This window comes from Camellia sinensis, chromosome 7 (assembly GCF_055761805.1).
Source record: "Camellia sinensis isolate YWXY chromosome 7, ASM5576180v1, whole genome shotgun sequence".
In the NCBI taxonomy this organism is placed as follows: Eukaryota; Viridiplantae; Streptophyta; class Magnoliopsida; order Ericales; family Theaceae; genus Camellia; species Camellia sinensis.
Window position 1 is genome coordinate 99,574,863 of NC_138967.1, and position 72,089 is coordinate 99,646,951.

The window sequence follows — 72,089 nt, forward strand, 5'->3', positions numbered from 1 at the left end:
GAGCAGTAATAAGAGGCCCTCTTCGTCCTCTTCTGCGGAATGGACTCTCCGCCACCATCGCCATCGCCATCATCATCCGAGTCGGAGCTGTCGTCCTCAGGATCCCCCTCAGCCTCGTCTCCACTACCGGAACCAAGACCAGAGTCCCCCTCCTCAGCAGATGTCTCTGACTGACGGTCTGTAGCCTCCTCCTCCTCCTCCTCATCGGGCTCGGCCTCTATAACATGTGCCCTGCGTCTGCGGGAGGACCCTCCACGAGCTCCCTGGAAAGGCCTGGATGGCCCAGCTCCTCGGAAAGGCCTAGATGGCCCGGCTCCCTGAGAAGGCCTGGATGGCCCAGCTCCCTAAAAAGGTCCAGATGGCCCAGCTCCCCAAGAAGGCCCAGGTGGCCTGGCCGGCGGCTGAGCGTACACCAGAGGCATCTGAAAATAAAGAGTTCAATTCAAATACATCAGTCCAGATATGTACAAACAGATGCAGATACAAGCCAAAAACTACATGAAATGAGTGCATGTAAATACAGTGTACAAGTGGGGTGTGTGTGTCAGATGTGCTCTACATAGGTAGCCTATCAATGCAGTAGAAATCAGCATGTCATTAGAAGTATGATAAATGCCAGAAAACTGAAGGATACCTGGATGCCCGCGATAGACAACTGTGCCTCCCTCCGCAGGACCATGCCCTCGAGTGAGGCCACCAATCCGACCACCTCCTCCACGTACTCTCGGGGTGGCTGCAAATACGAGCTCATAATCATCAGTGAATAAAGGAATGTCTAAGTGTTTGAATGTTAGATAGAAAACAATGGGGCATACCAGTGGTGAGTCGGGATCAATGGCGTATCGATCACCAAGCATCGGAGGCTCTAACGGGATCGGAGTCGGAGAGTAGTCCCAAACTGCCACCCCATCAGCTCAGTCGGCATATCCGGCCATCCAGGATGAGGGTAAGTCGGAGGAATCGGAGGAATCGATCTACCCCCACCTCTAGATGTACCAGCCCTGCTGGTGGAAGGGGCATCAGCAGCCCGAGCCCGAGCCTGGCTCGAAGATGACGTACCAGCAGACCTCGTCATCGGGGTGCGAGCTCCCGTCAATGGAGGCATCAAATATGTATGACGGTAAGTGGCGTAGTCCCCCTCCTCGAGATGTAACAAAGCATCACTACCCAGCATAGCACCGATTACCTCCTGGAAAGAGAGCCTATCAGCAGTCCGCATACTGACTGGAGGTGCTGCGGGAGGATCCTGAGAGGTGTATCCCCATACCTGACGCAGAAAGCGCTCCCCCAGAAACCACGCTCTGCCAACCGGTCCTTTGAGCAGGGTCCTGTACTGGGAGGCGCCCGATCCTCCGGCATACTGAAATCGGAGACCATCACCCAAGGGCGCCCAGGGCTGCCATGTGATCTACGGATAACAAATGCATAAGTCAATCAGAAATCAGGAATATGCGGGGCAAATCAAAGATGAAAATGGAAGGGACCGAGAGTTTTGAAATACCTCCGACGGTCGCACGGTGTCAAAATACTGCCGTAGATAAAGGAGAGTCTCTCGGGGCCTCGGCCGGTGCGGGCCCTCGAATACCAGTGAATATGGTGTCATGAGGGGCCCTGCCACCTCCAACTCTGGGGCAAACGTCGGAAAATATACATAAACCCATAACTGAGAAAAGCAGTGCAGAATGTAAGTACAAAGTGCTGAGGGCAAAATACAGACTGTAAAGTGTGCTGTGTGTGCAATGTACAAGTAATGAGGAGCAGAAATGTAAATCAAGAGGACAGAAAGTACCTCCCAGGCTCTCCAATAGCCGCCGAGTAAGTCTCCCTGCCCGCGGGATGTCGCGCTCATGTAGAAGTAAAGGGTAGCCAGGCTGGCGCCACCCCAGTCGTATCGACTGACCTGTGATAGGTCAACCAGAGCGCTCAACAGATATAGCCCAACCGTGTTCCCTCTATCGGCAAACAAAGTAGTCCCGAAGAGGAACATAAGAAAACCACGGCCATACTGCTCTGTCTCCTCAGGAGTCTCGGGCTCCATCTCCGCCCGCCGGAAGTGGGAAGAGAACCAAGTGTATCGGACTCTCCCAGAAGCCCTGTCAACAGGCGGGCGAGCCCCCAGTAGATATATCCAAGCGGCCTCCCACTCGCCCATGTCCTCGTCATATGGGATGGACCAACCTCCTATGTCCAGGCCGGTCAACACAGCAAAATCCAGAGGCGTCATAGTCATGTCCCCAGTGGCAGAGAAATGAAAGGAGTTGGTGGTGTCCCACCATCTCTCCACCAAAGCCGCCATCAGTGTCCTCCTGGTAGGACAACGTGATAATCCAATGCAGAAGGCCCCGAACCCTGCCAAGTCTACTAAATCCCGGACAGACTCCGGGAGCTCAACGTACCAATCCCTCGCGGCGGTGGAGCCATATCCCCGTACACCGCGAGAACCAACCTGCATTCAGAATGAATACATGTTTCAGTATAAGAATGAATGAGCTGTGTGTTCAATGTGTGATGTATAAGCTGTATGAAAATTTGAAGTTTGGGCTGCGTGTTCAACTTTCAGTTAAATGTGGGCTGCGTGTTCACAATCTAATCTGGGCTGCGTGTTCAGGAAATTTAAAGTTTGGGCTGCGTGTTCAACTTTCAGTTAAATGTGGGCTGCGTGTTCAAACTTTCAGTTAAATGTGGGCTGCATGTTCACCTTCAATCTGGGCTGCGTGTTCAGAAAATTTAAAGTTTGGGCTGCGTGTTCAACTTTCAGTTAAATGTGGGCTGCGTGTTCACCTTCAATCTGAGCTGCGTGTTCAGATTTCAAAAAAATTAAAGTTTGGGCTGTGTGTTCAACTTTCAATCAATGTGGGCTGCGTGTTCACTAATCAAATTTGGGTTGCGTGTTCAGATTTCAGAAAATTCAAAGTTTGGGCTGCGTGTTCAACTTTCAATCCATGTGGGCTGCGTGTTCACTTAAAATTTGGGCTGCGTGTTCAGATTTCAGAAAATTTAAAGTTTGGGTTGCGTGTTCAACTTTCAATCCATGTGGGCTGCGTGTTCACTTAAAATTTGGGCTGCGTGTTCAGATTTCAGAAAATTTAAAGTTTTGGCTGAGTGTTCAACTTTCAATCAATGTGGGCTGCGTGTCCACCTAAAATTTGGGCTGCGTGTTCAGATTTCAGAAATTTAAAGTTTGGGCTGCGTGTTCAACTTTCAATCAATGTGGGCTGCGTGTTCACCTAAAATTTGGGCTGCGTGTTCAGATTTCAGAAAATTAGAGTTTAGGCTGCGTGTTCAACTTTCAGTTAAATGTGGGCTGCGTGTTCACCTTCAATCTGGGCTGCGTGTTCAGAAAATTTAAAGTTTGGACTGCGTGTTCAACTTTCAATCAATGTGGGCTGCGTGTTCACCTAAAATTTGGGCTGCGTGTTCAGATTTCAGAAAATTAGAGTTTGGGCTGCGTGTTCAACTTTCAATCAAATGTGGGCTGCGTGTTCACAATCAAATCTGGGCTGCGTGTTCAGAAAATCAGAGTTTGGGCTGCGTGTTCTACTCTTAGTCAGTGTGTGCTGCGTGTTCACCTAAAATTCGGGCTGTGTGTTCGATAAATCAGTGTTTGAGTCGTGTGTCCACTTCTTAACTAATGTGTGCCGTGTGTTCGCAATCAATTAATGAGTCGAGTGTTCAGAAATTCAAGTGTTTAAGCTACATGTTCAGGATGCAAGCGAAGTACTATGTCATAAGCTAAACTGTGTGTTCAAGCATAGCAAAGGCACGAAATGCACGAAAAATGCAGAAAATTAAATAAATACCTCTCGTGCCTCATAAGAGAGGTGACGCTCTGGCTCTCGGAGAAGCAGATCCCCAGGTGCTCGATCGTCAAAATCAGTAAAATGACGAAAAACGGCACGGGGAAGGACATGTGCTGGCGGAGCATACCTCCAAGGAATAAAGGGTCGAACCCTCGGGGGCAAAGTCATGACGTCAAACTCATCCCCGACACCCGGAGAACCTCCAGCATGAGGAGAATTACCCGCCATTTCAGAAAATCTGCAAAAGGAGCAAAAATGAGCCAAAATTGGAAAAAGTCAACAAAAGTCAACTCTCGGGAAATGAAAAAGTCAACAAAAGTCAACTCTCGAGAAAATCTTCCTAATATTGAGACAAACTCACCTCAAGTGGCGAAAATGAGAAAAGAAGCCCCGAAACCAAAATTTTATCAGTTCAAAGTGCTTGGAACTGAATATTTTCGCGAAAACAACTTGTGTGGGGCGTTGGAAAACGCGTATGGAGCTTAGATCTGAAGGAGAAAAATGGTTTGGGAAGCAAGAGGAGAAGATCTCGGCTGAATTTATAGGCTCAAAGTGTTTGGGTGAGAAAGCATGAAGGAAGGAGGTGAAAAGACCAAAATGCCCTCGGATTTGGGCAAGTGGCCGACCGGCCACCTTTTCCGGCCGGCCAGCTATTTCCTTTTTTGAAAACCAGCCGGCCACCTCCCCTCCCTCATAAAACTAGCCGGCCATATTCCCCACATGCTCAACTAGCTCTCTGCAAATTTTGAGGAGGATCGGAGTTCCCGGGACCTGAAAAAGTTCAAAGAAAGTGCACTTTCTGTCGCGAAATTGCTCCGCCGGAACTTCAGCTTCAAGTTCTGACAGGTGTCTCATCATCATTCATCGAAATCAAAGTGTATCCTTTTTGAATGTGTTGTAGTCTTTCCCGGAAGTGGATCAGAGGCCGTGATCGAGTCGTCTTCGCCGAAACACGCCTTTCCTCGCTCATTAATTCGTAACAACCGGGTACCTTGATTCATGCTCGTTTTGCACTATCATGCACGATATTGTATGTACGGTTCATTTGAGGCTGGTGCGACCAGACGAATCGCACAGGTATCGTATCTTCTCCGTGTGAGACGTGGCGAGGATTGAATAATTCTCCGCATTCTTAACTGCATGAAATGTAGTTGTTGCTTTGCATTCTTGCTTAAAACTGTTGCATCTATCTACGAATACTTGCTTCATTACAGCTTGCTGCATTTGCATGATCATCAAGTTACCTTCAGCTTCTTGCATTATCAGTTGCATTTTGCCCCTGCCTGCGGGCTTGCCTGCGGGCACATCTCTGTTTATCTTGTACGTTTGTCTAAGTCTTCGGCCTTGTCAAAAACGGGTCGTCTCTGGGCTTTGACATTCACTCTCGTCATTTATGACTTCCGAGTTCTGTCAAAAATGGGCAACTGTAGACACCGCATTTTTGACCGACCTTAAGACTCAGACGTCACCGATTGAGCGCTTGGTGATGTTGCATGTCGTGCTCGTTCAGAATTTCCAGAGTCGCGGCCGTGAGCCCTGCCTCCGGACTTCCGAACCCTCTTCTGTGCCTTGTCTCGATTTGCGAACCAGACTCAATTTTCTCTGTTTCTTTTCCTGAGGGGAGGGAGAGGTCCCGTAGACCATCTCTCAGTGGTCGTGGGCTACATTTTGTGGCTATAGGCCATTTTGCCCATTTCGGAGCCCGGTTCCCGATTTTTCGGAGTCGTTGGCCGTGTGCCTCGGTTCGGGACTGCCTAACCATCTCCGTTTGCTTTGATTTTTGGCATACTTCTTATTTACTCCCTTTTGAGGGACACTGAGGTCTGAGAGACCCACTTCGTGGCCGAATGCCACTTTCAGTGCTTAACAGCCCATTTTCGGGACCCCAAACTGCGCGTTTTGGCCCCCGAACATTCGTTTTGCATCGGTTTTCGTTCATTTTTGGCAGGTACCTCTGTTTCATCACCAAGAAGGCCATGGAAGGGTGGGAGGCCAGCAATTGTCTCAACAACCAGTTATATCCCTCCGGCGCCCTCCGACTCCTGTTTTTCTCACTTCCGAGCCAATGTTGAACACCCTTGGGCCATTTTCTTGAACTTTTAACCACTTATTTGTGATGTACACACATGGGAGGACCCTAAAAGTTGGTGGCCGGCCAGTAATTCCATCTGATCCTTTTGACCCCCCCTAAAAATGGCTTGTTGTCCCTCCCTGTTTCACAGTTGCCAATTTTTAACTACAGGGTTGTGATGTACACACATGGGAGGACAGCAATTTCTAGTGGCCGGCTATTAATTCACTTGACCTTTTTGATCCTTGGCCGGCCGGCCATGGGAGGTAGCCGGCCGGCCACCTGCAGCCCCAAAACCTTGCCGGCCATGATCCTTGCAATATTCACTTTACAGCTGTATAACTGTTGTCCCCCAGAAATATCTAAATCCGGGGGACACCTTTTGGGGGAGAAGTTGGTCTTTTCTCCCCATTCTTTCCCTCCCTTTTGTCCCTCTCCTTGGTCCATATAACCAGCTGCTAGCATTTGTATTAGGGGTTAGAAAAATTGCTTCAAGCATAGACATACATATCTCCCTCCATCTCTCTCATTTTCTTCAAAAACATCCAAGTTCTACACCTCATTCCTTCATCACCACCAAGCACCACCACCACTACTCCATTTCCAGCAGTTTGGAGAGCTTTCCAGCAGCTAAGAAGCAACACTTCTCAAGCCAAGAAGCAACCAAAGTTTGGTCTTCAAGGGTAAGCATCAACTCCCTCTTTTTGAGCTCATTTTTGCAACATTTCTTAGCTATATATGCTTGCTGTTTTGAGCTCTGACCAAAACTGAAAAGGTCATTTTTTTGAGCTCATTTTCATGTCTCATTAAGGGCTCAACCCTGTTTGAGCCCCCCATCTTGCACTTGCTTCAATATCCTTCTTGAATGTCATTTTCTTGCATGATATTTTTAGCTTGTGTGTGATCTGTTTTGGAGCATGATGTAAACTGTAAGTAGGCTTATTTTGAGCCCCTCTTCAACTTTGAAGAAGGGCTCATCACTGTTTGGGACCTCCATGTACCACTTGTCTTTATATCCCTTTTTGGTCCCCATTTTTTGCATGACTTGGCAGCCCCTTGTGCTTCTGTTTTTGGTCATTTTACAGAACTGAAAACAGTCTTATTTTGGTGCATTCTTCATGTTTCATTAAGGGTCTTTCATGGTTTGAGGCATATTTTATACACTTTGTATTATATCTCTCTTTTGGTCCCCATTTTTGCATGATTTGTTAGCCTATTGTACTTCTGTTTTTGGGTGATTTTCAGAGCTGGAAACAGTCTTATTTTGGCCCATTCTTCATGTTTCATTGAGAGTGTTTCACTGTTTGAGGCATAATTTATATACTTTGTGTTATACCTCTCTTTTTGGCCATATTTTGCATGATATTTTTGGCCTGTATGTATACTGTTTTGGGTCCGGCCATCAACTGTAAAGTGCTGTATTTTTGGTCCCTCTTCAGTGTTGTAGAAGAGTTTTTTTATGTTTGGGCTTTGCATCTACCACTTGTCCCTTTGTCCATCTTTTGGCCTGTTTCTTGCATGAGGGTTTAGCCATATCTGTGCTGGTTTTTGTGGTTTGCCATAAACTATAAAAGATCATGTTTTGGGCCCCTCTTCAACTTTGTTGAAGGGCCCTAATCTGTTTAAGGACAGAAGCTGTGAGTTGCTTCTTTATCTCACATTTAGGGTCATTTCTTGCATGCTAGTTTTGCCCTGTTTCTATTTGCTTTTTGGCCATGCTTTGAACTGTAAAAGTGCTTATTTTGGGGCTGCCTTGCTACTGTCTATTCATCGCATGTCCATATTGTGCATGTTTGGTATAGCTATAGGCCATTTCGGGTGCCAAAATTCATGTTTCGGGACTATTCCATGCATCGGGTGTACTCGTCTTATTTTGGGGCTGTTTTTCCCCCACATTTCAGTGCTGAAATTCCATTAGCATGTTTGCATGCCATTTTAGCCATATTGCATTGCATATGCCATTGCCTCGATTTGCGTGCCCGTGTGCACGCGTTTCGAGGCACTTCATTTTCATCCATCGGCCTCTTATGTGAGTGTGGCTGAGGCTCTCTCATGTTATTATAAGTCCATGTTGCATTCTATATGCCATTTTAGCCATATTGCATTGCATATGCCATTGCCACGGTTTGCGTGCCCGTGTGCACGCGTTTCGAGGCACTTCATTTTCATCCATCGGCCTCTTATGTGAGTGTGGCTGAGGCTCTCTCATGTTAGTATAAGTCCATGTTGCATTCTATATGCCATTTTAGCCATATTGCATTGCATTTTCCATTGCCTCGGTTTGCGTGCCCGTGTGCACGCGTTTCGAGGCACTTCATTTTCGTCCAATGGCCTCCAATGTGAGTGTGGCTGAGGCTCTCTCATGTTGGTGTAAGCCCATTATTGCATTGCGTATGCCATTTCATCCACAGCATTGTGTATGCCCGGTTGTATATTACCTTGTGTAGCGTGTATGCCATTCCATAACATTGTGTATGTTAGGATTGTATCTTAGTTGCATTTCATGCATATCATGCATATCATGCATATTGCATCGTGTTCGGGATAGGAGTTAGCCCGAGCACGGGAAACAAGGGACGTTTCGTACTCTGAGTGACGGAACGTGTCTCAATTCCCCAGTCACCGACACTCCGGATTATCCATGATGGAGTTAGGTTTTAGTTGTGTTTTCATGTGCATTCATTCTATATTGAGTTGCATAATTCGACTCCTCGGCCATCATGCCTCGATATGCGTGATTGGTGGCACGAGGATCGAGCCATGCATATATTTGTGAAAATACATTGCTATGCCCCTTTCCTGCTCTCTGTTGCAGCAAAACGAAGAATCAGCAATTTTCCAGAACTTGGCACGCTTTTCAAGAATAACTGCTAAACAGAGGCTAATTGGGGCATCCCAGTGGATTTCCGCGCGAGGCAGCCTAAATATACATCATTCATCAGAAGCAAGGCAGTCCCTGGCTCGCGCGCCAGTTTTACAGTTTTCTTAGTTAATTTATTAATTAATTAGGAATTTGTACATTATTTGGACTGTACTATTCTTTTATTCGGGACTGTATTATTCTTTTATTCGGGACTGTATTATTTATTCGGACCCTCTGTGCGAGGGCGTAATTGTAATAAGTGTGCGTGTGTGTGTTGTATGTCTTTCAACCCCACGTCTTTCTCCCTTTTATTTATCCGCTTATGATGGTTAGATTAGGGCATATTTCAATTAGCATACAGTATGATAGCATGTTTGCATTCATTCATCTGTTTTGCATGCACCGGGCTTGGCGCATCATACTAACTGCATTTGTATTTCAATTTCAAAGTTGAATACATGTTAACTGTAGCATTCCATATGCCATGTTTAGAATAGCCGAGCCTGCTATAGTTTGCATTTTTGCATGTGTTGCATTAGGCATTTCTGTATACTTAAGATCATGCATGATTTCTAATGTAATTTCTGTTTTGGCTTGGAGTACTCGGTGAGTTTTTATGCTTTAGCATCCTTGCATGCATGTGAGTGACTGCCATCAATAGCATGCTTACCATGAGGCTAATTGCTTATGTGATATAACTGCCTGAATGCCTGTGGGTGAAGGTTGGGTTATTTGAATTGGAGCAAATCATTGACTGTGAGTCTTACGCCCACTAGATAGTGGCAAAACCATCTTTTCTAAACCCACCCGAGGGTGGCAAAATCTACATTTTTAAGCCTACTTGCGAGTAGCAAACCACCTTTTAAAAAACAAACATGAAATGTTTTGTTCCAATTCAGGCGACTCAGTCTATACTTGTATGCTGTGCGCATCACATAGCAACCTAGGCTAATAACCGGAATAAGAACATACAATGTTTTCAAAAATAGATATCATGGTTAGTAGAGGCCGGTCTCTGACCGGGCGAGCGGGTGTGCTCACAAAGTGACCTTCCCCAATCGTACCCAAGTTCCCGAGCCGAGGCAACTTTGGTGATGACGGACACGTGGCCTTTGGCACCGAGTCAGGGTTTCCTAAATTTCCCCAAAAATAAAATATTTAGGTGGCGACTCTGTATCTGGCAAAGCAGTCCATGTTTGGCACTTCTTTCAAAAAAAATCTATTTTCTCAAAACGATTTGCCAGATTTGGACTCTTTGGTTTAGATTAAGAACCGTGACAAATTTAAGAGTCCTGAGCTGTAGTGACCCCAAATGAACAGAACGGGACTCACCCTCCCAGGGCGTTCGGGGACGTCTACAGCAAGCGTCGTGCAACAAAAATTGCTAGAAGTGCCAGAAAAGGTAAGCCTAGTGGATTAGGTGGCTGCTCAAAGTGATGATACGGGTGACACTCAGCTTGGTGTCATTACTAAAGAGGGAATCACCAACCTGGCTAAAGAGGGAATTACTGACCTAACTATTGGAGGTGAGGTTAGCGCCACGCTTGAACAAGTAGATCCCAGTGTTTGACCGCAACAACACTTCTTTTTTTTCTTTTTTTCTTTTTTTTTGGAGTTGTAACTAGGCTAGCTGCCCCGTCTTTTGTAATGATCTTTGAAATCAATGAAAATATCCAACTTTATGCACGTCATGTAGTTGTTCTTGTGTTATCTACTTAGCAAAATAACTTAAAAATCAGCTCGGCAAATGCTTTGAAAGTTGGAAACATCCTCTAACCTGCTTTACCGAAAAAAATCAACTCAACAAATAATTTCAAAGTTGGAAATATCATCCAACTTGCTTCACAGAGCAAAACCAGCTCGTTAAAGTCTTTCAAAGTTAGAATCATCCTCCAAGCTGCTTTGTCGAGAAAAACTAGCTCGACAAAGCCTTTCATGGTTGGAAACATCCTCCAACCTATTTTGCCGGGCAAAACCAGCTTGACAAAGACTCTCACAGTTGGAAACATCCTTTAATCTGCTTTGTCGAGCAAAACCAGCTCAACAAAGATTCAGAAAGCTAGAAAAATCTTCCAACTTACTTCGCCAAGAAAAATCAGCTCGGTAAAGATTTAGAAAGTTGGAAAAATTTCCTAACTTACTTCGCCAAGCAAAATCAGCTAGACAGAGATTTAGAAAGTTGGAAAAATCCTCCAACTTGTTTCACTGAGCAAAATCAACTCGGTAAAGATTTGTTGCCCCTTAGTCACTAAGTCCATTCTTAACCAGAGTATAATAAGAGAACAATAAATATTGTAGATTACAAAAATGAAAATCTATCTACTTGTCTTATTAATAAAAATTTGGAAGGGTTACAATAGTAAAGCTAAAAGTAAAACAACTTAAGGTTGGTAGCATTCCAAGGTCTGGAAACAGTGTGGCCGTCCATATCTTCCAATTTGTATGCCCCTTTTCCAGATAAGCCCACTACTTTGTATGGTCCTTCCCAATTTGCTCGCAACTTGTCTTCACCAAGTATAATGGTGTTGCCCATCACCTTTTGCAAAACCCAATCTCCAATCTTGAACTGCCTTAGATGCATGATTTTGTTGTATTTCTTCTCCAACTTGTACTGATATGCCGTGATATGAATCAATGCTCTCTCTCTTCTTTCCTTAGCTAAATCTAGCTTTAGAGCAATTGCATCGCCGTTCAAATCTAGCTCAAAGTTCTCACTTCTAATTGTTGGCATTCCAATCTCCAAAGGAATGACATCTTCCATGCCATAAGCCAAGGCGAATGGTGTTTCCCCAATTGAACATCTTGGGGTAGTTCGGTATGCCCACACCACATTGGGCAGTTCTTCAACCCATTTCCTTCTTTAGTCCGTCTAAGATTGTTTTTTTTTAAGCTCCTACTTGTTTAATTATGGGTAGCCTGGTGTTAAGTTGTAAATTTCTATCTTTAGCTCTTCGTGAAACACTCTAAAAAACTTCCCATCAAATTGCATGCCATTATCATATATTAAGGCCTTTGGAACTCCAAACCTAGTGACAGCATTCTGCCAGACAAATCCCTTCACGCCTATTTCTTTGATTGATGCCAAAGGTTCTGCCTCTACCTATTTTGTGAAGTAGTTCGTTGCCGCGATAAAAAACTTCATGTTCCTGATGCAGCAGGCAATGTCCCCACGATGTCCAACCCCCATAAAGCAAATGGCCATGGACTTTCGATGGGAGCGACTCTCTAGTAGATTGATGAATTTGATGTGCAAACTTCTGGCATTTCTCACATTTTCGAATGCATTTTTGTGCGTCGACCTACATGTATGGCCACTGGTATCCTTGTGAAATAGACCAGTAGGCTAATGATCTCCCTCTTATGTGACCTCAACATATGCCTTTATGAATTTCAAACAAGAACGCTTCAACCTTGTTGGGATGAATATACTAAAGTATGGCTCTATGAAAGAATTTTTATACAACGCCCCAGATGGAGAAAAACAAGACCACTCTAATTTGACCCTAATCTTGTTAGCTTCTTTCTTTTCGGTGGGCAAACTTCTATCTCTCAAAAAGACAATTATGGAATCCATCCAGGAAGGTCCTAGTTCGGCATAGAGTACTTCAATTTCTTCAAGCTCTTCAATGCTGGGCCATGGTAAGAATTCTATTAATAAAGGATTAGGTCTTGACATGTCTGCCATGGAGGCCAACCCAGCTAACTCGTCTGCCTTGTTGTTTTCTTTGCGGCCAATTTGTTCCACCGTTATCGCTTCAAACTTCTTGATTTCTTGTCTTACCAGTACCTGGTATTTAGCCATCCTATCATCCTTTGCTTCATATTCTCTAGAAACTTAATTGACTACAAGTTCGAAATCACTGTAGACCATTAGCTCGTTTCTATAACGCTCTAACTTTTATTACTCGGATAAAGTTAATTTTTCCTTTAAATCAGTTCATTTCAATAATGATAAACATCAAAGATATTTATGAAGGAATAAATTACAATATTCTCTCTCGTGTACATGTAATGAAATACAATACACGCCCATAGGCGTTACATCATCAATTACAAAATAATGAAATATATAAAATGGATTAACCCTTTTTACAACACATTGGCATTTTGCCTGCATTTAAGGGGCCCCATGGCTAACAATTAATAGACTTCAACTCTCGAGTAACTCTTCACTCCATACCTGAAAAATGATTAGCAACGTGGAATGAACACAAAGGTCAGTAGGAATCCCAATTATCCTAAACAATAGCAACATATCGATAGCTATGATCATAAATGCTCCGCATATATACATGTAGGTAATGTGACATTTCATACTTCAAAATATACTTATATAGGTACAATTTTCCAAAAGATCCTATTTAACATAACAAGAAGCAAACACCAGTTCTTACCTTTCAAAACTTTTCATTTGCATTTAAAGAAATCTCAACCATTCATCACATTATCACAATCTCCTAAGATTGATCTAAACAATATACTCGTCCTACATTCCAACTTATTATGACTATAAGGAAAATTACTACATATTATGGCCTTAAGCACAAATGTAAAATGAACGTTCACAAATACATGTATATATAAGCAACAATAAATGCATCAATACACATTACCATATTTTACTGGTCACAAGCATGAAAAGCTAATAATACATCTCTTTTCATCACAACATAAGTACAAACATAAACTATGTGTAATTAACATAATGGACCCCGGCTTCATCAAGCTATAACCACCACAACCCACTTTACTGGGCACGAGCTGGAGGGGAGAGGAACCTATTTCAAAGGGCCAAACTTTATCGAACCTCGAGTCAAAGGGGAGAGGAACCCGTTCACACTTTACCCAGCACAAACCAGAGGGAAGAGAAACCCATTTACATTTTACCAAGCGTGAACTGGAGGCAAGAGGAACCCATGTCAAAGTGCCAAACTTTACCGGACACAAATCCAGAGGGGAGAGGAACCTATATCAATGTGCACTTTCATTCAACAGAACAATTTGCACATTATTCCAAATTTGACAATTTATTCAATAACATCAATACTATCCTCTACCGATGGCCAATGACACATCCTCATAAACAACAAGGGCCAAGCCCATTAATTCAATTTCATCCTCTTGATTTAGATTTATCAACATTTATATGTTACTTAACTTTCATCTTTCAACTCCAATTAATTGAACTTCTAATTCACACCGTTTTCAAAACTCATAATTAAAATCCATTCAATTACTACCATCTCATTTTTATGATTCAATTCAAAATATTTAAATTTGATTCAACAAGTAGTAATTCTTCATGAATACAATTATTCACTTGGATAAAAATTAAAAAAAAAAATCGTAGATTTGATCTCCACTTGGAGAAAACCCTAAAAATCCACTTTGTCATAATTTGGTCTCCACCAATCAAAATGTAGCCCTCAAGACGCTCATCATTTTTGTATAAAGAACTAGTATCAAAATCTCGTTTGATCTTTGTAGATCGAAGAGAATGTGAAATTTGGTGAGAGTTTAGAGAGAAGGGAAAGAAAACAAAAGTTAGAGAGAGAGAGTGATGAAAAATGGTCAAAAAGAGAGTGGGATCTGATTTGAGTGAAAAGAGCACAAAAATCGATGTCTGGACGCACAAAATCTGCTCATGCAGATTTTAAAATCGCTCGTACAGATCAACTCAGGGAAAAATGGCTTTCTCGCAAAATCCGCTTATGTGGAAATTCAGATTCCGCTTGTGCAGATTTACACTACAAGAAATGTCACTTTTGGCTACCAAAATATTGGTCGCCAAAAGTCACTTATTTAGTCGCCAAAATGAATTAGCGACCAAAATTTTTCGTCGCTAAGCTCGTCGCCTTTACCCTGTCGGCGATAGTATTGGCGACTAAAATCTGTTTGGTCGCCGAAAGTGTACACATTTGGCTACTAAATTGGCTTTAGTCGCCAAAAGGTATGTTTCCCCTACTAAAATAATTGGTCGCCGATAATCACCATTTGGCTACGACTTTGAGTTTAGTCGGCAAAAGGTGTGTTTCTGCCACTAAAGAATTGGTCGCAGAATTAGGCTTTTTGGCTACCAACCTGTGGTGGTCGGGGAAGATTCACTTTTAGCTACAAAAAAATTGGTCGCCGAAAGTGCATATTTGGCTACTACTTTGAGTTTAGTCGGAAAAAGGTCTGTTTCTGCCACTAAAGTATTAGTCACTAAAAGTGCTACCATAATTTAAGAATAACTATTATAGACCAAACATTTTTGTCACCAATAGAATACATATTTTTAGTGACTAAGCAATTTTTGTCATTGTTACTTTTGCCCACTAAAAGTTTTGTAGCCAAAAGCCTGCTCACATTTACTTCTTCATTTTTTGCCACCAAACGTTTTAGTCGCCAAATGACACCATATTTTTTCCGTGACTAAAACATTTAGTAGCCAATACTTTCTTTATCTCTTTCTCAATTGTTTTAGCTACTAATTATTTGGTCACAAAAAATTAATGGGTTATGTTTTTGCTACTAAATTCTTAGTCACCAAAACATTTGATTACATATTTAGCTACCAAAATATTTGGTGGCCAAATATGTTAACATTTTTTTTTTAATTAAAATATTTGGTGCACCTGTATCCATTATTAATCAGCATTCCTGTATCCATCAACAGTAAATATGTTATGAAGCATTCAATAACAATTACACACATTTCAGTTCCAACCATCCAAAAAATTAATATTGAACATCCACTTATATATATATATTACAAATTTCATAAGAACCAAGTGTAAGCCCACGTCAATAATTTAATTCAATACATAATACTGGAATAACCAAATTCTTTGTGCACCTACAACTTTTGTACCACAACAAAAATTATATTATGTACCACGTGCTATGTTAATTGCTACCACCAAAAAATTTTTTACAAACCACTATATATACGGATAGAGATATGAACAAAATGCCCTCCCGTACTTGTCAACAAAAACATATCCACATTTGTATGTCCAAAAACATCTGCAAAAAAGGGGGAAAAAATCATTAGTTCGGTGCATGTAATGGCACTTCTGGACGACATATATATATCGTAATAATTTCAAACATTAAAAGACAAAGACAGTGATATCTATTAACTAATGCAAGACATCCAAACATGAACCCATCACGAGTTCTTGTTCTAGCTTTTTTATCTCTAAATCTATCGAAGTAAATTTTAGTACTTAAATGTGAAAGTAAATTGTGTAGGTATTATGAAATTACCAAAATTTTGGGTGTACTTACCATTTAATCCAAAAATTATTTGGTATAAAAATGTAAGAAAACCCATCATTACAGTTTGTCTGGTATCCATAAAACTCACTATGCTTATGCTTTTGTGACCTCCACGAAGCTTCCAGTTACGTTAGTTCAGTGTTTTTCTGACCTCCACGGATGGAAATTAATATGGTCTTTTTCTTCATAAAAGATTCTAATTTTCTCAATATAATCATTGAAATTTTGGAAACACTTTCCTTAAAGAATAAACTAATTAGTGGGTTTATAGATGTAGATATGCTTCTGTTTGTGAATGAGTAATGCCTTGGGTTCTTTATAGGCTTATGGGGACGAGCTATATAAGATTATGCTTAACTATTCTTCCATTACACTATCTAATTTTGATACGTACCTTCAATACTTAGCTTCTTTAGTCCTAAGTTCCCTATTCTGTTGCTAAGGAATTATCCTCCCTTCAGCCAAATCTTGAGGCCATGTTATGTATATGAACTATCTATTGTTCAACTGTTGCACATTTTGTAGTGGTGATAGTTAAACTTATCAAATACACAATTGCGCCTAAACCTTAGCTGAACTTTACAAATCCTTTGTTCCAATTTCCAAAGGACTACGTCAACAGGATATATCATTCGTCACATTTAGTTCTTGTCCTACTTACGTATTGTGGACACCTACATGTCACATTTATCATCGGGAACCTTCCTATTACGGAAAAACAGTGGCTCGGGGGCTGTTTTGCATTTTCGGCCCCCGAACCCCTTTTTTCGACAAAGTTTATGACATTTTCAACTCTAATTCCCAAAGTAGCTGTCCTATTTATGTACCGTCTGTCCATAGATGTCACATTTATCACCGGGAAGCTTCCCGTTACCAGAAAATAAAATTTTGGGGGCTGCTTTGCATTTTCGCCCCTCGAACCACTATTTTCGACTAAGTTTATGACATTTTGAACTCTAATTCCCAACGTAGGTGTCACGCCCTCAAAATAATAACAATAAACCCATCAGATAAGACATGCATTTACATTTAAACTAACTGCATTCCTTTCATTCATTAGAATTCCAAGACATAAGTATTACATGTTAACCTCATAACAAAATGCCCTACGGGCTTACAGCTTTCCAAGTTAACACTTGGTTACAACAAAGAGTTCTAACTCGTTTACACATTAAGCCCTTGGCTTGAAATTACATGTAATACATCGAAAGTAAAACGACAAAACTATGCCCGCCACTAGCCTCCCAGCTATGTCCTTGGAGGTGGCATGCTTCCTGCACCTGAAAATGATATTCCCATATAGGGTGAGCCACAGCCCAGTAGAAATACACTAAACCAACCATGGACAATGACTAAAACATTAGCAATTGATAGTTGGTCAACACTGATACAATCACATAAATTACGTATTTATGTCAACGACTTACAAGTCCCAATTACATTTCATTTTCCCTTTTTCAACAGATAAGCATACAAGCTCTATCATCATTTCCACAGATATGTATAAAAACTATATCTCACATTCAGATAAGCATAAAAGCTATATCCACATTCTCAACAGATATGTATATCAACAATATCCACAGATAAGCATACAAGCTGTATCCACACTCTACAACAGATATGTATATCAACAATATCCACAGATAAGCATACAAGCTGTATCCACACTTCACAAAGATAAGCATATGAGCTCTATCTTCACTTCTCTAGACAAGCATATGAGCTCTGTCTACGGAGTTCATCCCCTATCTTCTCCCAATACCTATCCGGTTTAGAGGTACATCCCCTATCTTCCCCTAAACCGCGGAGTACATCCCCTATCTCCTCCTCTACACATAACGTATATAAACACATTGGTTCTATATACAATCACACAATACACACAATTAATGTATTCTGTCAACCGTCAAGTTCCATGACACATTCCATTGATTAGTTTTCGTTTACCTAATCATCATGCATTGTCTACAACAATCTCGACTATCCTCCACCGATAGCCCAAAGCAGTTATTTCTAAAACAGAAAATAAATGCACAAATGGATATTCAATCAACATTTCATTTCCTCATTTCTCACCAATTAATTATCCCAATTAATTAAACAATGTAATTAGGCCATTTTCCATAATTACCATTTCAACCCTTAGGTCCCATTTTCATCAATGATTCAACAATCATTCCATTTTTCTATGCCAAACATGCATCTAGGTTTATTATGAATAAAACCCCAACTTTTGTAAAATTACACAAAAGCCCCAAACTTTCACAAAATTACCAAACCAAGCCCAACATCTCAAAATACCAAAATTTAAAGACAAAACCCATAGAGAGGAGTAGGTTATCCCTACCTCAAATTCGGAGTTCCAAAGGAGAAGACGACAAAACCCAACGTGCTCCAAAACCCGAGATTTTCAGATTAAAATGAATCCCTCGACGATCAACGACTTTTTTGTAAAGGCCAAAGGTGAGTAAATCACTCCTACTAGATCAAAACCTAGAGAGAAGGTAGAGTCTAGAGTGAGAGGCTCAACAATGGTGATTTTGGAAAAGTAAGAGAGAGAAGAGAAAGTGAAAAAGTGATTTGAAAAGTCACAATTTCGGGACTTTAACCCAGGTCTCCGCTCGAGCGTAAAACACCCCGCTCGAGCGGCCACTCACAGACTTCCGCTCGAGCGGCCAACCTCCCGTTCGAGCGCAGAATGCACTCGCCCAGCACTTTTGCAGAACCAGGCCTTCGCTCGAGCTCCCAACCCTACGCTCGAGCGGCCACTCACACAGATTCGCTCGAGCGGCCAACTCCACGCTCGAGCGTACAACACTGCACAACAAATACTGGATGGGTGTATTATCCGCTCGAGCGCCAACACCTCCGCTCGAGCGTACAGGCCAAAAATCTGGGCAACTAGTTTTGGTTTCTAAACTCAACCAACCTGAAACAAATCCGCCCAACACATCCTATAACTCAAATACAAAGTAAGAAAGGATGTAAACAAGATAATAAACAACTACCAACATCCACGGACACATGTCCGGATCACTATACAACAAGGGTAAACCCGGGATCGCTATAACCTCCCCCCCTTAAAGAATTTCGTCCCCGAAATTAAACACAAGTTTTCAAAAAAAAAAACAAGTTTTCCTTCATTTTAGACAATGTTACAATTTAACATTCAACAATTCGACCCATTACCGGTCATCCCATCCCTTTAAATAGAGACATATCACAATATGTAAACAACATATGTATTTTCAACATGCACCAACATTATGCACTAACTTTCCAATGTCAACAATATATTCAACAGATATAATGTTACATTCAACTTCCATATGAGGCAAGTTCCAAAACATACTACCAATAATCAAAACATTCTCAATGTTTCACAACTTAAGACATATATAAAAGCTCTTAAGTTCAACAAAATGTAAAATTCAAATACAAGATCACACATCAACAAACAAGTCCGGATATTTCTCACGGATTTCCAACTCACGTTCCCAAGTGGCTTCCTCCACTCCGTGATGTTTCCACAAGACTTTCACCAAAGGAACGGTCTTACCACGCAGGACCTGATCCCGCCTATCCAAGACCCGAACCGGTCTCTCCTCATACGAGGCATCCTCATCTACCTCTAAATCGCTCCAATCCAGCACATGTGATGGATCTGGCTCATACTTCCGAAGCATACTCACATGAAACACGTCATGCACTCCGGACAACTGCGGCGGTAAGGCTAACCGATAAGCAACCTCACCTATCTTCTCAAGGATCTCAAAAGGACCAATAAACCGAGGGGATAATTTCCCACTCTTCCCAAACCTCATCAGGCCTCGCCTAGGTGATATTTTCAGAAAGACATGATCACCTACCTCAAACGCCAAAGGCCTCCTCCTACGGTCGGCATAACTCTTTTGTCGACTCTGGGCTGTAACAAGCCTCCTACGGATAAGCTCAACTTTCTCCGTCGTCTCCCTAACCAACTCCGGACCCAACAAAGGTGCATCACCCACCTCAGCCCAACACACTGGAGACCTACACGGTCGGCCATACAAGGCCTCAAACGGTGCCATACCGATGCTAGACTGAAAACTGTTGTTGTAGGCAAACTCTACCAATGGCAAGTGCCTCTCCCACGTCCCACTAAAATCTAGGACACAACCCCGAAGCATATCCTCGAGGATCTGAATCGTACGCTCGGACTGCCCGTCAGTCTGAGGATGATAAGCCGTACTAAAGGTCAACTTAGTGCCCAAGGCACTCTGCAAACTCTGCCACAACCTAGCAGTAAAACGAGGATCTCTATCTGAGACGATCGTCACTGGGACCCCGTGCAATCTCACTACGTCCCGAATATACAGGTCGGCAAGATGATCTACCGAATCTCTCACGCGCATAGGAATAAAGTGCGCCGACTTAGTCAACCGGTCTACAACCACCCAAATAGCATCACTACCCCGCTGAGTCCTCGGAAGACCTACAACGAAGTCCATAGTGACATGCTCCCACTTCCACTCGGCAATAGGCAAGGGTTGCAACAAACCCGCTGGCCTCTGATGCTCGGCCTTCACTTGCTGGCAAGTAAGGCACTTCGATACGAAAACAGCCACATCTCTCTTCATACCCCGCCACCAAAACTGGCGACCCAAATCCTGATACATCTTAGTACCTCCCGGATGCACCGCAAGGCGCGAATGGTGAAACTCTCGGAGTACTTCCTCTCGGCAAGACTCCGGTACAAACAAACGGTTTCGGTATCTCACACTCAGGTCGGGATACACCGTCAAACCCTTCTCAACCTTCCCACTGGAGATCTTCTCTCGGAGGGATTCTACCTCAAGGTCACCTCTCTGTGCCTCTAACACTCTAATCACAAGTGTAGGCTACGCAACAACAGAAAACAAGGCCGCAGCCTCGACAGATTCGCCCAGTAGCAAATCAAACTCGCCAAGTGCTCCCAACATCTCCCATTCCCGGATGGCTATACAAGCTACATCACTAATGGTTTTCCTACTAAGGGCATCGGCCACAACATTGGCCTTTCCCGGATGATAATGCAACTCAAAATCATAATCCTCGATGAACTCCATCCATCTCCTCTGCCTCAGATTCAAGTCTCTCTGTGTAAACAGATACTTCAAACTCTTGTGATCCGAGAATACCTCGAACTTCTCACCATAAAGGTAGTGCCTCCAGATTTTCAAGGCAAAGATCACTGCTGCTAACTCTAGGTCGTGTGTGGGATAATTCTTCTCGTGTATTTTCAACTGACGTGAGCCATAAGCTACCACTTTTCCCTCTTGCATCAACACACAACCCAAACCCTCTCGTGAAGCATCACAATAAACCGCATAACCCAACCCTCTCTCCGGAATAATCAACACCAGAGCGGTGGTCAATCTAATTTTCAACTCTTGGAACGACTTTTCACAAGTCTCATTCCACACAAACTTGACTCCTTTCTGAGTCAGCCTAGTCAACGGTGACGCTAACCTGGAGAAATCTTTCACAAACCAACGGTAATACCCAGCCAATCCCAGAAAACTGCGGATCTCAAACACACTCTTAGGCTGTGCCCAATCTTGCACTGCCTCAACCTTGGATGTATCAACAGACACCCCTTCCCCGGATACCACGTGGCCTAAGAATTTGACTTCCCCCAGCCAGAACTCACACTTCCCAAACTTGGCATACAGCCTATGGGCTCTAAGTAACTCAAGCACCACTCTCAAGTGTGCCTCGTGCTCCTCCTCAGAAGACGAATAGATAAGGATATCGTCCACGAAAACAACCACAAATCGGTCTAAGAACTCCCGGAAAATCCGGTTCATCAAGTCCATAAAGACTGCCGGTGCATTGGTAAGTCCGAATGGCATCACCAAAAACTCATAATGGCCATACCGCGTACGGAATGCCGTCTTAGGAACATCTTCCTCCCTGACCCTCAACTGATGGTAACCCGATCTCAAGTCTATCTTAGAGAAACAACGAGAACCCTTCAACTGGTCAAACAAATCATCTATACGGGGCATAGGATATTTATTCTTAATCGTAGCCCGATTCAACTTCCGGTAGTCTATACACAATCTCAAGGTACCATCTTTCTTTTTAACAAAGAGGGCCGGTGCTCCCCACGGTGAAACACTAGGGCGAACAAAGCCCTTATCGAGCAATTCCTGGAGCTGAACTTTCAACTCAACCAACTCTGCTGGAGCAAAACGGTAAGGTGCCATAGAAATCGGCGCCGTACCAGGCACTAAATCAATAGAGAACTCTATCTCTCGGTGAGGTGGCAAACTAACAAGATCTTCGGGAAAAACATCCGAATACTCACAAACCACCCTCGGCAATACATGCTGGGTCTCACCACTCTCACCACTCTCAAAGCTAGCAAGTAGACTACTAAGCTCACTTCGCCCTCGCGAATCATACCCCGGTGGCAAAACACTACCAACCCGGTCTCCCAAGAAATGGAACCACTCCCCGCTCAAGGTACATAATGTAACCCTCTGGCGGTAGCAATCAATAACAGCCCGGTATGACGATAACCAGTCCATACCCAAAATAACATCAAAACCCTTCATGGGCATGACAACAAACGGAAAAGGAAGCCTATAGTCGGCGACCTCTATATCACAACCTCTAACACCCTGTTTCAAAATCAACTCACCACCCAAAGGCGATACCACACAAATAGGAGATGCTAACTGTGCTAACTCCAATTCCAAAACAGATGCAAATGCAGCAGATACAAAAGAATGAGATGCACCCGTGTCTATCAACACATTAGCAACTGAGTTGCAAAACAGAAAAGTACCTCTCACTACTGATGGAGCCGGTACTAAGTCCTGCGCGGTAACAGCATACACGCGCCCCGTAGGCCCCTGGTCTACCTGCTCACCTCTCGGAGCAAAAGACTGCTGCACAGACTGGGATGACGAAGCTCCCGGATTGGCCCTCGAGGCCTGCACAGACTGAGCTGGCTGAAAACCCTGCGTCTGCCTAGAACCAGACGCTCCCGAAGTGGCACTCAACTGTGGGCAAAACCTCTTCATGTGCCCAGGTTGTCCACACTGATAACAAGTCAAGAGCTGCCCCCTGCCCAAACTCTGACTCTGCGGTCTAGCTGAAGAAGAAGCAGCTTTCTGACCCCCACCCTTCTGCGGGCAAACAGAAACCTTGTGACCCAGCTGGCCACACTTGTAACAAGTGAATTCCCCCTGACTGCCTCTCCCCGAGCCTACACTCGGCACTGGAAAGGTCGATCTAGAGACTGCACCCTGAGACTGCTGAGGGTTATAACCCTTCTGTCTCCTGCCATCACCCTGACTATCCTGGCTCCTCTTGGAGCCTCTCTGACCCTCATCTTCCTCCTGCATCATAAGCTCCATATGAGCTGCAGCATCCACTAGGTGTCTATACTCTCGAATATAAGACCCACCAACTCTCAACTTGAGGCCCCGCCTCAACTTCCGCTCAAACTCATAGCAACGGCGTTCCTCAGACGCCACCAGTTCAGGTGCAAACCTAGACAGACTGGTAAAAGTAGCCTCAAACTCGGCCACTGACAAGCTCTGCTGATTAAGCCGGCTAAACTGATCCCTCAGCTTCTCCCTAGCTGCTGCTGATAAAAACCTCTCCTGAAAAGCATTCACAAACGCCTCCCAAGTACCACCAACACGAGCTTTCTCGTACTTCCACCATTGACCCGCATCTCCCTTCAGTTGGAAGGATGCCAAGGTCACTTTCAGTGCTCCGTCCTCGATGCCAAGCATCTCAAACGTCTTCGTTGTCTGTTCGAGCCATTCATCTGCCTTAAGCGGCTCTTTAGGATCCCCGATAAACTCGTCCGGATTACACCGGAAGAACTCCCTCTTCAAGAAGGAAGGCCCTGTCTCAGCTGCCTGATTCCCAGCTCTAAGAATACCCAAAGCTCCTGCTATCTCTCTGGCCAAGGCACCCATAGCCTGCTGACCTACTGGCTCGGCCACATTGGCCTGCCCAACTCCCTCCTGCACTGCCGGAATCTCACCCTGTAACGGTACTTCCTGCCTCGTAGGTCTACCACGCCTAGCACCTCTTCCTCGTCCTGACATCCTAATAAAGGCAACACAGAACGTTAGCACATTCATAGGTGTGCCGAAACTAAACACTCACGTCCTAATGCATGGACAAGTGTAATTCACTCCACATAAGCACATAAACACATAAGCACTTACGAATTTCATTTCCGGATAATGATAGTCCCGAGACGTTACTAGAGTTCCGGTTAGAAACAGCGTTGATCAAGTGCTTTTCCAACAAGACTCCCAGAAACTCAAGGATCCAATCAACATCCTAGAAATTAAATCCCATACCCACATAGTCACATAAGCATGTTATCAAATAAACACTTAGCATATGGTACTACATCTACGTCTCTATCAAGCGAGACAAACCCATTGTGATCCTAATCACTTCCCACGTACCCAAAGTATTCGAACCCGGTACGCTCTGATACCAAGTTGTCACGCCCTCAAAATAATAACAATAAACCCATCAGATAAGACATGCATTTACATTTAAACTAACTGCATTCCTTTCATTCATTAGAATTCCAAGACATAAGTATTACATGTTAACCTCATAACAAAATGCCCTACGGGTTTACAGCTTTCCAAGTTAACACTTGGTTACAACAAAGAGTTCTAACTCGTTTACACATTAAGCCCTTGGCTTGAAATTACATGTAATACATCGAAAGTAAAACGACAAAACTATGCCCGCCACTAGCCTCCCAGCTATGTCCTTGGAGGTGGCATGCTTCCTGCACCTGAAAATGATATTCCCATATAGGGTGAGCCACAGCCCAGTAGAAATACACTAAACCAACCATGGACAATGACTAAAACATTAGCAATTGATAGTTGGTCAACACTGATACAATCACATAAATTACGTATTTATGTCAACGACTTACAAGTCCCAATTACATTTCATTTTCCCTTTTTCAACAGATAAGCATACAAGCTCTATCATCATTTCCACAGATATGTATAAAAACTATATCTCACATTCAGATAAGCATAAAAGCTATATCCACATTCTCAACAGATATGTATATCAACAATATCCACAGATAAGCATACAAGCTGTATCCACACTCTACAACAGATATGTATATCAACAATATCCACAGATAAGCATACAAGCTGTATCCACACTTCACAAAGATAAGCATATGAGCTCTATCTTCACTTCTCTAGACAAGCATATGAGCTCTGTCTACGGAGTTCATCCCCTATCTCCTCCCAATACCTATCCGGTTTAGAGGTACATCCCCTATCTTCCCCTAAACCGCGGAGTACATCCCCTATCTCCTCCTCTACACATAACGTATATAAACACATTGGTTCTATATACAATCACACAATACACACAATTAATGTATTCTGTCAACCGTCAAGTTCCATGACACATTCCATTGATTAGTTTTCGTTTACCTAATCATCATGCATTGTCTACAACAATCTCGACTATCCTCCACCGATAGCCCAAAGCAGTTATTTCTAAAACAGAAAATAAATGCACAAATGGATATTCAATCAACATTTCATTTCCTCATTTCTCACCAATTAATTATCCCAATTAATTAAACAATGTAATTAGGCCATTTTCCATAATTACCATTTCAACCCTTAGGTCCCATTTTCATCAATGATTCAACAATCATTCCATTTTTCTATGCCAAACATGCATCTAGGTTTATTATGAATAAAACCCCAACTTTTGTAAAATTACACAAAAGCCCCAAACTTTCACAAAATTACCAAACCAAGCCCAACATCTCAAAATACCAAAATTTAAAGACAAAACCCATAGAGAGGAGTAGGTTATCCCTACCTCAAATTCGGAGTTCCAAAGGAGAAGACGACAAAACCCAACGTGCTCCAAAACCCGAGATTTTCAGATTAAAATGAAGCCCTCGACGATCAACGACTTTTTTGTAAAGGCCAAAGGTGAGTAAATCACTCCTACTAGATCAAAACCTAGAGAGAAGGTAGAGTCTAGAGTGAGAGGCTCAACAATGGTGATTTTGGAAAAGTAAGAGAGAGAAGAGAAAGTGAAAAAGTGATTTGAAAAGTCACAATTTCGGGACTTTAACCCAGGTCTCCGCTCGAGCGTAAAACACCCCGCTCGAGCGGCCACTCACAGACTTCCGCTCGAGCGGCCAACCTCCCGCTCGAGCGCAGAATGCACTCGCCCAGCACTTTTGCAGAACCAGGCCTCCGCTCGAGCTCCCAACCCTACGCTCGAGCGGCCACTCACACAGATTCGCTCGAGCGGCCAACTCCACGCTCGAGCGTACAACACTGCACAACAAATACTGGATGGGTGTATTATCCGCTCGAGCGCCAACACCTCCGCTCGAGCGTACAGGCCAAAAATCTGGGCAACTAGTTTTGGTTTCTAAACTCAACCAACCTGAAACAAATCCGCCCAACACATCCTATAACTCAAATACAAAGTAAGAAAGGATGTAAACAAGATAATAAACAACTACCAACATCCACGGACACATGTCCGGATCACTATACAACAAGGGTAAACCCGGGATCGCTATAGTAGGCGTGCTATTTACGTACCGTCTGTCCCTACATGTCACATTTATCACCGGGAAGCTTCCCGTTACCAGAAAATAAAATTTTGGGGGCTGCTTTGCATTTTCGCCCCTCGAACCCCTATTTTCGACTAAGTTTATGACATTTTCAACTCTAATTCCCAACGTAGGCGTGCTATTTACGTACCGTCTGTCCCTACATGTCACATTTATCACCGGGAAGCTTCCCGTTATCAGAAAACAGTGTTTTGGGGGATGCTTTGCATTTTCGCCCCCCGAACCCCTTTTTCCGACTAAGTTTATGACATTTTCAACTCTAATTCCCAACGTAGGCGTGCTATTTACATACCGTCTGTCCCTACATGTCACATTTATCACCGGGAAGCTTCCCGTTATGAGAAAATAGTGTTTCGGGGGCTATTTCGCATTTTCGCCCCCCGAACCCCTTTTTTCGTCTAAGTTTATGACTTTTTCAACTCTAACTCCCAACGTATGTGTCCTATTTACGTACCGTCTGTCCCAACGTGTCACTTTTGTCACCGGGAAGGTTACTATTACTTTTAAACACATATTCGAGTTACTATTCAAAATACCACTGTTGAAGTTTACATGTTACTGTAAACGAAGATTGAAATTCGCTATGTTTTTTTAACATGTTTCTACTATAGTTAATCTTAATCAAGTACATATTTTAAATACAAGTTCATTGTTAAGAAAACTCAATACCAAACTCTAGTAACTACACAAGAAATCATTAACCCCAAATAACTCACAAATTGATGACATTTTCAACTCTTCAAGCGAACATATTTAAACAAAGTAAGTGTGACATTAATGAAATTGTTCTTACCAAAAAACAAACGTCGGATGCCCAACTTAGATTCCCAAGAGTTGTGACAGTTTGGCGACTACGTTATTGAGATGCTCGACCTTTGTATTTGTCTCGTCCCTTGCCTTTTGTCCCTCCTCCCACTCTTTCAACATCTCATTGGATAATTGAATGCGCTCCTCTCGTTCTTTCAACAACTCATTGTAACATCTCTCGCGCTCCTCTCGCTCTTTCATTAACTCGTCATGATCCTTTTGCCGCTCCTCACGAAGTGCCTCCACCTCAGCTCGCATTGCCTCCATGTCCTTATCGTGTGCTCGTGTTGCAAATATGGTAGACGGTTGTGGGCCACTCCCAAATCCAAGCAAGTACCTTTTCTTCTGTCCAAGCACTTGCCTTGAAATATCCTCTTGTGTCAATGGCGTCCCCGACTCGATGGCAGCCGCTTGTACATTGACCATCTCTTGCTGTCATTTCAAATAAATAAGGGTTAAAAAACTTTGGCAACATATATGTATTATTGGGTACTAAGTACAAGAAAATATTGAATACATATATTTCCTTGTCACATACTTACATGCAGCTCACGGCATTTCGGATGGATCCAGTCATTCGTTTTCTTTGAAGTGTGGCTGTCCTCATAGAACTTTGGGAAATCCAACTCTCCATCTTTTGCTACCTGTTAACACATCAATGTATAAATCAATGACACTTTATGCACCAAACAGACAAATTTCCATGAACAGATTTTTAAACAAATTGCTGGACAGATTGGGAGACAGATTTGGAGACAAATTTTAAGACAGATTTTCTGCCAGATTTGAAGCCAGATTCGTATTCAATTTTAAAAATAAATTAAAATTGCTCTAAACACCAAACATGTAGGTTATTACCTAAATGGGATTGAATATGTGTACTTGTTGCAGTCCATCATTGATTTTTAAATATGCGATATTGATATTTTAAGGATGAGCCCCAACCTAGCCTTAATGGGGAGTACGGTGCTAGGACTTTCATGGTGAATCATTTTGATCGGCACTATTGTGGCAAGTGTGGCTTCACCTATGTTTATCAGAAGTCTGGTGGTGATTAATCCTTTGATTTCAACTTTGAATTACTGTTTGTGTTTTTGTTTTAGTGCAGAAGGTTATGGATTTGTGTTAAAGTTTGAATTTTGATGGCTTATTTCTATTCTACTGCTTTAGTTGTTAAACATGAGATGGATTCTTCTTAAATTAAACGAATCTTTGACATATGGTGTGGTATTATTTCTACTGGCCTTTTTTTGGTTTGTTGATGATTTATGCCCAAACTTTGTTTTCATCTATTTGATGCATATGTGTGAGTTGTCCTGAAACTTATGAAAAAAACTAATGAGAATGAAGTGGGTGTTTCTAAACTTTTTATGACAAATCAATTGATTAGATACTGATATCAAATGAATATTATTGTGGTTTTAGATTATACAACACACAATTCTTTAATAGATGTATCAAAAAAATGAATCCTCTACGCTGACACACTTTTCCTTTTCCAAATCCTTCAACCAACATAGTGGCAGTGAATTATAGGTGGAAATTGGTAGTATGACAACAGTTGGAAGTCCTATTTTGTATTTAAATAAATAAAAAAAAAAAACCTAGAGAAAATATTTAGATGATCTTTTCCTTACTAGACTAATGATTGGGTGTTATTCTTAAGTATGAGATGATCTTTTCCTTATGGGCCAATTAAGTATAAGATATTTAGACTGTAGTACTTAGCACCAAAGTTTGTCTTTCTCACTAAGAATTTTCCATCCCAGTTTAATGAGAAGGGATGCATTGTCATCTTTAGCTTTTCTAATACCTAGTCCCCCTTCAACTTTTCTTTTACACACATTATCCCAACACACCAAATGAACTTTCTTCCTGCTATCAGTGTCCCTCTAGAGAAAATTTATGTTCAATCTGTCAATATCATTACAAAGGCTCCTACGAAGTTCCATAGTTTGCATGTTGTAACTGGGAATAATTGAGGTCACAGATTGAATGAGAGTGGTACTGCCAGCAAGAGATAGATTTCTAGTTTTCCACCCTGAGAGTCTACTCTTCATCTTTTCTATGATCTCATTGAACATTGGCTTGTTAACTCTCAATTGGAGAAGTAGGGATCCCAGGTATTTACCAAGATCTTACGTCAGGGGGATCCTACTTTGAAAGCTTAGGTCATAGCTTTATGTCTAGGAAGGTTAGAAGAGGCAAAAAGTTTAGATTTAGCATGGTTGACTTTCTGCCCAGACACATCACAAAATTCAATGAGAACATCCATGATAATTTCACAGTTGGGTTGATTAGCTTTGGCAAAGAGTATGAGGTCATCAGCAAAGAACAAGTGAGAAAGTGGGGGACTATTTCTAGAGGCTTTAATGCCCTTCCAAGTGCGATCTTTAACTTTCGAAGTGATCATGTTTGAGAGTCTTTCCATATAGAGTACAAAGAGGTAAGGTAAGGTAAGATTGGGTCACCTTCCCTTACGCCCCTTTCATTATGGATACCATTAATCACTTCTCCATTCCAAAGTATGGAGGAGTGGCTATTAGTAAAGGCGCTCATAATCAAATTAACCCAATCCTCATTGATTTTAAATTCAAACAGATTATGTCCACCAGATTTACATGAGCTATGTTACTAGAGATTATCAAACAGAATTTCTCAAACAGATTATGTCCAACAGATTTTGGCACATAGCCACTTATAATCACTTCAGATTATGTGTATTATAACATGTGTATGTACAGGAATATCTGTTTTTTGTGAATGTATTAACTTAAATCTAAAACACATAGCTACAAGACTAATGATCTTAAGTGAAAAACAAAGTATAGTTTAGATCTTGGGCTGTATATATAGTTCAGATTGTGTATGAATTAGTGTAGACAGATTTAGTAAAACTATTGTGTCTACTGTATTATAGTGTAGCATAGTGTACACAGATTTATAAATCTAAACTATACACAATATGTATTATAGTTTAGACAGATTTTTAGAGTATAGTTTACATTTTGTAGTATAGTGCAGTATATATTGTTCAGATTGGCTTTGATTTTTGCTGATCTGTTGGTTCTGAGTGGACTGCACTAATTTTGGTTTTCAGCTGCTGATCTGTCTGTTTTGCTTATCTGTTTTGAGGTATCCTTGGAAGGCTTCAGTTTGGTTCTGAGTGGATGCAGGGTTGGGCTCTGGAAATGAGATGGGTGAGGCTTGCAATCAGCTGGGCTGCTTCTTCATTCTGCTTCTGCGTTGAGCTGGTATTGTTTTGCATTCTATCAGATCTCAGCAGAGGTGTGGTCTACAGCAACAGAGAAACTATCTGCTTTTTCTGGCTTTTTCTCTTTTTTGTATGCTCGTTGGCTTCTCACCAACTAGGAGGTTGGAGCTTGTTTTTAGCTCCAAGCTCCTCTTTATTGATGTAAATTTTCCTCTTCCATCAATAAAGTTTTTTTTGCCGTTCAAAAAAATATATATATATTGTTCAGATTGTGTATTATAGTGTAGACAGATTTATATATACTGTATTATAGTGTTGACAGCTTGTGTATTATAGTGTATTATAGTGTAAACATAGTATAGTTTAGATTTTGTGAGACAGATTTCGAAAGAAAGACAGAGTATAGTGTAGGCAGATTTAGAATGCAAACATGTGGCAAGGGTAGATTTAACAGATTTTTTCCAGACGGATTTTTTGCAGACAGTACATGTTTACTAACAGAGTTTAAAAAATATATATATATATATATATATATATATGTGTGTGTGTGTGTGTGTAGGAGAACATAACATTTTTCAAATCCAAACAACATATAATGGATTCAAGTTTAAAAAAAATCGAACTCACCATAGCAGCCATTGCGATAGGAAATGAGCGAGACCCATTGGTATGATTGTACGGCAATTGACTCCTATTACTCTTGCCAGCTTTTGACCGTTTCTAAAAATAAGTCAAGCAGATAAACAATATTTTTTGTCAATATTAAGGCATATCACATTTTCACATAGATGTATGTACTCTATCTAGTCTATTATTTTACCTGGTGAGATGCATCTTGCCATGCCACATCGATCAAATGCTTCCAATTATCTAAACTCACCCCTACGGGCGGATGACCATAGATCTCATCACGTGGAAGTCCTTTTAACAATTCGAACTCTTGCTTCAAGGTGTACCTCCAATCTTTGTACAACCCATAGGCCTTCTTATTCACAATCTCCTGTGCTTGTAAGTCATTGTGGAAATCGTCTCCAATTTGAAACTTGTCCTACATGCAAAACAAATTGAAATAGTAATCATTACATATTAGTCTTTCTTATTACTCACATAATACAATTACATATTGTGGACAAGTAATATTAGTTACAAGAACTCCTTGGATGACGGCAGCTTTAGTAGTCTCATCAAGATCCAGCCATGACTTCACATCTTTCAAAGGGCACAAGGTTCTAATTTGAATTCCTAACTCGTTAGTTGCTGGAGTGGCATACTTGCCAGTCATTGCATTCAACCCACGATCGATGTGAACATAACATTTTTCCCCTTTGTTGGCTCTAATTATTTTTTGTATGCCCTTGCCAAGTGTCGGTCCACGTACACGTAGGGGCTTCGAAGTCCCTGTTAACAACATAACATCATGAAAATTGCCTAAAATTTGGCTACAAAAAAACAATGGCAATGGCATGTGGTAATTGACAAATTTTATACACTTCATTCTTACCTACGCCACTCGGCTGCGTTTCGGATGGGGCTTGTGTCTCATCAGAATCATCCATTGGTTGGCTAGTGACATGATGAGATGGTCCCACATTTGATCGGACGGGTACAATAGGAGACGGAGCAACGGGTGATCCTAAAGGAATAGCAGCCGGCGAGTCTGTTTCTGGCTGCGTGAGTGTCTTCTTCCGAAGCCGACCAGTCTTTAAGCCAGGAACCATTTTCCAATCTGCAATAACATAAGTAACACTATATACATGAACTAGACAAAAATAAGTCCGCTTGATTATTGCAGACAAAAATAATACATGAACTAGACAAAAATAACACAATAACAAAAATAATACATGAACTACACCATTTTCCATTTTCCATTTTCCTATATACATGAACTACACAAAAATAAGTCCGCTTGGTTCATGCATATAGCAATAAAGAACTGTTTGTAGTTCAAGCACGTGTCCGTTAGTGGTTCATCAGAGGTGCTTGAGCTCTGCACCCAGCTTTGATGACAGTGGGAAATTTTACTGCCCTTTTTGTGCATATTCTCATGCAATTTTGAAGTACTTTGAAGTCAAGAAAAAGGCGTCTTTAGCTAGGAAAGATCTCGCTGCTTTCATTGGATTGGAGAATGGACATCGGGCAAACAAACTTTGTAAGAGATTTCTTAGATCAGAGCAAAATCAGTTGAGACGAGATGACAACGTGAATGGAAACAATCAAACAAACTACAATGGAAACCATGTAGATGAAGTCAATAGTTCTCAATACAGAGAAAATGTAGAAGCTAAGCAACAAGCAGAACCTTCAGTATCAGGCTTTAATGGCAATCTATCTTGTCGAGAAGGTGGTGTGACCGTAAATGATGGAACACTTGCGGAGACACAACAGATTGATGAACGCTCTGGTTCTAAGCTTCATGAAGATAATCCATCTTGCAGAGACGCAGAGATTGTCGATGTGACCAAGATACTTGCTGGAGATAGAAAGCAACAGGAAGTTTTACAACAACCGATTACTGATTCAACCCAAAAAGCTGCATGTCCACCGAATGCTGACGCAGAGGAAAGTTCTGAAGAAGAAAATGATTAGTATTAAATTGGTATTAAAATGATTAGTTCTGAAGAAGAAAATGATTAGTATTAAATTGGTATTAAAGTTCTGAAGAAGAAAATGATTAGTATTAAAATGCTGCATGTCCACCGAATGCTGCATGAAAAACGTACAAATCTCGGGCTCTATCAAATTAGTATTAAATTGATTATATACCATGTGTTGCTTACTGTTGCTTGGCACCAAAGGACACGAGAAACCGTTGCAAAAGCACTTCAAATAGGATATCGTCCTACAAATCAACAGTAGACAAGTGTTTAAATGGATGTAATGGACATATTTTGTGTATTCTATTATGTAATTTGAATGTAGTGTTTGAACGAATCTGTTTTATTATGGATTGAACAATCATAACCTGGAGCATTTTATTATGAATCTGTTTGAATGGATCTGGAGCATGACAGATTGAGCTTTTAGGCAGATGCACAGAATGGATTTGTTTGAATGGATCTGTTAAAAATCTGGAGCATAACAGAATGAGCATTCAGGCAGATTCACAGAAGGGATTTGTTTGAATGGATCTGTTCAAAATCTGGAGCATAACAGATTGAGCATTCAGGCAGATTCACAGAATGGATCTGTTTGAATGGAGCATTCAAGCATACAAAATCTGGAGCATTCAAGCATTCAAATTCACAGACATACAAAATCTGTTATGCTTGAATGCTCATTCAACATACAGATTCAGCATTCAAAATCTGGCCCATTCAAAGACATTCAAAACCTGGAGCATTCAAGCAGATTCATAGACATACAAAACCTAGAGCATTCAGGCAGATTCATAGATTCATAGACATACATTCAAAACCTGGAATATTACCATAAAATATAACCTGGAGCATAACAGATATATACATTTCAGCATTCAAAATCTGGCTCATTCAGTCACATTTACACACATAATCTGAACCAAAACCTGGAGCATTCAAGCAGATTCATAGACATACAAATTGAGCATTTAAATCTGGCCCATTCATAGACATACAATGACAGCAGCTCCTCTTCGTGAAAAAATGACATCTTTATTTAAATACTTTAACATCTCCATTACATCCCAACCTTCACCAATCAAAACATCTCATATCTAGAATTAGCCCCCTCAGAAAACATTCTACTTCACACAGTAAGCAGCAGTTAGATACCAAAGCTACACCATAAACTTCACTACCAAAGATACACCAAAAATGCCTCCCACTACATTGTGGACAGCAAAGGCAGGGCAGAGATAAACCAGAGGAAAAAAACATAGAATGGCAGAGAACAAAAACATGAGTCCAGGGACTGCACTTCTGCACTGAGTGGGTACACCCACAGCAAAACTCCACCCATTTCAGTTTCGATTAGCTGCCTTAAACACACATTGATTTCTGAGTTTATTGACATTGACGAAGACAGATCCCCCTTCATTATTTTGAGTTTCCTTTGCATTTGTGCACCAATTGAACATTCACATTGCTCAAATTATGGCATGAACTAAAGCACGACCAAATTCAAGATTCTATATCAACATCTGTATCAAAATCACTTTGTAGGTCATATTCTTCGTCTGTGTCGTCACCCTCCCTCATCAATCCATCTTCATCATCACAGATGAAGGCATCATCTGTAACACCCTTGGCTTCTACCCCTCTGACAGATTGCAAAACTTCCAAGGGAATAATTTCATAATCAATATCATCTCGACGCAAAGCCACATCATCATCAATAGCCATAGTAGGTACGACCTCGGTGGTTTCTTCTTGTTGGAACGCATCATCAGGTTGTACGACATCCATCTCCGGCACATCCCAAATTCCTCGATGTTCAAACTTTTCAACGACTCTCCAACTGGTACCTAATTTGGTGTCATTAACATAGAATACTTGTTCAACTTGACTTGGTAATACAAATGAGTCATCTTTGTACCAACGACTTGTTACATCAACTGTTGTGAAATGTGGCTCTACACGCATAGTTCTACTACTACCGCTGTTAAACCATTCACATTGGAACAATACAATCCGACGTGTGAACAAATAGTTCAGTTCCCACACTCTGCACAAGTGTCCATAGAAGTGTATCAATTGCCCTTCATGCTCCCCTTCCACGAGTAATCCACTATTCTGACTTTTCCGACGGTTGTCACGGTCGATAGTATGATAACGGACACCATTACAAATACATCCTGAATATGTGTTCACTAAGCCACTAGGACCATTGGCTAATGACCACATATCATCAGTTGCTTCGGGGGAATGTTGGCTCCGCAATTCATTCATCTACATGAAGAACATGTGTCATGTTACTAGCATGCGTAACATTTACGTAATGTACGATCTATGGTAGGATATGAGACTACTAGCTTACATGATCTTTGAACCATTTAGGAAATTCTTTTCGATGTCTGTTTTCGATGTCGAACGCACCGGCTCTTTGGTGTAACAAGTTCTTGTGCTCCCTAGTTACAAGAAATGCGATTCAAAAACTATTTACTAAGATAAAGACAAATCAATTTACAACAAAAACATTATAAATACGTATGAAGGATTCATACTCTACGTGTTTATCCACTTCTGTGCTGTTGTGTAGGACAAACCAATGAGCCAACTCGCGTTCAGCTACGGACACATCGGACGCCCTTGTCATTAGACCAAAGGGACGTACAGTTTGAGTGAATACCGCCAACCCTAGGCCACGGTCACCCATGTCATAATTCCTTTCTGGGCGGTTAAACAATGTTTCAACTCCATCCAAATACATTGAACAAAATGTTGTACATTCTTTGGAAATGTAAGCCTCGGCAATAGAACCTTCAGGATGAGCTTTGTTGGCCACAAACCCTTTTAGACGGCCAAGCAACCTAATTTTGCAAGCATCATAACAATGTTATACTGCAATATTTATATCAGCAGTAAAGCATTAACTTAAATTTGACAGTAATATGAGGGCTGAGTTAATACCTCTCAATTGGGTACATCCATCGATATTGCACTGGGCCACCAAGCATAGCCTCTCGAGGCAAGTGAATTGCCAAGTGGACCATGACATCGAAGAAAGCCGGCGGGAAAAGCATCTCAAGCTTACAAAGTATGAGTACGATTTGTTCATCCAATTTATGCAAATCTGAACGCCTCAATGTCTTTGAACACAATTGTTTGAAGAAATTTCCCAACTCAAAAAGTGTCGTTCCAATTTCCTTATTCAGGTAGCCACGCATCCCAATTGGAAGAAGTCGTTGTATAAGGACATGACTGTCATGACTTTTGAGTCCAGATAATTTTCCAGCTTGAGAGTTTATGCAATTGGAGATATTTGCTGCATAGCCATCAGGGTACTTTATTGATTTCAAGAAATCACAAAAGCCTTCCCTCTCTTTCACCGACAATGTGAACAATGCGGGAGGCTTCTCAAAGGACCCATTAGAACGCCTCTTCAAATGTAACTCTTTACGTATTTTCATGTCCTCCAAATCTAAGCGTGCTTTGTCCGTGTCCTTGTTCTTTCCATCTACGCTCAAAAGTGTCCCAACGACATTGTCACATATGTTCTTCTCAATATGCATGACATCAAGGTTGTGTCGAAGCTTCAACGTCTTCCAATAGGGCAAGTCAAACATAATGCTTCTCTTGCTCCAATTCAAATTTTGATGTTCATTCCTTTTTCGTTTTCGATTTTGTGGGTGCTTCCCATACGGCTTGTAAGTCCCAGAATCAATTTGCTCTAGTATTTGGTCCCCCGATAACTCCAAAGGTTTGGACCTATGCTCCGTTTGACCATTGAAGAGCTTACTTGTTCGCCAAGTGTGGTTCTCAGGCAAGTGGCGACGAGCACCCATATACCCTATTTTACTTCGTAATCCCTGAGACGATGCATTATTGTTACAATTAGGGCAAGCCAAGTAACCCTTTGTACTCCACCCTGACATGTTACCGTACGCAGGGAAGTCATTTATGGTCCACATTACCGCCGCATGCATTCTAAAAATTTGCCCGTTCGATGCATCATATGTTTGCACACCATGCTCCCACAAATTCTTCAATTCTTCTATTAGTGGTTGCAAGTAAACATCAATGTCTCTTCCAGGAGCCGATCATCCGGGAATAAGCAATGGCATCATGCAATATGGCTCTTTCATGCACTTCCACGGTGGGAGATTGTAAGGCATTAAGATTACGGGCCACATGCTATACGATATGCTCATATTCCCAAATGGATTGAAACCATCTGTTGCCAGCCCTAGCCTTACATTTCGACAGTCATCAGAAAACGTCGGATGTTGCTTATCAAAGTCCTTCCATGCTTCACCATCGGCCGGGTGCCTTAATATGTCATCATCCACACGCTTCTCATTGTGCCATCTCATATCTGCGGCTGTTTTTTTGGACATATACAGTCTTTTCAACCTCGGTGTCAAAGGAAAGTACCGCAATACCTTGTGTGGAATCTTTTTACCACCATCATCGTTCAACTTGTATCTACACGCGTCACATGTAGGGCATTTCTCCAAATTAGCACTCTCCTTCCAAAATAGTGCACAATCATTCTTGCACGAATGAATTGTTTCATATCCCAACCCCAAGTCACGTAAGAACTTCTTAACATCATAGAGTGTCCATGGAACTATTGGATCACATTCTGGTAGAATGTCCTTGAATACCTGCATAACCATATCGAATGACTTGTTGCTCCATTTGTTGTACACCTTCACATGAAGCATCTTAATGACGAATGATAACACAGAAAACTTTTCACATGTCGGGTGAACTTTGCGTTGTGCATCTTCGAATAACCTAGTGAACTTATGCAAATCCTCCCTCTCCAAACCATTAGGTTCCTCGTCGGTATGATCATCCATAAGACCACTCACATAAATTTCTTCCAACATAATAGGCAATTCATCCATGGGCGGATCATCGATATCTGTCATACATTCGCCACTACCTCCATATTGGTCATTTGATACACTAGGACGAGACACGGGAACATGTTCCCCGTGATGCACCCAAGTTAGATACGAAGATGCCATGCCTCTTCGGATCAAGTGCATCCACACAACTTGTCTGCTATATTTTGTGCCATTAATGCAATCGACACACGGACACCTAATTTCATCCTCTACGCCTAAATTTGCCGTAGCAAAATCAAGGAATGACTTCACCCCTTGTTGATACTCTTTACTTGTCAACCGATTATTTATCGTCATCCAACTCTTGTCCATTTTGTCACCTACAACTCACACAAACATTAACCGAGGAAGCCATGAGAACACGCATTTCAAGTTGAGATAGATTAGGTTGTTTTTCATTCACTGTTTGGCTTGTCACATAAATCTCTTTTAGGGTGGAACTTTATGACACGATTAGTTCTAAAACAAGTTAATTTAAGAAATGACCCGTAATTTTGGACCACTACATAGCATAACTAGTAGAGCACTAGTACTAGTGAAACTATATGGTCAATGATAGAATGATATATCAAAATAATGAAAACCATGTCATGCTCTTATTACAATGAAACAGGTTAAGAGTTAAGCATGACTTTTATACCACTTAAACTCAGATTTGTTTTCTTAACATGAGAAGAATGTCAAAGCCATAGGCTTTTTGACGCTCACAAATCAGAATAGCGAGGGAGGGCCAATTGGAGAAGATGATGGACGAAGGAGGCTGCAATGGTTGACGACAAGGCTATAAAGGTGACGGAGCATTTTACAAATAGCATACTTACCGTGGGAAGTTAAAACTCCAAAATCCTATACATGCAAGTTTAAGTACTACTAGTCCTGCACTAACAGTGGCCACAAACATATATTATAATATGTGACCTAAAGCAGCTAATAATTAATATCCATTAAAAAAAAAAAAAAACCAACCTGAATGACAATCCTGTGCTATAGGATTACCATTACGGGTAACTCCACAGAGTAGACCAGCAAGCTCTAGCAAGCAGCCTGGTTTTGGGTAGTTGGCAATGATGTATGTACCGACAATGAGAAAAGCGAGTGCAAACACCATAGAAAAGAAATTTTTAATTAACAAAGTTAAAATCCCTCATCTTGTTGGACAGTACAGGTTTGTAGGAAAGACTTGGATGTGAAACAAAAGTAAGAGGATGTCAACTTCGGGTACAAATCAATTGAGCCAAAGAGTTGTTTGGTGCAGAAAATCCCTATTCATAAGTCCAAGATAAGCATCCCTTGTACAGTAATATGATTATATAAGTATATTTCAAATTACCACGTTGTCATGCAAAATGAAATGTTCCATTCTTCACACCTAACTGTTGGTATTAATATAAAAAACTACCCATGGTACATATCAGCGGTTCACCCCTAACTGTTAGTGTTAACATAAAAAATACCCAAGCTACATAATAGCAGCTGATCAGAGGATGACTGGATCTTCACTAGCAAACAATTTCCTTTAGCAATCAATATGCCTTAGTTAGTTGAAGAATTTATGTTAGAAAAGCAAACTAACCTCACATTGCCTACAACAGAAAACATTATTGTCATGTAAGATTGATGATCCACCATTTAACCAATAGAAAAATGCATTGCCACAGTCCAAACCAAATTAAAATTAAGGCTTGTATCCTATTCAAGTGAGATAGACTACATAAATCATTTTTCACTATTCTACTCTATCAATGTTTGTATACTTGATTAATTATACAAATTCACATGGATTACATAATATGCCAAAAGTACTCTTTCACTTGAGCTAACATATGTTAAAAAATGCCATATGTTAAAAAATGGGTAATACTAGAATGAAGATGCCAAAAGTACTCTTTGCCCTAGTTTATGTAGCAAATGGGTTGATTCACCCCAAGCATTGCCCTAATTTTTCATTTGAAACACATTTCAATAACAATGCCCTAATTGAGGGCATTTCGTACTTCATATTCTGTGTGTTTTGACACACACACACACACACACACACACACATATATATATATATATATATATATATGTAGATATATATATATATATATATGTATATATGCATATATATATATATATATGTATGTATGTGTGTGTGTGTAAACAGAGACAGATAGAAACTGAGGCAAATCGAGAGGGAGATACAAAGAGAGGGAGAGACAGATGCGAAATTCAAACATACCTGGGAGGGAGTTCGGGGGATGATCCAGTTCGGGGGAGTTCGGGCGATGGAGACTATTCCTGTACAGAAAAGGGCAGAGGCGTGAGTGTACATATGATTTGGGAAAATAATCCAGTATATATGGAATCAATGTTGTGAATATATGATTCGTGTGTGTGTGTAAACAGAGAGAGAGAGAGAGAAAGAGGGAAACCGAAAGGCCGTGTGAGATGTTTAAGAAATGGAGAGGGAGATACAGAGAGAGAGAGGGAGATACCTGTACAGCAACTCTTGCGATGGAGACAGAGCAGTGATAGAGGCAGGAGTGCGAGAGGGAGGGAACTGGGATCCTTTTGCAATGCAAATAGAAGAAGTAATATTCCCTCCACAATTTCGTGGGACGTTTGGCGACCAAAATGAAATTAGTCGCCGAAACTAATTAATTCTAAAGCAACCTTTTGGCGACCAAAATTTTGGTCGCGAAAGGTATAAAAGTGAAATTTTTTTTTTTTTTTCCTTTTCATTCGACAAAACAAATCGAAAAATTATAATTTTGTTCTAAAATTTCAAAAAAAATTCGGTAAAGATAAAAAATAACAAAAACAAATAGTAAATAAAAATAGTAAAATCGAACCAATGAGCAAATCGAACCGTAACATAACAAATATATTAAAATTATATTTAAATAAAAATATAAGTAATAAAATTTTAAATTATAAATATTAAATTATCTTAAATATTTGTCCTAATATTTTTTTCAAAATACAAAATTTAAAATTTTTTTCAAATACATAATTTAAAAATTTTCCCTATAATTCAATATTGTAAATATTTTTTTAAAAGACTAATACTATACAAATAGAAAAATTTATTGTGAATTTCTTATTTTAAAATAAATTAATATAAAAAACAAATTTATTTATAATAATCATATTATCGCATTATTGTCAAAATTTATTTATTAATTTTAAAAAATTTTTTGGGTGGTATGAATTAGAATAGAGATGAGATTGAGAAGTTTTTTTTCTTCCACAGGACTAATAAAAAAATAAAAGAAATCAAACACAAACTCAAACACAGGGAAGCCTTCAAATTGGTCCCAGATTTGAAACGGTCAACTGTGATCAAGATTTTGTCTGCTTTTGTCTTTCCAACTCTGTAATTCACTTCTTTCCAATACATAGGTCGATTGATATATACATATATACATATATATATATATATATATATACACATTTCCAGAGACACATGATTTTCATTTTTCTTCTTTTTTCTCTTCTCCAGGATCCCCAAATTCCTCATATATATACACACACATTTGCAGAGATATATTAATAGTGAAACTCACAACTGTTATGTTGCTGATAAAATCCACCCTTGTTCTGAGAGGCTTTATGAAATGCTGCATGAACTCTTTCTACTGATGAAGGGAGACACTAATTTTACAGATTTTGAATATTTTATGTAATCAGTACACTGCATTGTGCCTAAGTTATGTGGTGGTGCAACGGACGGAGTGAATTCAAATATAAGAATATTTGAGATTAAAGAAAATTGACTTATTATCTTCTTTAATTCAAGCTGTCATCATCAAAATTAAGGTCAATTAACTGTCATAATATTATCATCAGGATTGCCTCTAGTCTATAAAAGTGGATCAGGCATGCAGTGTTGCTATAGACTAAATTTGTTTTGGTAGTCAAAACTGGTCGCCAAAAATGTGTTTTCTTGTAGTGTTGTTATATAACTATTTTCCCAACTTTGAAAATATTTGTAGAAATGGTGTGGTGCAACCACAGTAGTAGTAGTTGTGGTGGTGGTGATGTGATGATAGTTATGAGGTGGTTTGATGATGTGATGCGGTGATGGTGATAGGATAGTGGTGACATAGACGGTGGTAGCATTGGGAATGATAGTGAATCTTCATCTACTAAGGCCTCTTTTGTGAAGACTAAAAAAATCAAAAATTCAGTTTTTAATCTATTTTCGGTCGCATCATTCTCTTTATTTTTAATCTACTAAGGCCTCACGGTAGTAGTAGTTGTGGTGGTGGTGATGTGATGATAAAAGTTAGATAAAGAAGAGAGATAGAGAGAGAGAGACAGAGATAGAGTGATGAGCGAGAGAGAGAGATAGACAACGTGGCTGCTAAAAGTGTATTTTCTTATAGTGGATTGATAAATCGAGAAGGAGCTCGATAAATTAAATTCATCAGACTGACCTGTAACTATGCCTTTAAATTTTTGCAATGTAAAACTATCGACAAACAGCCAATAACAAGTTGCCCATTTTAGCATACCTTTCGCGTGAGGGCCCAATTATTAAAAGATGTGTTCAACCATCAAATGAAAGCTGTCTACTTCTTCCATCTAAAAATAATAATCTATTTTCAGAATTTAATTTCTTTTTATAATACAATTATTACATTTTAAAAATATTAATTTTTCAAAATTACCTTTTGATAGTGTATTTTTTTAGACATATCAATTGTCATAATTGTACTTTTTGTATTATTAATGGACTAGCGTATGCCCGTGCCTGAAGGCACGGTATAAATAATGTTAGGACTATAATATAATTATAATCGCAACACTATTTAAATTTAAGATTAAAATACAATTATAAAAATATATTTAATAGACTATACTCTACAATTCCAAACAAATCAAATATTAAAAAAATTAAATATCAAATAATGCACACCTTTCAATAATTTTTTTGTTGGTAAACCATAACAGTAATAATTTTTCTCTGAATTTTATTTGTCATTTTTTTTAGTCTGTTGCAATTTGTTTCAACAATTTAAAAAAATTTTAAAAAAGAGGAGGAATTTGCTTGAATCTGAGCCTTGAACACATATATGAGCTCAAATCTTTTTTTTTTCTTTTATAAAAATTAAAAAAAAAATAAAAAAAGGCCTCAGATCTATCTTACTCTCTTTCTCTCTTATCTGTTGAAAATATCTAAGCAGCAAATAAAAAAATGATAAAAGAGAGGACCTCTCCTGTGAAGCAATTCATCAAGCATTTAGTAGACAAAGGAGAATAAGGTATATGTTGATCCAACTTACCAATTACCAATATTGCTTAACTAAACAAATTAAAATCACAAATCTAACAGAGAAGCAGCAATAAATTGTAAGCAACGTAAAATTAATTTTTATTGATACAATAGTCAAAAATAAACAATTTCTCTAAAAAGAATATTACTATATAACATTCTAATAATTTAATATAAGACTTATTCCACACTATATAAACAACGTAAAATTTATTATTTAAACTAATATATTAATTATTTGATTTTTTTTTTAAAGATAAGGATAAATGGATTTATTTTTTTCCCACAATTTACATTACTTATTTATTCATATGTATAAAAACTTATTATTTCATATTTTCTCAATCATATATTATTTTCAATTTTTATTTTCGAGTCATTAAATTTCTAATTGATGCATATTTAAAAAATACAGGTTAATATATCTTACATAATTACAAAAATGTAAAAATAAATAAATATAGAAGTAAAAAAATCAAAATAAAAAATCTAATGGCCTTCCAATAAATTACAATTTTTGATAGAGAATGAAAGATTAAGAAATCATTTGACAATAATAAACAATTCAAACAATCTCTCATTTATTACACCTAAAATTAAAATTAATCTTTACTTGAATGGAGAAATTATTATACTAATATAATTGATGATTTGACAAATATTTTTCTGATACAGTAGAAGAGGCATGATCCACCATAAAGCTACATGACTCTGATAAGTCAAGATCAATGTTTTTAACTCCATTTGTGATTGCAGAACTGATCCACTGATCAATGTGAAGAGCAGAATCCTTGATCAAGGGAAATTGGACAACAAAAGAGCCCACTTTTGTGCCTTTGCATCATTGGTGCATAAAGTGATTGACCCGCTTTATAAACTTACACCTCTGCAGTTTCCTATCCAACTCGGATTGACAATTAGATATGCTATTGGAGTAAACAATGCTCCCAAGTATATTAGCAGAATCAAAATAGAGGTCAGCATGATCAATCCAAATGAACTGCCATCGTTCTGATAGGACGCTAGTTCTCACAGCCTCTTTCAATGGCAGCATAGAAATGATTTTGGAAAGAATCCCATCTGGTAGTTGAATTTGGACACACATAAGTTAAAAAAATAAGCATACATCTGTAATTTTACTTAAGCATACATCTGTAAAAAAATCAATATCAGTACAGATTTGGGTTTTGAATTTGGACACACAAAAATTACAGATGCTTGCTTAACACATATATTACTTAAGCCAAATTCAAATACCCAAATCTTTTTATAACATATGTTTGTCATTATAAAAATTCAAAATTCCCAAAGCATGTTTTACTTCTTAAAAATGGATTCTGCACTCCATTTTTACTTCTTTAAGCATGTTTTTTATAAACAAATGTTTTTTACTTCTTATAAACAGATGTTTTTTACTTCTTATAAAATGGAGTATTTTTGTTCGAAAAAATCTGCTCATTATAGAGATATTATATTCCGTAATATTACTTCTTATGGATTGATGCTCATTATAAAGATGATTTGGGATTAGTAATATTTTATAAAGATTCAAAAACAGATTCAAATATTACTTATCACCACCTTTATCTGCATAAGCAATCAACAATGAGAACAAAGAACAAAGAGAACAATGGCAATACCAGAAAACCCGAACCAGAAAACCCAGAAAACCCAGCAGCACAAACCCATGAAATGGACAGCTCAAGAAAACCCAACTGTCGATTCAGTTAAAAAATGGAACAACCTCTCAGACCCATTCAAACAAACACTTAATGGGTGTGAAGCCCTGGACTGAAAAAGAAGATTAGAATCAAAATGATAAAAAGAAAATCTGAAAGCAAGAAGAGATAGCAAGAATTAATCAGAACTAACCCATGAAATGGACAGCTCAAGAAAACCCAACTGTCGATTCAGTTAAAAAATGGAACAACCTCTCAAACCCATTCAAACAAACACTTATTGGGTGTGAAGCCCTGGACTGAAAAAGAAGATTAGAATAAGAGAAAGAGAAGCAAAATGATAATCAGAAAATCTGAAAGCAAGAACAGATAGCAAGAATTAATCAGAAGTGATAATTGAAGATCGCAAGAACAATTGAAAAGTGATAATCAAACAACAGAGCAATTGAAGCAATGGGTACGGAGAGAAAATAATAATTAAAAAATTTGAAAAATCAAACAACAGAGTGATAGAGACCACATTTATTTATGATCGCAAGAACAATTGAAAAGTGATAATCAAACAATAGAGCAATTGAAAAGTGATCTTACCTGGAGAGCAGAAGAAGAAGAAGAACAGGGCTGGAGAGCAGAGAGATAAAAGAGGGAATGGGGTGGGTGAGAACAAAGAGGGGAATAGATAAAGATTAATAGAGTGATCTTAAAGATAGAAGGAGATGAGACGTGGGTGAGTAGAATGGAGATGAGACGTGGGTGAGCAGGTACTTTAGTGTTTGGGCGGGAAGGGGATTGATATAAACTTAAGGGGGTTATTTGAGCCGTCCATGTGAATATACAAATGAATCATGACCCTTAAAATGTCCTAGTAGGACAAATGTCTCTAGGATAAATTCAAAATCCGTTCTACTTTATTATATAGATTTAAAAAAAGGACAAAATAAGAAATTCATATTATTTTAATAATTAATTTTTTCAAAAAATTTATATTTTGAGATAATAAAAAAAAAAAGATATTAATATTTTTGGATGGTGGGTGTACAACCTCTTAATAAAAATAAAAAAAAATAATTAATTTTCTTATTTTTATTCGGCTACCAAACAATTTAGTAGCCGAAAGTAGAGGTACAGCGACTAAAATAAATTTTGTCGCGGAAAGTTGACATTTGGCGACCAAAAGTTTGGTCGGGAAAGATTAAAAATCAATTTTTTTATTTTCATTCGGCTACCAAACAATTTAGTAGCCGAAAGTAGATATACAGCGACTAAAATAAATTTTGTCGCGGAAAGTTGACATTTGGCGACCAAAAGTTTGGTCGGGAAAGATTAAAAATCAATTTTTTTATTTTCATTCGGCTACCAAACAATTTAGTAGCTAAAGGTACCTCTACGGCTACTAAATTTTTGTTTAGTCGCCAATTGTCATATGTTTAGCTACTAAAAATTGTTTTAGTCACCAATTGTAATATCTTTAGCTACTAAATTTTTTTTAGTAGCCAATAATCAACATTCCCCTACTAAAAAAAATTAGTAGCTAAAAATCTGACTTTTGCCGACTAATATTATTTTTGGTAGCCAATTCCGTGACTTTTGGCGACTAAATTAGTTTTGGTAGCTAAAAGTGGTCGGCAAAAATGCTTTTTCTTGTAGTGTTAACCTAGACAGCTTTGCTGAGTGACTTCAAAGAAGCGTATCTCCCTCATTCAAAACGGGATATGGTCAATTTTGTGTCTAAGTTAAAGCCTCGGAAATAAACTTTCCAACGGTTCTACCCTCACATCAAGATTCAAAATGTGGAGAAATAAAAAGGCAAAAGAGTGAACACTTCTCAAAACAAATATTCGAATTTGGCATTTTTGGTCTAATCTTGCCCAACCAACATGTTAAGTCATCAATCAAGGCTCCAAACAATAAGAAAGAGGTTCCAATTATAATAACTAAAAGGTCAAATGCAACCCATAACTATTTAAAAGTCCCAAAAAAAAAAATTGTAAGTATAAGGTAACAGTTATCACTTAACATAAACAAGTCGGGTTTAAGACCTAGGACACTACAGTTGCCTTCATTCGGATGGTGCTCTTTAGCCTGGCTAGTAGTGCTTTGTACTCAGCTTCATTATTTAAGGCTGAGAATCTAAGTGTGATCGCATGCTCCATGGTCAAACCTTCTGTTTAGATCAAAACAATGCCTAGCCTGACACCATGTTTGTTTGAAGCTCCATCCACAAAAAGTTTCCACATTTATCCGACGAACAACTTCTAGCACTCTGAAGGGTCTTGAAACTTCTTAAGGTCTGAGACTTCATTAACCTCTTTGCTTGGTTCTGCTGGTTGCGTGGCCATCTGTCACGTCCCAAACTCACCCCTATATGTTTAGCATCATAACCAGTCAGTAATCCGTAGATTACCGAAGGCCTCTTAAACAAAAATCAAATTATTAGGGGCTAGTAGAAGTAAATAATAAATATATAACATCCATTGAGTTGTGCAGACATATATGGGACAACAAAATTTTAAACTTTATATACATATATTATACATCACCCTTACGTCATTACATTTATACATGTAAGACAAAAAGGAGACTTAGCCCTATTTACAAAATAAACAAAAACTTCTTTAATCAAAACAAGAAAACAAAAACTTAAACTTTAATCACATAGCTATGACCACTTGACATATCTGGAACCTCCTTGAGAGGCACATAGGTTGGTTGACAAGACAGCGTCCAAGCAGAAGCTCTAGGCCTGGTCACCTGATCACCTACAAACATAAAAGATATAGTAAGTTGGAGCCCAATGAATAACAACAAAGTAAAAGTTTTAATGAATGATGTCTCGTAACAGATTCGAAAATTAGAATTTCATATCAGAAATAGATTCATATACATATTCAAATTTGTAAACAGTCATACGTGGTGCATCTATTAGCTAACAGATCAGATTGGTCATAAAGACCCACATGCAGAGTAAATGGTCATAAAGACCTATAATCACATGAGATTTGGTCATATGAGACCCACGTGCAGAGTAGTTGGTCATTTAAATGACCCTTATTCACATGAGATGGTCATTAAGACCCACATGCAAATCAAAAATTGATTATGCATAATCAGTTCCATAAATGGAACCCACGTGAAATCTTGGTACCAAGTAACAGATAATAGATATCACATGATACTAAAGATGCCACGAATACATTTCAGAAAAATGGACAATCATTCATTTACAGCAAAATATCATTTCAAAAAACAGAATATATCATGTCATTCTTTTCAGAAATTAATATTTCAGAAACAGAATATAATTTATAATTCAGAAAATACTTGTAATTAAGCATAGCTTTACAGAGTTGTTACTCACATATAGCTCCAGAGATAGATCAGATGGACAGTGGCGCGTGACCTACACAAATACATAACAGATACGCATTGAAACACAGTATCACTTTCTTGATCAAACTTAACTTCTCTTGTCTTTTTCTTCCTAAGTAATCCGAAGTTCTATTACGCTTATTATTTCGTATTCAAATGAATTGAGTTTTCATTTCACATATTATTTCATTACCAAATCTATCTTTTCCAAATACTAAATCAATGACTTATTCTTTAACCAACTAATTTATGTTGATTATTAGCTTATTAATCTTCATTGAGCCATAAATCATGTATAGAATGTGAGACCCTTAAATTTTGTAAATCCTATTAAGACCCTTACTTTTGAATTATTATAATAAAAGGCATTAGTTCCCCGTTTATTTGCAAAATTAACCCTAGAACTAAAAACCTATCATGGATGAACCCGTACAAACCCTAAACGATCCCAGTAACTTAGAAATCATTTCTAACACTCTATTAATAATTATTGAACTCTCAAATTTTAGATTAGTAGCTTGAAATCCTAATTTTCGATTTTTATCATTTTCATTTTGTTATGTGTCTTTTAATTCAAATTGAGATCATTCAAACCAATTTATTTTTCCTAATATTATTTTAATTAATACTACACTTGAAATAGATATTCTAATTAATTCCAAGCCCACACATTTTATTTTAATTACATTTTGAGCCCAAATCTTTCTTTATACATATAAAAGTACACCCCTAATCTTATAATCTTTTTTCAAAATATCTACAATATATATATATATATATATAAGAGTTTGTATAGAAATAAATAAGAAAAAGTCCCTCAAATCTATATCACATGGCCGGCCACCCTATGAATAAACATTGTAGTGTCCTTTTTGAAACAAATTTCATGAATTTAGGGAAGACTTTTGACTAGGACCCCAAAATCTAGCAAATTTGTCTTGTACTTGTAACAAACTTAGTTCTAATTAAACATAACCATAACTAGAACTTGTTTAAGTACACAATTAGGGCCCTAATCACCCCTCATTACCATCCTAACTAAATCCAAGCCTATTCAATTGAATTGGAACTAAGGATATTTTGGACTTTTCACCATTCTTTTCTTTCTATAAATACACTAATCCTCTCTACACTTTTGAGCTCAAAACACACTCACACACTACATATTCAATTGAGAAAAAGAGGAGAGGGAGAGAAAAAGAGAGGAAGAGAGCTTTGGTGGCAGAGGAAAGGGAAAAAAGAGAATAAATTGTGCAAACTCTTTAACTGGGCAACAAGTAAGACACATCACCATCTCTCATTCTATTTCCTTTTTCAAATACATGTTATTAGAGATTTAAAATCAATTTTCAGATTCGTTGTAATGGTGTTCATGTGTTCAAAGTTGATGAATTGGGCTTTAATCCTTCTTCTATTCATATTTCCTCTTAATAGATGCAAAACTACCTTTTTCTTTTGATATCTCACATTATTTCCAAAGGCATGCCATCAAAATAAAAATATGAGTTATTAATACATTATTTAGTATATTTTCATCACAAAACGAGTGAAAAATTTCCCTTAGTTGGTCTCTTTTCTCACCAATCTTCTTATTTTGAGTATTGTGCATGAAAAATCTGTTTTACAACCAACTTTCAAAAATTCTAGAAACATTTAGAAAAATCTTCTAGAACTCAATTTTATGTCAAAAACTTCCTTAAAGAGTTTTCTTTCAAGGAAAACTAGTTTCGTTGAAAAAGATTGAGCAGTTTGTAAGAAAATTCGATTTTCGTAACGGTCAACGAATCTGGACAGCGCTGGAGTATTTCTTAAATAACTAAAAATCTAGAAAAGCTATTCTATTTCCAAAACATGTTCTAAAAACTAGATTAAATTCTATACAAACCATAGGATGGTCGAGTTCGGGAAAAATATGAAATAGCCATTTTGATTATAATCTTTAAGTCGTACTGAATTTGAAAATTCTGTTTGATATTGGTATTTTATGCTCTTATGTTCATGAATATGCTTATTAATACATGATTACATCTTGGTATGATATTACATATGTTATGGGTGTATACCTTTTATTTTAGTCCTTCGATGATGCTTACATTGATGTAAATTTATTCTTTTGTTACTTGCTTGTACTAACTAACTTAAAACGTTAATCTAAACGGGAAACTTAATGGGGTGGCTAATCGGGTTTCGATCACATTAGTATTGTTATGAGATGAAGTTATGTTCAAATTAAATTGATTAGCGGGATGTGTTCCCTTTTGAAAGTTAAAGTCTTGCGCAAGTGGCTGTTTCGGAACCCTTGAACGGAACGATTGTATTCGGACCCTAGGTGGTTTCGGTGTGATGAGGGAATGCGCAAGACCCTATTTTACCATCTCTTTTGAGGCCCTGCAGTTGGAGCTACGCGATATATAACCGCTGATAGGCATCTGAGATAAGATCTGCAACAAAGCAGCAAAAGAGGGGACATACCGAATAATCCGCGTCCAATTCTTGTGGTTGGGAGGATGAAATCTCTTTGGGGGATTTCTAGACAACTAACAACTAACCTTGTAACCCTTGTGATTTTCTTGAATATCATGTTTATTTCCCTATTGTTGTAATTGCTATTGTGTACTGAATTGGGAAAAAGAGACGGGGTATGTGTGCATTTACTGGGCAGTCAAAGCTCATGCGTTTCATGCCAGGTATCGAAGAAACATATGAGGCCGATGAAGAGCCAGAGACATTTGAAGACTTGTGCCTGTTTTAGAGAAAGTTAGTAGCCATTTCGTTTATGAGTCTATTCGTGTTTTTATTTTTAGATTCTAATAGTAATGGAACTCGTTTTGTAATTTAAGATGTGAAACATATAAATTATTATTTCTTCTTTAATATCTCCGCGTTACTTGAGACCTTGTGTTAATACCTCTTAAGATCTGTCAGAAGGATAGCTTGTTATCTAACGTGGTTAGACTTAGAAGGGAGGCTATGTTGACTCCTCCGACCTTCCTAGGATCTTACTTGGCTATTGACCAAAGGACTCATTAATGACATTTCCTGCTCTTGTAACCTTAGATAAACCCTGTATTTATTTGTTAATATATTCTCTAATGTTCCTGATTTTTTGGGCGTTACAACTTGGTATCAGAGCCTAGGTTCAACCCTTACCCACGCGTTTCGGCCTGTGATTAGCGACTACCTTTCTCCGACTATGCTATATTATTATAACACTACCTATTCTATCAACTAAAAGACATCAAAAGTAGAAATTTTCTTAACTTATCTCAGGGCATTTGTTCAAATTTCAGGCATAACAACATCGACTCACAAGGACGTATTTCAGGATCAGGAAGTGGTTTTAACTCTGAGCAAGGCCTTACATCACGCAGTAGGTTTACTATTAGTTCTACGCATCTTCTATCGATCGTCATACCCTCATCTTGTATTCGTAACCCTTATTTGATGTCATCCTTTTCCCAAGATTAAGTCATGACCATCTTGTTCTATTTTATATACTACCCTTCGTAGAATTGACCTCTTTTGAACCCTGATTATTTAGCGCAAGGCTTCTTATACATAGTTTCATTTTCTTTATTTGGTGAGGAATCTTGGATATTCAATTTGAAACACGGATGGCCAATGCGGTTTCAAGTTAAATATCTAGATTAGTCGCTACCTCTATAACCTTGACCATATTGACGTCTAAAACCGTAATATCATCCATTCCATTATATCATTTATCCATATTTCAAATGATCCTTGTGTTAATTGATGCTATAACCACTTTGTATCCTTTCATTCCTTCCATTAATCCAGTCTTAAAACTCTAGTAGTTATTATTTTGCCTATATATATATGAAGTGGTGTTGTGTATTTTCCTATATTTGTTATTTACTACTTGATCTTATTGCTTCAAACACCCTAGGATAATTACATCATAACTTTAAGACTAGTTGATTGCTCTTGAGAAATTGTTGCCGTAATTAGACCCCAACTTATGCTTTACCTCATACTAAGAACAGAACACTCAAGCCAATGACTACACTGAAACAAGCAACAATACACGAACCTGTGAACAACAACGCAATAGGAATGCGATACTAGGAAATCGAAACCCTGAGAACAAACCAGTACCTATGGATGAAATCTTGCACCACATTGGGAATCAAATTCTGGAGGAGTTGTGATATTTAAGAGAAAACCAACAAAACGATAGAACTTGTCTCTTCTCGAAATTTAGGAAATAGAGACCTCTCAAATTTTTAGGAGTACAGGACCCGAAGGTGGCAAAGAATTGGATCAGACAGATTGAAAAGATGCTTGATACAATAGGAATAGTTGAGCACACTGATAAGATCACCTTAGCAGTTTACTAATGGGAAAGGGAAGTAGGTCATTGATGGACCCTAATCAAGGAATCTAGGGACATCACAATGATGACATAGTTAGGAAATCTATTTTTAAAGAAGTACTTCCCAAACAGGATCAGATAAGAAAGGATCCAAGAAAAAGAAAAAAAAAAAAAAAAGAGCAAGGCACAATGACGGTAACCCAATACATGGCGAAGTTCAAAGAGTTGACCCGATATGCAACCTGACATGTAGCAAATGACAAGGAGAATGCACTAAAGTTTGAATGGCATTTAGACCCTACAATTACAAAAAAGTTTCGCCGTTACGACTTCCCACTTTTGCGGATATAGTTGACATAGCATTGGATTCAGAAATGAGAGGAGGTAGATTCCAAGAGGATTTGGAGCTTGAAGAAAGGAAAAAACTAATTCAATATAGGATCAGAAAGGAATAGCCAAAGGCATGCATAAGCCATATTCGAGGAAACGCAACAACCCCAATAGCCATAACTACAAAATCTGAAAGAATGTTTTAAGAGAGACTAACACGGCCGATCCAGTGCTATGATTGCTAACAGATGGGACACAGGGAGTTTGAATGTCCCCAACTGGTCGTAAATCAAGAAAAGCACTTGGGGGAAAATACGCATGTTATCGATGGACAACAACTATGCATAACTAAGCTGAGAATGGTTAGGCGACAAAATTTAGGCAGAAAGCAATTTGAAGTTTGGAATAGTCAATCGTTAGGCCACATTAACACCTTACCTGCAAAGAACACGTTGACAACAAAGGTGTGGGCAAGAATAGAAGAATATGATTAATGACTAGATGGGAAAATGTTTTAAGTGTGGCCAACCAGGACATTTTAAGAATGAATGTCCCCAACTCGCTCAATCAAGATATCAAGGAGAAGGAACGGAAATTGGAGGGCAGAACCCATGGATAAACAAGCAATGACAAGTCAATCAATGATAATTAGAGGCCCACCGGCGGGGTTTTTACATTACAAGGAAAAGAATACGAAGACCTCACTAGGCAGTACCCTGAAAGTGAGAAATACACCACGAACAAGCCCGAAGAACCGCAGTATGAGCCATAGCTAACCTAGGATAATGTAACTAGGATAGCAGTTCGAACTCCTAGAAAGGACATTTTGCAATCCGAGAGTAAATTCTCTTTTGTTAATCCAAGTCTTGGTGCCTTTATATTCGTACTTCAAAATTCTTGAGTATATATTTTATTCATCGCATTTCTTCGCATCAACCCCCAACATCATCTTAGATATAGACTCGTCACTTGCACATTAAGCCCTGATCAATAGTTACCAGGAGAGACAACTTATGCATCCGGTTGAATATTTTTATTGTTTAAAGGGGATAGACCAGATTCCCTAATTTCAACACTCTGACGAACGCAATGACATCAGTACCAGAGGATCAAAAAGATAAATTCTTAACAAACACGAGGGCATTTCGTTGGCCTGGACTATCATCGTCTCAAGAATTGATAGAAACGATCTTCACATTGAAGCAACATCATAACCTAGATGGCAAAAAGTTCAAAAAAAATTCACAAATCACAAGTGATATATGTACCCTTTATAGAATATTGGCAAAACAGCCTTCATTCCATATACCAAAAAGTATGGGGTTGCCCTTGTAGAAGTTCATATTAATATTCTATAACCCTAAAGTGCAAAAGGTAGTTTCTTTGGCTAGTTCTCGATGTTCTTATTTGCAGCTTCAACGGCTCCATTGGTCTACGGCCTATATGTTGATGACTTATGAAAGGCCACGTTGTACTTCTCAACCAAATCTGTCACTTCCTTTTTGAAATGTGAGCCATTGTCCGATATTATTCCATTTGGCAACCCATATCTGCAAATGATGTTATTCGTAATGAACTTGGCCACATGTGAAGCTTTCAACACAGAATATGATTGCGTCTCTACCCATTTAGTGAAGTAGTCAATTGCCACTAAAATGAACTCGTGTCCATTCAAGCCCTTCAGCGAGACTGCTCCGATGACGTCTATGCGCCAAACTAAGGAAGGCCATGGTGAAGTTATATTGTAGAGCTTCGACGGCGGAATATTCATGCGATTAGCATGGATTTGACACCTATGACATCGCCAAACAAAGTTGACACAATCGTTCTCCATGGTTGACCACTAGTAACCTTGCTTGAGGATCTTCCTGGCTAGCATTACACCATTCATGCGTGCTCCATACTTTCCTCCGTGAATGGCTTCCATAAAACGCTTTGATTCTTTCTCTTCTACACACAGTTTGTGCATTCCCAGATGCCCTCTTTTGTACCGCTTACTTCCACAAATGATGAACTGGACGGCTAGACGTCGTATTCCCCTTTTATCTTTGGCATTTTCCCTTTGTGGATATATGTCCTTCTCCAGAAAGTTCCAAATGCCGTGGTACCAAGGATTCTTGCCCTGAACCTCTTCAATTGCAACTGTTGTTTCATGTGCGGGAACATACTTTTGTGCAAAAATGATCGGACGCATCTTAACCCCAATCGGTATGTCTACCATAGAGGACAAAGCTGCCAATGCATCAACAAACCGATTGTTCTTCCTTAACAAGTGTGTAAATGTTAGCTTTTGGAATCAAAATTCCAAGGTCCGGTGATAAACTTTCATTTTCTCTTCTTTGACCTTCCAATCTTCATTGGCTTGAGAAATAACTAGGTTCAAATCTCCAATGACGTCCAACCTTATTGCCCCTAGTTCCAGGGCACCTTCTAATCCATCAATACACGCCTCATACTCTACTTCATTGTTGGATACTTTGAAATGGAGTTTGAAAGCTAGGGGTATATAGGAACCATCAGGTGCTATAAGCAACACGCCTATTCCACAACCGTATTGGTTAGCCGCTCCATCAAAGTACATTTTCCACGTCTCCTCCTCTACCTATAGGATCTCCTTATCTTGGAATAGGTACTCTACTTCTTCCCCTCCTTTCACTGGATGGCCTGCCATAAATTCTGCTACAGCCCTTTCTTTGACCGACTTGTGAGTGGCATACTTGAGGTCGAATTCGGAGAGAATGAGCAACTAACGAGCTAGCCTACCCGTGAGTGCTGGTTTCTCAAAGAGATATTTAATGGGATCCAATCTCGAAACCAGAATTATTGAATGGGCTAACAGATAGTGTCTCAACTTCCTTATGGCCCAAACCAAAGCTAAACAAGCATTCTCCAAAGGAGTGTAACGAGTCTCATAATCCAACATCTTTTTACTCAAATAGAAAATGGCCTTTTCCACTTTTGCTTCTGACTCTTGTGCTAGCATGCAACCCATAGTTGACTCTATTGCAGACAGGTATATGATCAGTGGTTTTCCTGGCTCTGGTGGTGACAACACAGGCGGATTCTGAAGATACTGCTTAACTTGTTTTGAAGGCGAAATGACATCGATCGTCCCATTGGAATTTCTTTCCCTCCTTCAAGAGACCAAATAGTGGTTCACAAGTCAAGACTAATTTGGAGATAAACCGTCTTATAAATTGCAGTTTTCCCTGAAAACTACGCATCTCTTTTGCAGTCCTTGGTGGTGGCATTTCTAATATGGCCTTGATTTTTGATGGATCAATCTCAATTCCCCTCTAAGTGATCAAGAATCCCAACATCTTGCCTGTGATTACCCTGAAGGTGCATTTCTGTGGATTTAACCTTAGCCTGTACTTCCTGATCCTTTCGAAGAACTTCTCTAGTCCAGCGCATTGGCCTTCTCGCTCCTTGGAATTCACAATCATATCATCCACATACACCTCGACTTCTTTGTGGATCATATCATACATCATTGTGGTTCCAGCCCTCTGGTACGTAGCCCCAGCATTCTTCAACCCGAATGGCATGACTCTATAGTAATAGGTACCCCATGGCGTAGTGAAAGCAGTCTTTTCCCTATCCTCTGGTGCCATCAAGATCTAGTTGTACCCTGAAAAGCCATCCATGAATGACAACAATGCGTGGCCAGCGGTGAAGTCTACCAACTCATCAATGTGTGGCAACGGGAAGTCGTCCTTAGGACTATCCTTGTTCAGATCACTGAAGTCAACGCAAACCCTGATTCTGCCATCTTTCTTCGGAACCAGAACGATGTTGGCCATCCAAGTTGGATATTTAGATACCATCAAGAACCCTGTGTTGATCTGCTTGGTGACTTCCTCTTTGATTTTCAATGCACAGTCTGGACGAATCCTGCGAAGCTTCTACTTGACTAGTCGGGCCTTGGGGTCGAGAAGGATCATGTACTATACAATCTTAGGATCGATTCTAGGTATGTCTTCGTAGCACTACGCAAAAACATCTTTGAAATCTTTTAACAAAGCGATTAATCGATTACGCTCCTTCGAAGGCAACGTGGAACCAATATGGACTAAGCGAGGATCCTCCTCAATACCTATGTTAATTGAAATGATCTCATCCATGAAAGGTTTAGCACACCTTTCCTCCTCTTGGTCAATCAGATTTCTTAAAGCCTGAGGAATTTTTTCCTCTTCGTTTTCATCAAAATTCTAAAAATCACGTTCAGTACAGAAAACTAAAGGCACAGAAAAGTAAGCAAAGTCTATTGCATTTTCATTGATAAAATCAGGATCCTTGGTTATAACCAACTCAAGAGAAACTAAAAAACAACCTAGACAGGACTTTGGCACCCGAGTTACCACCCCTAGAACTGCCAGACTCAGACTCAACGGACTGACTTGAATCTAACTCCGACTCGAGAGACTCAGTGGAATCAGACTTAGACTCATTATCCAAATCAAAACTTTCAATAGAACCCCTTTTGAACTACTAAACCAAACGTTGAGCCTCGATTGTGTCCAGAATGAAATCAGTGCAATCCACTGCTAGTTTATCCACGATCACAGAAATAGTCACATTATCCCCCAAGTTAGTAGGCTCAGCCCCGGAGCTAGAATCTGACAAGAGGTCAGCCAGTGTTATCCCCATAAGTTCCTCTTCACACTCTCCGAATTGGTATTTCTTTCTAGCCCCACATCAATGCTTGGATTAATCCACTCTTCCTCGCTATCTGACAATAGATGATTAAAGAAAATCTCGAACCCTGGGAACATCTTCCTTGTCTCTTGTTCAATCCACGACTCTAGGAACCCACAGAAAGGGAAGTCTTCTACTTGATGAACAAAGCGTTCATTCAGAATCTCTCTAATTGGTTTGTGGATCAACTCAAACTACCTTTCGGTTTTCTTTGCCTTGATTCTTTCCCACACTTCATCTTCTTTCCTTTTCCAATCCTCTATAGTCAGTTCATATCCCAACCCAAAAACATGGGGATTATGGCTCACTTCCTTGGTAGTAGTATTTCCTTGCCTCCCGCTTTTACCCAATCCTAATCCGGAGAGATGTCTCTGTTTGTTCATCATGTATATGGACTGTGCACTTATGTAGTGTCCCCCATCTTTTGCCGTAATAGTCTGCACCAACCATGCCTCTGCCAAGGTGAACCCAGAGAGGAACACATCCTCTTCCTCGTGTAATATCTCCAACAAGGGTGTGGTGGTTCTCGAGGGAGAGTGGATTGATTGCCATAGACCGTGGCAATCCTTCCCCTGAACAGGTACTTTACCAATTGGTGTACCGTCAAAGAAACTGCTTTCATTTGGTGTAACTAAGGTTTGCCCAACAACAGATTAAAGGTTGCTGGTACATCCATAACATGGAACTCAACCTCATGTTCAGGCGGACCGACCAATATCTAGCATTTGAAAGTTCCCATAATATTGCGGCTGGTATTGTCATAGACTCGGACAGCTTGAGTTGTAGGCGCGAAGTCAACTTATTTCAAGCCTATAGCATAAGCAGTCCTCACTGGACACACATTGATTGTTGATCCAATGTCCACTAACACCACTGGGATCCATTTCTTATGGCTTTCCAGATTCACATATAGGGTAATGTCCCCAAGTGGCAATTCCTTGTTTGTGAATGACAACAATAGGGTAATGTCCCCAGATGTGACCAAAGACACCAGTTGATTAAGCATAGTATCGATAGGCAGCTTGGCTTTATTCAATGCCTCTAACAATGCTTGTCTATGTTTCTAGGAAGCCATCAGTAATCCCAAGATTGAGATATCTACCTGGATCTTCTTGAGTTGTCTTAGTATCGGGTCTCCTTCTAATTCCTTCTTTTCATCTTCTCAACATCCTTACCAGAGGGCTCTCCTTGGTCCAGGGGTGGGGGTTTGAAATAGCGACCGCTTCTAGTCATATGGTTGATCTCCTCTGTATACCACATATCATCAGGGGCATTGGTTCCTCACCCCTCATCAGTGTAAGTGAAGTTCAGATCATTATCTTCCCACCACTCTCCTTCAGTCATCATCGGGTAATTGTTCGGTTCTGCCTGAATCATGCCAATGCTATGATAACCATCCCCCAGCTAAAAAGATGAAATGGGCCGAATATCAAAAGAAGTCTCCTTCCCCTTTATCTACTCCCAGACCAGTCTTGATCTCTGTATTTCTTCCACTCTCTCCTGTTGAAATAGCTCCAGTGCTTCCTCTCTTTCGGTAATTGTCTCTTCCTCGGACTTGTCGTTTCCATCTCTAATTCCCCCTTCCATCGGGCCCTTTCCTTTGGCGTTCTTTTCTCCGTTCTTGCCTGTCTTTTCCTCCGTCTATTTATTTGTTTCAAACTATTCTTCACTACTGGACCTCCCATGATTAGTTTCGAGCTTGCTTGGATCCCACTATCCAATCTGTACGTCCTCCAAATCTTGTTCCTTAAAGAAGCTGAGATTCTCCAAGTCTGCTTCTATTTTTGCCAGGTTGTCCAGACCTTGTTCTGGCCCATTCTCTTTAACAACATTGGTACTAAGTGAGTCAAGTAATACAATCGTTGGCTTTAGTTTATCAAAAACCACGATGTATCGGCTAGGATCATACCTTTCCACATGTGATGGTCCATTTTCCATAATCTGAACATCAGACACCTCTTCTTTTAATAATTCTTCATTTTCCTCAACTACCATCACCACAGGCTTTGGTTGGGGTTCGGGGTGTCGTATCCATCACGCACAAGTTTGTGCCTTCTGGAATAACCACCTCGGGCTTAGGCAAATGGGATGGGGTGATACATATGCTAGGGTTGAAGGTGGGTGGTAATGTGTGTAGATAAGGTTGAAATTTTTGGGTAGAAGGACCTGGTTATAGACAGGGAGTGGATTGGTGGTCACATTTGGCTTTGGTGGTGGAGCTATGACTTTATCGTCCATGAGATCCTAGATCTCATAACGGAGATGAAACCAACAATCAGTGTTATGGTCGTGCTGCTGATGGAAAACACAATACTGAGTAGTGTCATGTCTGGTGGGGAGTAGGTCAGGGAGAGGTCGAGGGTCAAGGGGCTTGAGATGCCATTTTTATATTAGGACCTTTAGAGCACGGGTTAGACCCATGTGAAGAGGGTGAAGGTTCTGAGTTGGGTTCAAGTCGAGGTAGTGGTTTATGGGTTTACACCAGCAAAGGGATCAACTGTTTTGGTTGAGGTGGTGACGGTATTGACTTCAACAAGTCTAGGAATAGTGCTACCGCTAGCATTGGTACTCCTGGTAAATGGCCTTTTTGCAAGTTCACTTGTCCTCTAAATGATCTCCTTTTTTAATGCACTCTCGATTTGAACCCCTAATTCTTGTAAAGTAGCGAGTGGATAGTGAAGCGAGTATCATCCTTTGCAATATGTCATGTTCAAGATTCTGAACCACCAACCGGACCTGCTCCTTCTCTGAAGGTCTATTTGTCATTCGGGCGGCCTTTACCCTCCATCTAGTAGCAAAGTCAATAAAAGGCTCTTTGGGATTTCGAGAAGTTGCCTCTAGCACGCTAATTGTTACCTATATCTGGATGTTGTAAGAATACTGATCAACAAATCTCTCAACTAATTCTTCTCAATTCTACTTGGTCGAGTTTTCCAATTTGGTATACCAGGTGGCTGCCGTTTCCGATAGAGTCCTCCCAAACAATGACAGTTTCTGAGCCCATGTCAAGCCCATTGGTTTCAAGACATCTGAGAAGAGACAAATGTGGACAATCGAATCCCACTTCTGTCGAACCTGTCAATATGAGGCATTTTAAACTTCTTTGGGAACTTTACAGAAGCCCTAGTGTAACCGTCCTCGATGTCCGGGATAGAGCTAAAGCCTTGAGAATTTTTGAGCAATTTCTCAAGCTTGGAGATTTTTATCATGGCAAGATTAAATCATTAATATCAAAGGGGAGAGGTCCCCCATGGGGTTGTGCCAGAGGCCTGAAAGCTTGAGCTCGAGGTAACGTCTCTTGGGGATCTGGAGCTTGGAGATTTTCAGCTAGCGGAGGCAGATCAAGGTTTGGCTGGGTATCTGGGACTGGATGTACGGTAGATGCCCCAGATAGGTGTCGCATTTCAGCAATGGTCTCATTCTGTACAGCACTTCTTTGGTTCAGTGTATCATAACCCTTGGAAAGGTCGCCATCATGGCTGCAACCTCTTTTGGACTTTATGCCATTACGGATCTGAGAGAGTCAACTATTGGTGAGTTGAGTGGATGGGAATGGATAGGTGATTGGTAAGTGCTCTATACTGGTGACATCTGCTTGATTTTCCTTCTTCGAACAACTGACGGAAGAGAGACTAACACTGGCTGGCCTTCAACTAGATCTCTGATTTTGCAAAGCCTACCGGTGTGAGTCCACAAAACTTGGGGGATATCAAGTCTTTCTAAAGCTATGATTTCAAGACTACCTAGCAAAAGAAATAATGAAAAGAAAAGCAATAATCAAAAAATAGACAGCACCTCAGCCCAATTCTCAACAGATATGATCATAGCTGAATGACTGTACTCCCTACTGAGGATACTGAATTCTGCCCCACAAACTGATATAACTGAACCATTAATCTAAATTCAAGAACCCCTATATAGATCAAATGCATAGCATATAACAGGTAAAGAGAGCAAAAACATCCCTATGAGAGGTAGAGTTACCCTGCCCTAGCTTTGGAACGATCTAGAGCTTCACTATATCAAACAAGTGGTATCATAACATCCTAAATGTGGGAGAGCATCCTATCCTAACTTGAAAGGTCACTAGAGCTCACTGCATATACTAGGCCAATTGGTCAAAAGGGTACCTCAGCAAGATTACCTAATATACCTCTCACACCTGTAAGGCCCCGGTGTCTCACATCGGGAATAGAGGGGGAGTTCCTGGGCTATAAAAGTAAAAACTTAGACCCTTATATAGCATCGAGGCCTTTTCCCGGGTGGTGAAATCCCTAATAGAACTCCACAGTTAAGCGTGCTTAGGCTGGAGTAGTTCTGGGATGGGTGACCCACTGGGAAGAATAAATCCGTGCGGGCGTGGCCCAAAGCGGACAATATCGATGACGTGTGAAGGGTCGGGGCGTTACAAATGGTATCAGAGCCGACTCTCTGGAGTACCGAGTGTGGGCCCCTGGCGTCTCTCGGTGCATGTGGGCAGGCTTGCGAGCTGGCAGGCTACTGCACGGGGACGTGCAGCCTTATGGAGGGTGGATTGTAAGGCCCCAGTGTCTCACATCGGGAATGGAGGGGGATTTCCTGGGCTATAAAAGTAAAAACCTAGACCCTTATATAGCATCGAGGCCTTTTCCCGAGTGGTGAAATCCCTAACAGAACTCCACAGTTAAACGTGCTTAGGCTTGAGTAGTTTTGGGATGGGTAACCCACTGGGAAGAACAAATCCGTACGGGCGTGGCCCAAAGCGGACAATATCGATGACGTCTGAAGGGTCGGGGCGTTACAACACCTAACACCGAAAAACGAAAGGTGGATCAAGCGATATGGCGGTAACCCAGATCCAAGGGTTGTGTTCCCAGCGTGGCATTGCCTACGTCCGACCAGCCTTTTGGCAAGCTTTTGGCAAGCCTCCGACAAGCCACCCAGGATATCAGATGGTAAACACAATAACTTAAGAGCACCATGCAAAATGCAATGCAAACAACATATATATGTAGATAAAAGTTCATATCATAAAGTTCAAGTCAAGTCAAGTCACTACAACAAGTTGGGTCTTGAATGATGAAATTTTTTTGTCTTCAAAGAGCTAATTTCGTCACTGTAGATATTTGTGAGGAAATATTTTCGTCACCGGTTTCGTCATTGAATGTTTGTCACTAAAAACCAACGTGACGAAAAATAATTTCGTCACCAATGAAATTACTTCAGCGATGAAATTTTTTGTCACCAATAAAACAACATTTTGTCGCCAAAAATTCTCATTTTCGTCACCAAATAGTTATTCAGTACCATATTTATAACTTTAGTTGACGAATAAATTTGTCACGCATGTTGATCATTGATGAGGAAATAATTTCGTCACAATAAGATATAAAGATGACGAAATTTTTCGTCTTCAAAAGTCATAATTTTTTGTCACCAATAAAACAACATTTTGTCGCCAAAAATTCTCATTTTCGTCACCAAATAGTTATTCAATACCATATTTATAACTTTAGTTGACGAATAAATTTGTCACGCATGTTGATCATTGATGAGGAAATAATTTCGTCACAATAAGATGTAAAGGTGACGAAATTTTTCGTCTTCAAAAGTCATACATGGGTGACGAAATATATTTCGTCACAAATATATATATACGTGACGAAATTTTTAGTCACCAAACAACAAAATAAATAAAAACTTTCATATATAAACTGTAGTAAATTTTGTCACAAAAAAAGTTTATTAGTGACGAATAATCAATTTGTCATAATAACAAGTACAAATGACGAAACAAATTCGTCATTAAACTTGTTCCATTTTTTATATTCAATTTAAATTATTTTTTCACAAATATCCCTGCTCATATCCCAATAGCGTTTTAATTGTACTAAGAAATCCACTAGTTATTATACATCACTCCACAAAAAAATTCACTAAACAATTTATATTATAAATCAAAATATATCCATCAAACAAGTTTAATAATAATCCATTAAGTATCACAAAAAAACCATAAAAGCAATCCCAAAATGAACAAACGTGGAGTCCACCAAAACAAATCAACACATCTTAATTTGCAACTACAACTAAGCATCAGTTTAGGAAAAAAAATTCAACAGTTGATCTTCATTTGCAAATATGCTTCTGAACGTCATCAAAACCAATCTACAAAGAAAATAAACAAGGCAAACATTAATATAGAATATATATATATATATATATATATAAAGTTTATTATAATAGCAAAGTTTTATTATAAACTTAAAGCCAAATATCATAAACTTAACAAATATACAGAACTGTTCTCAAGATCACAAGCTTGAAGTTATTTGAACAGAAATTAACAGAGATTAACTAAAAAGATGAATACCATGCTCATTCCCACCCATGGGCTTTGCAATGATCACCTTAACATGGCAATTCACTGTATCCCCAGAATTATGCTCGGATCAAAAACTGGGAGTGACCCACGGACAGCAGGCAAACCAGTTATAACACTACAACATCTCATGGTAAGAAACTAGGGCATGCAGTCAATGAGAATGGGAAGGAACAAATATTGTGGCTACTGCACAAATGCGATTTAAAAAAATTATGTCTATGTGTGTGTATATGCATTTGTAGGTATGTATTATGTATTTTGATACTAAAATAGTAATGTTAAAGCTATTAGTTACTTAATATTTCTCTGGATGGAATTAGTATGTACTCACCAGTTGCTCAATTTTTAAAGAATTTGAAGCCCAAGTACTTGATCCAATAACCATGAGGCCTGCTACTTAATGAGATTATATGATGGGAAGTAGAGAGGAAGGTTAAACTATGGCCATGGCTAGTTATAATAAGAAATAAATTTTGATGGGAATTTGTATTACCATTTCTTCCTCAAAGTTAAAGTATGAAAATCTATACGGGCAAGTATGTGTCGCATCTCTTTGAGTCTAGGTATCAAGTTGCATCTCTAAAGTTTAGTGAAAATTTCACAATTCTCTGTCATGGTTTATTTGCCACAAGTTGGATACCACATCTTTTTGGATTATCAGGTTGTTGATAGTTTGGTGTTTGGAGTCAGGATAAATTGTGGACAACTTAAACTGTAGATCCTTCCACAAATATCTGTAGCCATTGCTAGTCTCAACCCAATGTTCGGCCCATCTAAGTTCATTTTTGGGAGATTTTGGTCATGTTTGGTTACCAATAATTCTTCAATTTCGAAATTATCTGCTGACCAAGCACTTGAATTCAGGGTCATATTTATTTCCTCTATCCTTCGTTTTTTTTTTTTGAATTCAGGGAGACTTACAAGATTTGTGGTTGTTGCTAGGATCAATTTGACATGGAAGGTGACCCCACATATGTTAGCAAAGTGGTGGCAACAAAGTGTGGACGGAGCTTGAGCAGCCACACCTACAGACTACGAAAAAAATACCTGAACCTTAAAAGTGCTAAGGGAGAGGAGTATGCTAGAAGCCACCCACCGCCTGAATGTGACCTCGAGAAATGGAAAAACTTGATTGACAAGAAGTGGAATGATAACCAATTGGCTGGTAAACTTGATTGACAAGAAGAGAGAGAGAGAGAGAGAGAGAGAGAGAGAGAGAGAGAGAGCAACAACCTACAATGCAAAAAATGGATAACTAGACCACTAGCTTGGTGAGTTGTGACAGCAATGACCAAAATGGATGTAGATAATAAGCTTATTATTTTTAACATTAACATTAAAAGGCCACGTACAAAACCTAAAAACAGCTCCCTTCTAAATTTAGAAAATAGTACACACTGCTATACGTATTATTTTGTTTTAACATTGACTGCTTCCTTTTTTTTTTTTTTTTTTGATCAACAAAAACTTTATTGATGAAAGAACCTTATAAGAAGGAGAAAATACATCAATAAAGAGGACAAGAAAGGACAGGGGAGAGGGGGATGATGCACAGCACCAAAACGGAACTGTTGGTGAGGGACCAACAACAACACAAAAAACACAACAGACAGCAGGATCAAATGCAGACAGCAAGCTACCCATCCCAGCAAAATTGAAGCAAAATTAGGCTATACAGATACTGAAGCAAAACTGAACACAAAAAATTGAAGCAAAACTGAAGCAAAATTACCCAGCCCAGCAGATCTATCCATTCACACAACATACAGATACAACCAGCAAAGCAGAATGATACCAAACAGCAGAGCATACAGCAAAGCATACAGATACCAACAGTAGAGCAAACAGCAGATCATACAGATACCAACAATAGATCATACAGATACCAACAATAGAGCAAACAGCAGAGCATACAGATACTTGTGACATAGGATATACAGATACCAACATCCACAGATACAAGCACACTTAACAACAGGCTATTATCTGACTTATTTTTGCCTCTACTTTGGTTAGTGTGTATTTTAACTAGAGTCATGCTAAGTAAGAATTTTGATAATGAATCTATTTTCATTAAATACATCTTCAAACTTGTTAAATCTTAGTTAATAAGTAGTCAAATTGTTGTACTTTAACTAGTATATACTAACCAACATGAGAAAAATAAAATGATAAAACGAGCGAGACTTACCAAAAAGGCGATGTACGAGTTCATGGGATACCTCATCCTCTAAATCGTCCTTTGAAACCTTGCTTCTTAAGAAACTCCATGATGCTTGATGTGATCTCAAAATGCTCGTCAATCGACCCATTCATCTTCCCTATCTCTTTATTTTGTGCTTGAATTTCCTCTTTTTGTACTTGAATTTCATGTTTCTATGCTGTAATTTCCTCTTTTTGTGACTGAATTTCCTCTTTTTGTGACTAAATTTCCTCCTTTTGCTCTTGTATTTCCATCTCTAGACGCCTCACATAGTCACTGTCAGTCGAAGCACTGGTAGTCCTGACAGAGAAGGAACGCCTCAACCCGAGTCCTTTAACATATCGCGACCTTGGCTTTAGCACCTTCACAGATAGCTCCTCCGAAGTAATTGGAACCACACCAGGTTGGGAGCAATGTTCAGCTTGGATCTTTATCATATTATCCTGTCATTTAAAAAAACAAATAGAAAAAATGAATAAAGATACAATTAAAATTGCAATCATCCTAATACAAAAGGTAAATATACAAACATAATTCTCTTCGCACTCCGGAGAAATCCACTGCTTTGTGACATCATTAAAGTGTGTAGATTTGTAAACACATGGCAACTCTGGCAGTTGGCCCCCATTTGCAATTGTCTGATTTTTTTTGTTCAACTAGTAAGTTAAATAAGAATGATGGTAGTAAAATCATCTTTAAAAAACAAACATAAAAAAAATTAAAGAAGACCCACCGCCTCGTGTACCCTAACTGGGAGAGATTTTGACTCACACCTATGCTTCGTCTTCAATTGATTTCTATTGTCAATGTTAGCATTTGATTGCTTCTACAAGGAGCAAGTTCCAATAGAAAAATAAATATATTAGGAAGACAAGGTAATTGTCAACAACAAATAAACATAAGAAAAGTTTACCAGCCAATTGGTATCATTCCACTTCTTGTCAATCAAGTTTTTCCATTTCTCGAAGTCACATTCAGGCGACGGGTAGCTTCTAGCATACTCCTCTCCCTTAGCACTTTTAAGGTTCAGGTATCTTTTTCGTAGTCTGTAGGTGTGGCTGCTCAAGCTCCGTCCACACTTTGTTGCCACCGCTTTGCTAACATTTGTGGGGTCATGTTCCATGTCAAATTGATCCTAGCAACAACCACAAATCTTGTAAGTCATAATTAATTATATTACATTAATTCAATCAATTATGTAAAACTTTTACCGTTAGACGCTGAAACATAGGTGCCGTAACTTCTTCGTTGACATGTTTCCACCTGCGAATGCTAAAGTCTAGCAAGTGTGTTCGGACCTCAACACCAATTTTGGAGACTAATTGAGAGGCATGATCCCCCACTGGCACACGATACTCCTGTGGTATGGGAACTTTGAGCTTTCCATCTTTTTGAACCATTGCTTGAACCTTCAACCCACGTGTCAAGCCACGAGGGTGTCTACTAGGCACTATTTTAAAAACATAACATTGACTGGTTAGCAATTAATTAAAGCGAAATCATAAAAGCAATATAAGTAAATTTTTTTTTTTTAGTAAGTCATAAAATAAAATGATAACATATAGAGATATACGAGGGGCATTCCCCAGGCCTTGCAACACCAAACAAAAAAAACTAGAGCTATAAAAGAGAAACAAAACCAAATAGATAAACTAAACTAAATAAACTATAAAGAGAATCATCCTAAAATAAACCACACAAAAGAATGTTCATTTGCCACATGAGGAAAAAAAGGCTATGAACATTCAATAGACTAGCCAAAAACAATACAAAATACACTTGCACAACCCTCAAGAGAGAAAAAGCAAGCAAAACTAGAAAATAAACCCAAGAAAAGCCCTGCACAAACAGCACTAGCAGCAGCCACACAGGTACAGCTGCAGCTTTCTTCCCTACTCTGAAGTTGATGCTTTTCATTTCTCAAGTTGTTTTCTCTTTTTCACAGTTATATTTGCTATTCCATTTTCTTGTTTCTTCACTCTTTCCTACATCTGCAGCTTTTTCGTTATTCTCTGTTACTACCAATTTCTTCCCTACTCGTTGTTTCTGTTCAATCTCTTCTATACAGCTGCTGCTTTGTTCTGCAGTTGTTGCGGCTGCTAATTCTTTACCGTACTGCTATTGCTTTCTATTCACTAGTCTCCTTCTCTGTTTCTCCTATAGAGCACTAGTCTCCTTCTCTATTTTGGTAAGTAGTTCAGCTACTCTCACCACAATTTCAGTACCTTGGGTGCTTCCATCAGTGGTGATGAAGTGTTCTTTACCCACAAATTGCATAATTTTTTGGGCTCAAGGTCGGCTGTGATTACCCCAGTGAGGACCTTTATGCTGGGGTATACCCTGGCCTTTATGCTGTTAAACCAATATCGCAAGCTTGGCTACACAATTTAACCTAAGATTTCACATAACCCAGATTTTACAGGCCTACTCCCATCTGGGATCCAACACAGCAAATATGAAATTTGAGCATATCACAATAGTGTTCTAAAGTTAAGCATTTAAACAAAAACTACAACTTGGAAAAATGTATTACAATGTAGTACAACAAAGGCAAGGCAACAATTAAAGATTAAATTCCGGAACATTTCGAGGTCTAGTTCTTCAGTTAGCAAAATCCTCAAGTGCATTAAGTCATTACCACCCGGTAAATCCTCATCACAAATGAAGCAACCCAACAAGCAATTTACGTAAAAAGCCCAACAATTTCTCCTGAAAAAAATTCAGTATGAGCAAAGAAATGAAATCAAAATTTTGGTCCTCAGATTCTTTAATTACTAATTCCACAACTTCATAGACAGAGGCAGACAGATATTTTCACCCAATTAAGCACAATGGAAACTATTGAAAAGGTTTTCACTATCTTAGAAACCGCAGTAGCATGATGGCACAAAAGGACAACATTTTATTTTCTTTCCTATTTCCCCTCTTTCTCACATATTCTCAGCTACCAAACAAAGAAAATCCTTTAAAAAAAAAAAAACGCTGCATCACCACTGGCCTTTACCCACAAATTCTGATTAAACCATGTTCCTTTTATTGACATAATTCTGATTAAATCATGTTTAACATGAAACCACGTAAAGCTTTTGTTTGTGTGAGAAAATAGAAACTCCAAAATGTCAGCCTCCCCATAACAACACTTGAAACAAATATGAAGTGTTTTTATTTTTCCCCTAGTTCAATAAATTCTTGCACTTTCAGCAGAAGTAGATAACAATCTGTTTCATTAAACATAACCTACAATGGCAACAACAATGGCAATCGATCGGATGCCACATCTTTATCACAACCTGCTTTGAGTTTCCAGAACATCCGGAAGGACTTCTACCACTCCTAGCCATAATCTGTTGCTTTCAATCCTCTACCACTGTAATTTTTTCTATTTTTGTTTTTATTTTTGTTTTTGCTATTTTTTCAAATTTGTATGAACCAAATAGAGAAAGAAGCAACTACCTAGCTTAGTCATAATACTCAAATCTAGGTATCACGCAGGGTAAAAAAGAGTTTCATCTACCACGTCAATTCTTTGATTTTTCTCACGTGCAATTATTGGGTACCAAAGTATTGTCACGTGGTGCCTTCTTTGATTGAGTTTGGTTTACAGGATAAGGCTTATCGCTTATCACATTTACATTAATGGTTTATCTAATAGTATGAAAGGTGGCAATTAATAATTGGTGACGAGTATTATCACATAACAATGTCATGTTATACCCTTTTCTATACCCAATAATTTCTCCTTCTTCAATGTTTTTGTTCAAAGAACTAGGAATGCTTGAAAACTAAGAGCATCTCCAATAGAGATGTTAACTTTGTGTGTTATATGACAAAAAATTAAAAGTGAGACCAAAACTAAAATAAAAAATAAAAAATCAATCCCTATGAAACAAATTGCTTGAAATTTTTTGCACCATAGAATTATATTAAAACAGAGAATTTCTTTAGCTTAGTAAAATTCAGTATCTTACCGACAGTAGATTGGGGGGCTGCCTCCCTCGGTGCCTCCATATCGACATCAAGTGGCTGTGAGTGTTGGGTATCCACATTGTCATGTAAATCCCCATTTGGAACAACAATTGCCTCGTGCGAAGGTTGAAGAGATGACTACGCCAATTGTTTTGGTGGCATTGGTAAGCCCTAAAAAACATAATACAAAAGCATAAACAATAAATACATAAAAATGGATAAGTAAAGATATGTATATGGAAACCCATCAAGGCCACTGTTGATATTTGTAATCTGATCCAGTAAAGTATACGGAAATATAAAGAAAGTATTAACAAAGCATCATTAACAAATATATAGCTATCGGTGACATAATAAAAAAAATGAATGGCCATACATATAGTACCTCATCGTCAACACTTTCAAAGGACTCAACATCAGTGTCATCCTCATGATCTGACAGTATGTAGTCATCATCATCTACCCTAATGTTCTTTCCCTTCTGCTTAACACGATTGGGCTGAGTAGAACCCATCAAAGAAGGTGCTATACGCTTCAATTGTAGAGCATCCATTTTCTTATTATTCTTCTTGATTGTCTTATATCTTTCCATTTCGTACTCTGTTCGCTTCTGTTTCGCTAGAAAACCTGGTTTGATCCATTGTTTCTCCCCTTTGGCCATTTTGGTAACTAAAAAAGCATAAATTGAAATAAAACATAAAATATAAAGCATAATTTTACTTGAAGAGACGCAACAAAATATAGCATAACCATGTAATGCATTAAAAACATATGTCCATATAGAAACCTAAAAAAAACAAAAACTACATATCATAATCCATATCAGGTTCCATATCAAGATCCGTATCATCATCAAGTATGCCAAGTTCTTCATCTTCTTCGTCATCTCTACCATCTTTCTTTGTTTTATTTGAAATAACCTCAGCTTCAATATCATCCCTATGAAATCGAATAATATCTTCAATGTTGATCAAGACAACTGAGTTAATGTTTTCTTGTTGGAATGCATCATTAAATTCTGGTTGATCTGGTGGTTCTCCATCAGCAACCTCTGGCACATCAAACACACCTCTATGTTGGACCCGTTGCACGACTTGCCAAGGTTGCCCCCATTTCGTGTCATTTAGGTAGAACACTAGCTTAGCTTGACTAGGCAAGATAAAAGGGTCAGATTGATACCATCGGCTTGTGACATCGATGCTTGTGCAATATGTGTCAGCTCGTACTATTCTACTTTAACCAGTGTTACCAGTGTTGTACCATTCACATTGAAACAAAACAACTTTATTTTGACACATGTACTCAAATTCCCAATTATTGCACAAGTGACCATAGAATTCGTGCATCTCTCCCTTGTAGTCCCCTTCAGTAAGCACACCACTGTTTTGACTCTTACAACGATTGTCGAATTCCTTCGTATGGAATCTTACACCATTGATTATACAACCCGAGTACTCTTTCACTAACAAATTAGGACCATTCGCTAATGACCACAATTCTTCGGTTGCTTCTGGTGCCTCATCAACTCTCAATCTATTTATCTACATCCACATGCAATGTGCAACATTTGAATTATGTTAGTAATGTTTGTATTTTATACAAGCCTAATAGTGTTTGGGTAATTGTGAATATTAAAAATGACTTACATATTCTTTGAACCACTTCGGAAATTCCTTCTGTTGTATCTGAGTTATATCTTGTCCAGTGGGAATTTGTA

The 72,089-nt window shown here is 39.2% G+C and overlaps 4 protein-coding genes and 1 long non-coding RNA gene across 5 annotated transcripts; all 5 read right to left on the minus strand.

Moving 5' to 3' along the window:
• Positions 1-11,099: 11,099 nt before the first annotated feature.
• Positions 11,100-11,495, minus strand: LOC145795983 (uncharacterized). The gene has a single exon (XM_082880936.1). The coding sequence runs from the start codon at positions 11,493-11,495 to the stop codon at positions 11,100-11,102; it is 396 nt and encodes a 131-aa protein (XP_082737062.1).
• Positions 11,496-15,521: 4,026 nt separating this feature from the next.
• LOC145794713 (uncharacterized) lies at positions 15,522-32,085 on the minus strand. The gene is made up of 6 exons (XM_082877101.1): positions 31,823-32,085; positions 31,496-31,723; positions 31,303-31,395; positions 28,004-28,105; positions 27,448-27,893; positions 15,522-15,742 (listed from the first exon to the last, which is right to left on the minus strand). Exons 1-5 carry the CDS (start codon positions 31,955-31,957, stop codon positions 27,474-27,476), a joined length of 978 nt encoding a protein of 325 aa, XP_082733227.1. The 5' UTR covers positions 31,958-32,085; the 3' UTR covers positions 15,522-15,742; positions 27,448-27,473.
• A 2,690-nt stretch (positions 32,086-34,775) lies between these two features.
• LOC145795984 (uncharacterized) lies at positions 34,776-39,278 on the minus strand. Its single transcript, XM_082880937.1, has 6 exons — positions 39,137-39,278; positions 37,697-38,490; positions 36,225-37,123; positions 35,861-36,124; positions 35,632-35,722; positions 34,776-35,543 (listed from the first exon to the last, which is right to left on the minus strand). The coding sequence occupies exons 1-6, from the start codon at positions 39,276-39,278 to the stop codon at positions 34,776-34,778; spliced, it is 2,958 nt and encodes a 985-aa protein (XP_082737063.1).
• A 4,687-nt stretch (positions 39,279-43,965) lies between these two features.
• LOC145794714 (uncharacterized) lies at positions 43,966-45,197 on the minus strand. The gene is made up of 2 exons (XR_014334637.1): positions 45,071-45,197; positions 43,966-44,510 (listed from the first exon to the last, which is right to left on the minus strand). It is a non-coding gene; the product is annotated as an uncharacterized LOC145794714 (long non-coding RNA).
• A 9,376-nt stretch (positions 45,198-54,573) lies between these two features.
• LOC145795985 (uncharacterized) lies at positions 54,574-54,975 on the minus strand. The gene has a single exon (XM_082880938.1). The coding sequence runs from the start codon at positions 54,973-54,975 to the stop codon at positions 54,574-54,576; it is 402 nt and encodes a 133-aa protein (XP_082737064.1).
• Between the last annotated feature and the right edge of the window lie 17,114 nt (positions 54,976-72,089).

Bases quoted from the DNA above. Each gene is read 5' to 3' on its own strand.
- LOC145795985 (XM_082880938.1), bottom strand. From the start codon at position 54,975: ATGGAGAACGATTGTGTCAACTTTGTTTGGCGATGTCATAGGTGTCAA.
- LOC145795983 (XM_082880936.1), bottom strand. From the start codon at position 11,495: ATGGAAGATGTCATTCCTTTGGAGATTGGAATGCCAACAATTAGAAGT.
- LOC145794713 (XM_082877101.1), bottom strand. From the start codon at position 31,957: ATGACTGGCAAGTATGCCACTCCAGCAACTAACGAGTTAGGAATTCAA. The intron at 31,396-31,495 runs GTAAAATAATAG...ACTTATTTTTAG, and splicing joins GGCAAGATGCATCTCACCAG to AAACGGTCAAAAGCTGGCAA. The intron at 27,894-28,003 runs GTAAGTATGTGA...TTGAAATGACAG, and splicing joins CGAAATGCCGTGAGCTGCAT to CAAGAGATGGTCAATGTACA.
- LOC145795984 (XM_082880937.1), bottom strand. From the start codon at position 39,278: ATGGTGTTTGCACTCGCTTTTCTCATTGTCGGTACATACATCATTGCC. The intron at 38,491-39,136 runs GTTGGTTTTTTT...TGTGAGTTGTAG, and splicing joins AGCACAGGATTGTCATTCAG to GTGACAAAATGGACAAGAGT. The intron at 37,124-37,696 runs GTATTGCGGTAC...GCATCGTCTCAG, and splicing joins GTAAAAAGATTCCACACAAG to GGATTACGAAGTAAAATAGG.